Raw genomic sequence first — 72,089 nt, forward strand, 5'->3', positions numbered from 1 at the left:
TCGTTTCTGTGAGTTTTCTTGTGATATCCTTGACATCTCTGGCTCCTACAATCCTTTATTTCTCTCTTCAGCAGGATTCCCTGAGCTTGACCTAATGTCTAACTATGGGTCTTTGCATCTAATTCCATCAACTACTTGATGAAGGCTTTGTGCTGACACTTGGGGTAGTCACCAATCTATCAGTGTAGCAGAATATTGTTATGAATCTTTATGTTGATATTTTTTCTCTCCAATCATGTTTGGTTTTATCCTATGTCTCTGGGCCTTCCAGCCGCTGAGTCCCATCACTCCAAGCAGCATCAGTGGTGGGCTCATTCTCATGATGTGGGTGTGAGGCTGGACCAGTCATTGGTTTCCTACTTCCATAATCTCTGTTCCACCATTATTCTCTCCCTCCCCCACCTATACATCCCACAAGTAGAACAGGCTGTAAGTCAAAGGTTACATTGCTAAGTTAGTGTTCCAATCTCTCCACTGGAAGTCTTGCCTGATCACAGGATATGGCCAGTCCAGGCTGTGTATCCACTATTGCTAGGAGTCTTAGCTTGGGTCATCTTTGTAGATTCCTGGGAGTTTCCCTTGTACCAGGTTTCTACCTGACCTCAAAATATTCCCCCTTTCCAGTCATCTCTTTCAGTACTCTTCCCCGTTATCCATAACCCAACCTGACCCCTCATGCTCCCTTCCCTATCCACCCCCAGTCCACCCAGGAGATCTATTTCTCCTTCCTAGGGTGATCCATGTGTCGTCCCCCCCCCCACCTTGGGCCCTCCTTGTAACTTAGCCTTTCTGGGTCTGTGGATTGTAGCACAGTTTTCCTTTACCTTACAAATAATATCCACTTATAAGTGAGTACATACCATCTTTGTCTTTTTGAGTTTCAGGATGATTTTTTTCTAGTTCCATGCATTTTCCTTCAAGTTTTCTGGTGTCCTTGTTTTTAACAGTTGAGTAATACTCCATTATGTAAATGTACCACATTTTTCTTCATGCATTCTTCAGTTGAGGAGCATCTAGGCTGTTTCCAGGTTCTGGTTGTTATGAATAAAGCAGTTATGAACATAGTTGAGCAAGTATCCTTGTGTGGAGCTGGAGTTTTTCTGGTTCTGCCTGGCCAGGCCAGCACAGCTGCTCAGACCTGACCAAGTAAACACACAGAGACTTATATTGCTTACAAAGTGTATGGCCATGGCAGGATTCTTGTTATCTAGTTGTTCTATCTTAAATTAACCCATTTGTATTAGTCTATACTTTGCCATGTGGCTCATGGCTTACCAGTACCTTACATCTTGCTTGTCATGGCGGCAGCTGACAGTGTCCCTCCGCCTCAGCCTTCTACCTCCCAGAATTATTCTCTCTCCTTGTCCCACCTATACTTCCTGCCTGGCTACTGACCAATCAGTGTTTGATTTATTAACCAATCAAAGCAACACATTTAACATACAGAACATCCCATAGCACTTGTGGCATGATTAAGCATCCTTTGGGTGTATGCCCAAGAATCACATAGCTAATCTCAAGCTCTACTACGGATCTATAGTGATAAAAACAGCATGGTATTGTCATAAAAACAGACATATTGATCAATGGTATTAAATAGAAGACCCACATGTAAATCTGCACACCTATGGAAACCTGGTTTTTGACAAAGAAACCAAAATTATACAATGGAAAAAGAAAGCATCTTCAGCAAATGGTGCTGGTGTATCTAGATGTTGGTACACAAAAATATGTAAATAGAACCATATTTATCACCCAGCACAAAGCTCAAACCCAAGTGGATCAAAGAGCTCAATATATATCCAGTTACCAAACCTGTTAGAAGAAAAAGCTTTGAATGCATTGGCACAAAAGATAACTTCCTGCATAGAACACCAGTAGCACAGACACTAAGATCAACAATTAATAAATGGGACTTCATGAAACTGAAAAGCTTCTGTAAGGCAAAGGACACTGCAAACAAGACAAAGCAGCAGCCTACAGAATGGGAAAGGATCCTCACCGACCCCACATCTGACAGAGGGTTCATCTCCAAAGCATGTAAAGTACTCAAGAAACTAGATATCTAAAAGTCAAATAATCCAAGTAAAAATTGGGGTACAGTTCTAAATATAGACTTCTCAGTTGAAGAGTCTCAAATAGCTGAGAAACACTTAATGAAATGTTCAGCATCTTTAGCCATAAAGGAAGTGCAAATCAAAATGACTTTGATCTTCCATCTTGACACTTGTCAGAATGGCTAAGGTGAAATACACAAATGATAGCTCATGCAGGAGAGGATGTGCAGCATTGGGAACACTTCTCCATTGCTGGTGTAAGTGTAAACTTGCACAGCCACTTTGGAAATAAATATGACAGTTTCTCACAAAATTAGCAGTCAGTCTACCTCAAGATTAATATTTTCTTTGACCAAGTTATACATTTCTTCTATCTTGTCTTCAATGCCTGAGATAATCTCTTCTATCTTTGGATTCTGTTGATGAGGCTTGCCTCTGAGTTTTGTGTTTGAGAGCACCTATTTATTTCATTTATAATTACCCCTAAGTTTAAGTCTTTCTTTATTATTCTACTTTCACTTGCAAGTCTTTAACTGTTTTTTTTTCTTTCGTTTCACAGAAGCATTTGGCTGGTTAAGCATTTGGCTGGTTAAGCTTTTAGGCTTCTAGCAGCACAGTTCATCTGAGAGCCATTTGGATATGAGGACACAGAGGCTTCCAGTCTGAGGAAACAAGATCAGCTGAGAAGTTGGAGAGGTGAGGTTAGCACCTGTGGCTTATTCTGTCTCTCTTATCTTCCAGCATTCACTCCAATACCTGATCCAGATTTGTTTTTATGAATAAGAACCTTTTAAGATTCCTGCTGCAAACCTGCCTATGGATGGCATTGTTAAAAGGAGACATGGGTTCTAGGGGATTTTACTCTGCAGATAGTCCACATGGTCTATCAGAGAAATGAGTAGGGAAGACAGTTTTTTATCAACAACAGAGAAGATTTTTTTTAGTCCATGCTAATTATTACCCATTCATTTCTGCTCCTGACAACAATTTATCATTTAAATTCTAAAGAAATTTAAATCTACTAAGGATTCTTAATGTGTAAGAAACCAGAAAAAATGTTCTATGCTTTTTCGAGGTAATTAATTATGACAACCTAGATAGAGGCTTAACCAAAACATCCATTTGTTTACTTTTGTTGTCAAAACCAGAGCATGCCTTACCTTTACAGCCATCTAAATAAGACTGCAAATGTTGTGAAGAATTACAGAGGGGTTACAACCTTCTTTGGTGCTCAATGACCACTTCCAAGCTTATGTAATGTTAGCAGAATTCATTTGCTTTTAGCTGTAGAGTGTATGACCTTCTTTTAAGGGGTTCTTTAAGTAAAGAATCTCTGCTGCATTAAGTTTTAGATCTGAGGGAAGGGAAGATGCTTTTGTAAAATACTCACCTGAACGTGTGGTTCACTGTGGGTCGCCTGCCTTTGGTTAATTTGGAAGCAGCTTATTAGTTGTCTCCACCCATATGAAGTCTGAAATTACATGGGTGACATCAAAGATCCTAACCCTTTCCCTATACCATCCTGGGGCAAAGTTTTAGGATGGTGTGAGTCCTACAGTACTGTTTTAGAATTCTCATTGTGGGACCACAATCCTGTGAAGAGTGAACTGACCCATGCAGGACTTTAAACATTATTTAAGAAGCATCTTGAGAATCCTAAACCCACATGTAGCTGCTTGCTACTATACGTGCCATAAAAGTCTATATTAAAGTCTTGCTATTTTGTTGTGGTGGTATTGTTTTCTTATATCTCTTTGTCTAACCATTCTGTCATCATATATTCCTTGTACCTTCTCGGTATCCCCTGTAGAGCTGGCTTTGTGGACATAAATTCCTTACCTTTCTTTTAATCATTGAAAGCTTTTATCTTCTCCTTCAATTATGACTGATAATTTTGCTGGCCATAGTAGTCTTGGCCTGGCACCTGTGGTCCTTCAGAACTTATAGAACATCTGTATAGACACTTCTGGTTTTCAAGTTTTCCATTGAAAAGTCAGGTATTATTCAAATAGTCATGCCTTTGTATGTGACTTCGAAGAAAAACTCTAAGAGACAGAGCTGGAGGATAACTTCAAGGAAACAAGTTTTTTAGACAAAATGGACAGTTGAGCATTTGAACTCACAGGGATTGTGACAGCATACATGAGACTTGCACAAACTGAAGCCAGACAAAATATCAGCATGAAGCTGGGTGGGAGGTGGGCATGAAATTTCAAGTCTAGCTTCCCTGATAGCTCAGCCATATTATAGGGCAGGCCCCACTCCCAACAGTAGTTGGACAACACAAATTGGACTTGATGGGTATAAAAAAGAAAGAAAAACTCAAAGTTAAATGGTAAGGCAGTGAAAGTAGAAAGTGGATATGAAAGAAGCTGGAGTGAGTGGATATAATCAAAACACACTATATGAATTTCTCAAAGGATTAATACAAATACTACTTTAAAAAGTTTTTTCTTAATAAATTCCAATCCTGCTCAAAAAAAAAAAAAAACTGAGAAAGCTGTGGAACGCAGAAGGACAAAAGACATTTCTGACTTTCTATTGCCATTCTTTGCAAAGGACACTGAAGCATTGTTCTAGGAACGATGAAGACAGGAAAAGCAAGGATGAAAAGATGGTTCAATGAGTAAAGAGAATCTGAGGTTAGATCCCCTACAACCATGTAAAATGCTGGAAAATACTGCATTTGTAACGCCAGGCTTGGGAGGTAGAGGCAAGAGAATTTCAGAGGCTTGCTGGCAGCCAGTCCTACCAAATGGATGCACTCCAGGTTCAGTTAGAGAACCTTTCTCCAAAAGATAAGGTAGAGAAGCAATTGAAAGAGACAATAGACATGAATCTCTGGCCTTCAAATGCTCACACCCACACTGGCATGTGTATAATACATTGCCCCCGCCCCACCTTTTACTCTAAAATCCACACATGGGGGAAAAGAACATACAACAGCCTTTCATCTATTACATTTTTGCAACTTTCTAATTTCTTTAGTTTCAAGTGTGCTCTACTTAAAGGTTAAAATTTCAATCACCTGTAAAAACATGACAAAAAGTATATAAGATTGTTTCCTTTTTGGTTTGTTTCTTATTGTGGTTCCACAATTGGAAATTAAAACACTATGTCCATAGTTACAATTCTTCCTTTGGAGCATGATGAGAATCCTAAGCTTTGGAGTCATTCTGGGAACTTATATTTTTCCTTCGTATGTTACTTATTTGTCAAGGAAAAGAATAGCTACATCAAAGACCAGTTCATTGTTCCGTTTCCACTCTTTCTGCAGTGATCAACAGCTATAACCTCTGTCCACAAGAGGAAACATAGCAAAGGGCAGTTTTCCTGGAAATTATGCTATGAAGTTTAGATCCATTTGGGAACAATCATATTGAGTGCATTCTATGTACCTGTGATCATTCACAATGTGTGTTAATGCCAAGAAATAATTTCGAGTGACATAAAATCAAAGTATCCAGGCAAAGAGCTGGTTAGTTTCTCTTCCATTCTCTTTGTCACTGGTATGTCGTAATATTGTTAATTTGGAATTATCATGAAGGCAACATTTGGTCTATTGCACTCAGTTTTTCACTCACATTCTGATTGCTTAAACTTCTCACCCATAATCTGGAGAACAATAACTCCATTCTGCTAAAGTAACCTCATGTTTACTCTAGCTCCTTCAGTCTAGCAAATGCAGTGTTTTCTCAACCTGATTTTCATGCTTTCCACTAGAAACTCACCTTTTACTGATAACTTTAGTCTTCGTCATGCTCTATAAAGGATGGTCCTTTTTATGCCTCTGGTGATCCAACAGCTGTGGATTTTATTACTATAATCCTACCAGCTATTGTCTTATTCCTATCTGAGCCAGCTCAACTCATTTCGTTCCTTCTAGAATGTATTCTTATTTATTATTCTTCCAGAAAACTATTTTATTCTTAAAAATGACCTGCTCCTTCTCTGAATATTCAAATATTTCTTGGTGATGATATGTCATTTGGCTGCAGTTGTACCTCAGATATTTGTCTGAATCACTGTTCTTACTTGTATCGTGACAGGCTCTGTGCCTTGCAGACTTCACAGGCCACAGTGCTGCACAGAGCTCTGTTCCCAGAAGCTATGCCACAACCTCTATCTTCCATCCATTACTGCACCACCTCCTTTCATGATGGGGCCAACTCTCTCCTATTTTTCCATTTTATTTATTTTTTTGATAAAAATCAAAGCTTACTGGGTAATTTTGAAAGAAATAATGGGGAAATTATGGTGATGATCACAAAGAGTTGTTTAAAAAAATTCATATGCCAGAGATTCATCAAGGACATTGTGGAAAATGACAACACTGAGACAAATAATGAGTGCATTTGGGAAGGCAATATCCCTGAGGTCAAGGAGACATGTAGGAAATTGTATTGTATGAGAGAGAGAAAGAAGGGTCAGACTGATGATGAAAACAGAGCTGACTTTTGGATCTGTAGGTTACACATCTGCAAAGTCAACAGAATTCAGAAGGAATATGTTTTTGAAAGTTACACTTATATTATACATGAACACAATTTATACATTTAATATACCCTAAACAATGTAGGGATTTTATTGCTTTACATGGTACATATATTAAATGTGTTACGTGTAATAATTAATGTAAATACCATGTGCTTATCTTAAGTACTGCAAGAATGCAGCAGTGGCTTAAAGTATGCCAGAGAGTATTTGCGGGTTCTATGTAAACATTACACCATTTTATAGGAACTAACAATACATAGATTTTAGCATCCAAAAGGTCGTGAAACCAATTCCCTCACAGATGCCAATGGGCAGTGGCAATTTGAATTAATTTTTTAATTACATAATATATAGTTTCATGCTGTTGTTCTGATAATGGTCACACAGATTAATATTCACTCAGACATTTTGACATCCATGCATTCAGGAAACAATTGATGTTTAAATACCTAGACAAATATATAGGCAGGGAACAAATTATTTATTGTAAGAAACATAACAGAAATTGTGTATGTGAGAGAAGTTAATTAGGTGGCAAATTAAAGTTTGTTTTGTGCAAAAGAGCATGCATCAACAAAAGACATCCATCTTGACTTCAGTGTATTGAGGAGATTGCCATTTTAAACATAATTCATCAAATGTAATGCTTGAGACAGACTATATTGAATGTGTCATTGAATTCTGTTTTCCATTGGAAGCTGGGATGTCACCTCTGCATCACTGAGAAGAAAACAGTGACACTCCAGTTTTGTGGGCTAAAATTACCCCGTGTAATGAAAGTGAAGGAATTAAGATTAGCATTTTTGTTGTTACTTATTTCTGCTCATGTGTGTGAGAGGCTTGTGTGGTGTATGTGGTTATGCCCATGTGTCCAAGTTCAGAAGTGGAGTTGGATGTCTTCTTCTATCATTTTTCATTTTATTTCTAGTTCTAGGGTCTCATTGATGCTGGAGCTCAATGTTCTGGCTAGGCTGGTTGACCAGAACTCCTAGGCTGTGACTGTTTCCAGCTCTGTCTTCCATGTGCTGTGGTTACAGTCACTTGTTATCATGCTTTGCTTTTAAATGGACCTTTAGGATTCAAATACAGGTGTTTATGCCTTCACAGCAAACACCCTGAGCTAATGAACTATTTCCAAAGCCTACGTCTAGCTTTTTTATTGTTTTATATTTGGATATATGGTGCCCATCATTTTAGGTCCATGAAGGCTTAAAAAGGAAAAAAAAAAGCAGACACTGTTCTGGTAGAGGAAATCACATCATTCCTTTCTAGTTGTTACCTAAAATGTATAGTAGCTTATAAACAGACGTGATACAACAAGTGACAGGTGGGTAATTATAGAAGGCATTGTATTGGCAATGTGCAGAAGTATGCTCTAGAAACAGTTGTGAAAAGTTGAAACCAATAACTTAACCCTGTGTGCATCAATGTTTTTTTCTATGAACCAGGACCCATAAGAGTTATACCATCAATATGAGCACTAAGCAAGTTTTCATTTATAACATGCTCAGGACATTGTCTGCCACATTCATAGGAAATACTACTCAAAGTTTTGGTTTTTTTTTAAATGACAAAATCCTTAGCTTGCAGTGCTAATAGACACATACCAGACTGACAGTATTATGTGGGTAACTATGGCATTGTAAGAAAATGGAGAGATGGCTCAGTGGATAAGTGCATTACTATTCTTGCAGAAGACCTGGGTTCAGTTCCCAGAAACCCCGTGATGACTCACAATCATGTGTAACTCTAATCAAAGGACGATGATACTATCTTATTACCTCCACCAACATTGAGAATGCATGTGGTGTACATATATACGTGCATACAAAACACTAACATGTGTAAAATTTTAAAAAGAACAAGTGGTTCATAGAGAACGACTTCCGATATAGTCACAGTTGCTCACTGAAAGTCATAGTCATCTTGAAGGAAAATAAAATGAAAACTAACAAAGCATCCAAAATTAACCCTAGGTAAGTTGTTACTGATACAAATTAGGTATAGTTACAGTGAGTACAAAGACTGAACAGGGCTTAATTTTTCTTTCATCTGTAAAACAGCATCTGCACTTACTGGGTTGCATTAAGACAAGCTAGGCAAAAGATAACAAGAAGCCTAATAATGGGCAGCTCCCAGACCTCTCTCTGTCCCGAGGGAGGAAGTACAGTCTTTGACACCACCTTCCAACTGGTCTCCTCATCAAGCATATCTTTTCAATTTGTTTATCTAATGATTTATTTAATGATTCTTAGAAATCATCTGGGACATACAATCTTCATAAGTAAAAGTATAAACAGAAAACAACTGGGAGTGACATTTTCTCTGAACTTTTTATTTCTACTGTAAAACAAACATTAGCAGCTTAGGAGTAAAATAAGAAAAGGTAAATAAATTTATTATGGTTTGTACACTAAGGCTGGCCTAGGAACTCGTATGAAGAGATGCATTCCAGCTATGAATTTGCCCCACAGGTTCAGTCAAGCCTCATCTACAAAATCTATGTAGAAGTTAATATTGGTAAAGACCATGATGACTTCACTACATACTAGACAGAATGTATGACAATGCACAAGCATGTGCAAAAGTAAAGAAAAATGTAAGTGTAAATCAAATGTTATATGCATGTCCAAAGATGATGAATCTTTAAACTGATTTTTCCCAAATCAGATTGTCTCCAAAGGAAGTAAAATGCCATAGGATTTGTTCATTCATTCTTACTGGTTTGCCCAGTATTTATTGAGCATTAATTGACACAAGGCACTTGAAAGAATACGAACTTTCAAAATGAGTGAACTGGACAAAGTCATGTTCTGAAATGCTTACACTCTAGAGAACTCAACAAAGAATTTCATTGTACCCATTTCTTCTGTTTGCTACACATTACTTTTATTCATTTATCCAATAAGTAACTCAGCACTAACTGTGCCTCTAGCCATATTCTTTTGCTCTTGAATTATTGCCTTTTTTATTGGAGTTTCATGATGGATATCAAATTTAGTCAATGTGATAAACCAAAGCCAAATAAACTGTAAAATTAAAATGAAGATTCTTCTAAGGAAGGTAGAGGTGTAATTCTGCAGAACTGTTCACAAGGGCATCTGACCAGAGGAGGTGTACAGGATGTGGCCAGGGAGGTGTTAGGAATTGTGACAGAGAAAGCACGGAAACAAAATATTTTCATGACTTAGGTCGAGGCATTTAAAGAAGTATTGAGGTTAGAAATGACCAGGCAGTCCATAGCAACGGTGACTCTAGCAGCATCAAGGCAATTTCTGCAGAGTATGTAGGGAATATTAAGGGATGGAAACAAGCACCAGTTTTTACCTGGCTAACGTAGCTCACTTTATCTTACAGACTCACTTCCAGCCAGATGAAAAGATAATAACGGCTCGTTAAGTTGTAGGAAGAGGAAAGGGTCATTTGGTGGACCTTCCTTAAATAAGATCTGCCTAGCTCCCAGTTTTGAAATTTCTTCTTACCTTATTCCTAACAATTGTATAGGAATGTCATGGATTCTCACTGTACATAAAAATCACTAACTGAGGGATGTCACTTTGAAATTTCACAGAAGCTTGATGTCATAGTTTGTTGAAAATTTTTAGAACCATGTGTGAGATTGTGGATCCCCACTATGAATCTACGAGGAAGTGGTATGGAGATTTAGAAGCAGCCCTAGCAGCCAGTTCTTGGGTTATTAGAGTGTGCCCACAAAAGGGATTTAGATATTTAGTCCTTCTGGCTTTTCTTTACTTTCTTGTTCATGAGATGAGTGGCTTGTCTGAAACATGTTTCTCTATTCTGGACCACATTTATTTGAACATAGGCACAGCCTCTATAATCATTATCCTAAATTCAATTCCTCTCTTCATTTGTAAATTGCTTCGGGTATTCTTTACAGTCACTTGAAATATTTCTAGGCCATGGACAAAGGCACTCTACTGGTTTGGGCCACATTTCTCTGTAGTGCTGTACATGTGGCAGTTAAGTCCTAACATCATAGAATTCACTAGCACTTGAGTTCCTACTGACTCTTGGTCACATTCAACCAAAGCACAATTTAATATTGAAACGCCCAAGTATAAGTCACAGTGTTAAAAAAAAAATGGTGACTTTCTCCAACAGAATATCTATGTCACCCCATCCAAGGTACAGGGAACATTACAAAAGGAATGTGGGAGCTGAAGGAAGGCTCAGAGGGCACTGTCCTGTGGAAATGACTTAGTCATTGTACACACGAACACCAACACCACTGTGAGTACCTGTGTAGAGCCTTGCACAAAAAATAATTAAATAAAAGTGAAAGGGGAAAAGGGAAGGGAGGAAGGGAATGAGGAGCATGAGTGTAGGTAGGGGCCTCCTTAGGAAGCAGAAAGAGGCCGGTGAGAGTAGACAGAGGATCGGAGGGTGAAAGGACAGTAAGTGGTGAATGTGATTGAAATGCATTGCATACAGATTCTGTGGGAGATAGAAGTTTAAAAATTTAATATATGCATGAATTGAAGTGGAAATGAAAAATACTTGATAGTTATTTTCTTATTCAAACTATTTTTTAAATATTTTAAAAATACTGAAAAATTTTATTCATACTATTTTTTTAATTATTCAAAAATATATTTAAAACTATTTTTAAAAACCTCAACTTTTGTGGTGACTTCTTTAATACTCTAACCATCCCTAAATGCTGTTTACCATTCCTGCCAGGAAAAGAGGATTGCTTCCAAGAAATGAAGATCCCAAATGCTTCTCACACATAAGGAAATGGGAGGTTCCAGCTGGAACAGAGATAGAGTGGAAGAGCAAGGAAAGAGATACCATGATAAATGAAGACATCATGGGAACAGGGAGAAATAGGGTGCTAGGGAAGTTCCCAGGAATCCACCTTAGTAATAGTCAAGAGGGTGCCTGAACTGGTCTACTCCATTAACCAGATTAGTGAATACCCTAACTGTCATCATTGGGCCTTCATCCAGTAACTGATGGAAGCAGATGCAGAGGTCCATAGCCGGGCATCAGGCAGAGCTCCAGGAGTCCAATCTATGAAAGAGAGGAGAGATTCTATGAACAAGGGACAAAGATCATGATGGGAAAATGTCCAGAGAGAGGCAGCCAAACTAGTGGAAACCCAAGAACTCTGGACCAACAGCTGTGGAGCCCCTATGGGACTGGACTACGCCCTCTGGATATGCGAGACAGTTGTTTAACTTGAACTGTTTGGGGAGCCCCCAGGCAGGAGGATCAGGATCTGTCCCTGATGAATGAGCCTGCTTTTTGGAGCCTAGTGCCTAAGTTGTGACACCTTGTGCAGGCTTGGTGCAGGGGGAGGGGCTTGGACCTGCTTCAACTGAATGTACCAGGCTCTGCTGACTCCCCATGGAAGACCTTGAACTGGAGGAGGTGGGAGTGAGGGGAGGGTTGGGGGGAATGTTGGGAGGCAGGAAGAGGGGGGATCTGTGATTGGTGTGTAAAATGAATAGAAAATTTCATTCAGGGTCCTTGACTTGAGATGAATGAAATTTGTGCTAGACTTTCATTCTGGGTTGTCATCTACAGGTGAGTGAAATTGTTTTACAGAGGGAAACATAGATTAAAGAGGAGTCTTTTATGATATGCTCTGAGTCATTGCCAGTAAAAATGGTAAAGTGTCATACATATACTTAAGGTAAAATTCTTCCAAAATATACTACAATTATAACAATACAGAAATTTTAAATATGTTAATGCAAATAAATATGAGTAAGTCAGTCACATTCAATAATCAATAAGCTTTAGTCTCAGAATTAATTTTGAAAGTCTTCCTAAACTTACATACTTTTCCACAAAAACTGAGGTCTAAGCCCATTTTCCCCCATAAAAAATTTTTTTTTTTTTTTTTTTTGGCTTTTTCGAGATAGGGTTTCTCTGTGTAGCTTTGTGCCTTCGCTCTGTAGACCAGGCTGGCCTTGAACTCACAAAGGTCCGCCTGGCTCTGCCTCCCAAGTGCTGGGATTAAAGGCGTGTGCTTTCCACCATAAAAATATAAATACAGTCTCAAAATATGAGCAAGATGGTAAAGTATGAAAAAAAATATTCTTTGGAAAAGATGATTATGTCAAATAAACTAAGTGAATGTGAGACAATTGCATCAGTTACAAAAGTTCCTAGATAATTAGGCTATTTTTGAAGATGAAGGATGGGGTAGGTAAAGATTCCCTCCACACACAAAAACACACACACAACTCTGGAAAAAGCATTTGTGAACAGGCATTCTTGATCAGATCCCTGGTGGGTGATCACCACCGTAGAGGGTATCTCAGAAATCTTCTGTGTACTCCATCATAGCAAAGTAGGAAACAGCTGCCTAGGTTTCTACCACATGAAATCTGAACTTGGAAATTGAAAATTCAAACACATGGACTGAAATTCATATGTATTCAGTGTCACGCAAACAACATAAGCCATACAGAAGACAGTCTGCCAGAAGAAAGAGCAACAGCACAAACATTTGAACATATCATTCATTTCTAAGAAAACATGGCACAGATGACAAACACCAGTGTTTAGAACACGTAGCGTTCACATTATGGCTCTTCAAATAAGTTAAGAATGCTTCCCTTCTATGAGAAACAAATATATTGTGTATTTTACACTAGTCTCCCAATAAAATATTATTTAATATAAGATTAAGAAACAGACAACCAACCTTTGCATTTGCCAACCAGATACTCAGAAGAATGGAAAAAGAATTTGCATAGTTTGCTTTGCAGAATGAAGTCAGTGTGTGTGTGTGTGTGTGTGTGTGTGTGTGTGTGTGTGTGTGTGTGTAGTGGCTTTTGTCCACATCTGTCCCAGTGCTATATCTCTGACATTTAATTCTGCTCACATTCCCAGCATACTGTGCTTTCCTGTTATATGTTTGTCTGTCTATAGCAACCTGCTTCCTCCTCACCTGTAGATTGGGTACTTCAAAGGATACTTCTGAAACAGGATGATTCCACTGATTTTTTTTCTAACTACTCAACTATCACACTTTATTATGGAGCCTTTTCTTTCACATCACACTTTTTGTTACCTTACTTTGTGAGTTAGTTCCAGACAATTTAGATTTGAATTATGCGTACGGTAGAATGTCTATATTTAAATAAAAGAAGACATTGATTTGTGCCATTAGGAATATATTTCATCAACTTAGCCAATAATAGAGTTATAGATTTAGTTTTATTCCCTATAATTCAGTAAAAGAAACTTCATTGGTATGGAAACCCCATAAATGCTCTGTTCAAGCCTGAAAATTATCATTCATTGGCATGATGGATTTCATTGAATATGAAATATTGTTAAATTATAAACTGTTATAATTATCTAATTATCCTATCACATATCCTATTAGAATATCTCAAAACTGCATCATTGAATTGCTAATGTTCATATGTAATAGATGTTGGAAAATATGCAAATAGATTTTCTGAATGTTTAAGAAGCAAAGATAATTCACATCATAGATGCAAATATCTCTGTTTCTACAGGACCTCCTGTGCCCATTTGTTCTTTCCCATCATTTAACTTATATCAGAAAGAGAGAAGAATGTGCCAGAAATTCAGGCACAGGAGTTTTGGGATGTCGCTATTTCACAGTTTGCTCATCTTTTTGGCTCCTTCTGGCTTTTTTTCTCACTGCTAATGAATACTGGGCATTGCTGTTGGCTTCTTTGGGATGAAAGCCATCTGGTAAAACGCTGTTTACATTAGGAGAAGTGTTAGCCTGGTCTCTCGCATAAGCAGTGACAGCAGAGCTAAGATGTGCACTGGGTCAATGAGAAATCACTGAGGTGTTCTGTCGGGGGGTGGGGGCATGCTCACCCCTAGCAGCTGCCAAACTGAATTCAGAGATAGTCCTCAGGCAAAGCAAAGCTCATTTCTCACAAATGGGCCCCAACATGGTGACTACTAATATTACAGTTCTCTTGTAAAAATGGCAGTGGCCATTCAGCAGGCTCACGTCTTGGTGGATTCGAATTTCTAGGATGTTCACAGAATTATATTTGGCTCTCCTTTGTTCTTAGAAATGACATGACTTGGTATGGAAAAGAGCTCTAAGGGAAAGTTGTTTCCCAAAGTAAATCTCCATGACAAATGATTACATGCTTTTAATTACACAACACACTTTTTAAAAAGATAAGTCTAATCCTCATGTAAGCAGTTAAACCTAGTTTTGAATTACAAATTTTTTCATCCTAGAAGGTATTTTGTACTCTATCAGAAAAAGAAAGGAAACCACCAACCCAGCTACAAGGTAAGTTCTTAATTTTTTAAATTAAAATATAGATTCAACATAAATTAAACACAATAAACATACACATTTAAGAATTCAAATTACAGTGGCTATATTCTAATAGAAATTTTCCTTCTCTTGACTGTTTGCCTCTCAACTTCCTGGCAGCACTTTGTCAGGTAATTTTAACTATTTCTTCAGATTTTTTTGTCCTGATTTCAACACAAAAGCTGAGAGTCCTGCCTTTTTGTCAGTATAAGTTGTATGCTGCTGCCTTCCCAATAGGAAGGATAAATGTTAGCATTTCACATACAAGTACTTGAAACACACTCACTTCACTTCCTCACCAAGAGACTAAAGGTTTATCTTTTTTCTTGTTGTTGTACAAATGTTAATATCTGAACATCCAAGTAATATGTCATAATGTTTTTCCTTTTACCATATTTAAAAATGAATCATTGTTATTACAGAAATTATTATTTGGTTGAGAGTCCCCTGCCTCTTCATATATCTTGTGTCATTATCAGCTTAACAGCATTCACAGTCACTGCTTGACTATCTGTGTAGCACACATGCCTATGAGAACATGATTTTGCCTGATTTACAAACATCTAATTTTGTTTGTATATCCCAAAGAAGATGGCTTCTTGTTCCATCTCTGTAAAAAGTATGTTCATTTTATATTGTTTCTATTAAATTTAGTATCTGTTGCCCATGCTAACACATATACATTATATGACTTCTAATCAATAGTCTTGGATTATGTCTTATTTAACTTCCTCTCATACCTTTTCTTGCTATACTTCTGTTACTTAGACATCTAATTTCCTATTTTCTTCACTCTTCAATTTGCCCTCTGGTTGGCTCTTCTATTTTCTAATTTGAGGAGACTCCCTTTAATATTTTTTTCTCTCTCAAGATTGAATTCCTGCTTTCATACTGTTTTTATTATAGATTTATGCTTTGTACTGTAAGTTTTTTTTTATTTTTATTTTAATGTGATTTATCTCATGCATAAAATATTATATCTTGCCTATGGCTTAATATTTTTCTTTTTGAATAATCATTGTATTAACTGTTCACTTTGGGATGATTTTATAATTTGGGGGGAGTTACTTGGTTTTTTTTTTTATTATTTTTGTTGTTGGGGGTTTTTGTTTGTTTTCTTTTCTTTTCCTTTAGACACCATATCTGTGTTAGAAGAGAGTTCCTGATAGCCCCTGTTTACTGATTGGTCTTTGACAGTAATGGAAAAATTGTTCAGAAGGATACTGAGAAGTGTATGTGTAATTATATACTCTATCTGATTCGTCAGAGTTAGCCTTCATTATCACATGATTAGGCAACAAGTAAGTTGTGATAAAACAAGACAAATATCCTTCGTTTTCTGATACTTGGGGGGGGGTTATGACATTTAGTTACCCCAGACTAGATTTTTAGTTTTCTGATACTTGGGGGGTGTTTTTATGACATTTAGTTACCCCAGACTAGACTTTTCTACCCTCTCCCCTGGTGATTCTAGCTTTGCATTCCCTCTCTGTGGAAGAAAAGCAGCAGAAGCAGATGGTCATCATAGCAGAGTCTCTTTTGTGCTGGTGTACACAAGACCAGGGTGCTGCACTTCAAATTTACACACACACATGAAAAAAAAAATAAAGGCAAAAATTTGTCACTGAAGGGGAAAGAAGATTACCTAGCCATGGGTGGCTTGAGAATGAGCTTAGCTGTTATGGTCATCTTTGTCAACATGACACAGCCTATTATCACCTGAAAGGAAAGCCTTAGTTGAAGAGGTGTCTAACTTAATTCGACTGTGTGCATGTCTAGGGGGATTATCTTGATTGTTAATTGATGTAGGAGGACTACCCCCACCATGGGTAGCACCATTCCCTGTGCAGGTGTTCCTGTGTTGTATAAAATGTCAGCTGACCATGGATTTGGAAGTGAACTAGCAAAGTTCTCCCATAAGTTGTTTTAAGTCAGTGTTTTGTCACAACAACTAAATGAATGATAGAACAGCAGCATTCCCTCTATTGAAAAACCTGTTTCCTCTTGTTTTGGTTTGCATCATAAACATCTTAATAATTTTCTAAAGGAAGAGTCAACTTGCTTCCCGCTGCCTTCTCTTACAACTTCTGTGATATCAATCCACTTGCCATTTATTATTTCCTTAATTGTGCTGACTTTGAGTGCCTACTATGGTCTGGCTATTTGTCCACTCCTAAAATCATGTTGAATGTTAATACATGATGTAAAATGTTAATGGTTTTTGGAGGTGAGGTACATGAGTGTGATTAACAACATGCTATTATTTAAGATTGCATTATTAGATTTACTAGAAGAGTATGAAAGACTCAAGTTTGCAAGTTTAAAATGGTCTGCCATGGTAGCCTCTTGTTCATTTAGGAATCAATGAGAAGGTCTTCATCAAATGCCTACAAGACTCTGACAAAAATTCTTGGAGTTACACAATCAGGAGTCAAATAGACCTCTTTTCCTTATCAATCGGTCAAACAGAAAATAGACAATGCTATAAAGTTTTTCCACAAGTATTTCTTTTCCATTGAGACTTAGTTGTTGATGTAACTAACCGTCTTATTAAATAAGAAACACAGAAACAATGTAAAGGAGAAAGCCGAGAGGTCAGAGCTCAGAGCTAAAATCTCACCCTTCCGCCTGCGGTGTCCCAGCTTCCCGAAAGAGAGCTACTTCCTGTCTGTAAATCAATTTTCCAGTCATTCTGCCTTCTCATTGGTTGTAAACCCAAACATGTGACTGCCTCGTCACTGTCTGAATGTACAGCCCCCTAGGTCTTAAAGGCATATGTCTCCAATGCTGGCTGTATCCCTAAACACATAGAGATCTATGGGATTAAAGGTGTGTGCCACCACCGCCACACTCTGTCTATGGCTCTAATAGTTCTGACCCCCGGGTAACTTTATTTATTAACATACAATCAAAATCACATTTCAGTACAATTAGAATACCACCACATTTCCCCTTTTCTATTTTAATAAAAAGAAAAAAAAGCAAAAGGTTATAACTAACAAAAGAAAAACTATATACAAAAATACAATAACTATATACAATATATACAAGTAATAAATACCTAAACAGGTATTTGACAAATCAGAGAAAATAATTCCATTATCTATCCTATTTTGGTAAATCCAAGATGTATCTAATGCACTTTCTATCCTAATTAATTTTCAACTATAACTAACTAATCTTCAACCATAACTAACTAATCTTCAACTCCCTCAGAGACCCAAGAAGGGAATAATATTAGCTAACAAAAATAAAAACAGGAAGTGCATGCAAGCAACTTCCAAAAAAATTTTGTGAGTTGACAGAAACAGCCAGCTGCCTGGGCAGTCACCTGAGGTTTCTCCGCAGTGTTGGGGCATCATCTTCAGCCTATAGGCTTAGTGTATCTTACAGACTCATTTGTGATGTAGGAAGTACACAAGGTCAACAGTTCAACCTCACAATGGGTGAGAGCAGTCCACGTACCAGAAACACCTGAATTCCACTAGTGTCCTGTCATGATTCAGGATTTTAAATTCTGGAAATTGTTGACAGTTTTTTAATTCAGCTGTCCATTCTTCTTGGCTGTGTATATATGGCTTCATCTCAGCATCCCCTTCTTCTCCACATCCCTCTATTAAATGCCAGTCTACTTTCGAGAGGCATGAACTTTCAGCTACTGTTCCATTGCACAGCAGAAGCCATCGGCCCTCTGCCTGTTAAGCTGCCTTCGAAGAAAAGGGCACCGTACCTTTTCCGGATGCGAAGGCCACTTCAGGGATGGGGCCATATTGTCCTGGCCTCAGAAGATGCCTTTTGATAAAGCCATAACCACACTTGTTTTGGCAAGAATCAGTAGTCCCTTGTTTCGTGTTCTGTCTGTCCATTTTGTCCTGTTGATTCGAGGATACTTTGTTGTCCAGTGGCTAACTTTTGCCACAATGAAAGTTGACTCCATATGCAGTTTCTTCAATGCCCATATTTTCTCTGAAGTAGATTGGTACTGCCAGGAGCTGACATGTCTCAAAAAAGGAAAATTTTCTAAGTTATTAAAATATTTTAAGTGCCATATTCTGTAGATCTTTGAAGAGTTTGAAGATGACCTGTCTAAAACATCTCTGCTCAATTTTTAAAACATATCTAATATGACTACAAGTTCTATTGTAATGTCTAACTACTAACTTTCATTTCTTTATATCCTATTAGTTGGTAATAATAACATTCAAGGATCAGAAATTTGTATTACATTGTTAAATGAATGGTATAAATACAATTAGAAATATACATATAGAATTTTCTAACAATATCAGTTTCAAATTTGTATACAATATAAAACAATTCAATCCAATGTAAAGTATTAGTAATTGTCTTTTTCTTTTCTTTCTTTCTTTTTTTAAACAAGAACCTTAAATCTAATCTCCTTTGCTTAGCCTTTTTCCTAACCCTTGACAATAACTTGTAACCAACCCCCCTAAATACTGAAAATTATCCCAGACCCAAAACCCATTAAAAAGACCAAAAAACGACCCACTCCACACCACCTCTTTGGGAATGTGGGCGTCGTATTCTTAAAATTGCTTCCTGCTGGGTATGGGCGAAGTTTTCTTTATCCTGAAAGAAAAATTTTAGGTTAATTGTCAAATTCTAGGAGAGGTAACTATATCCTTCATTATCCAGTCTGTGTATAATGCCAAAGTTCAGGGTTTATCTCAAGTCCTTATTCAAGTAGTCTTTGAGACTGGATCCTCTCAGCTAGTCATCTCAAAATTGCTCTGAGCACCTTGTAGTTCAAAGCTGATCTATGGATGATGTTTGTCAGCTTAATGATATTATTATTGTCCACGTGTTGTTGTTGTTGTTGTGGGGCCCCATCTTCTTCCTGGAGACATCAGTTGATGTTAGGCCTGGCCATGATTTCCTGCAGAAAACTGATAAGAGACTCGAACACAAAAAACATATATATGCAGCTAGCCTTTTTTCTAGAATTAGTTAGTACACTATATGACCATTCATATCATAACAAAGTTTAAAATGTATATATGTATATATTAATCTTGTAAATTTTGATATAAAATTTATACTTTAAGAAAAGTTTAAAGAATCAGAATAGAATCAAAAGAGTTGAGATTAGTAATAGAATAGTCCCTTAATTAATTTTGCTTTTGTCCTGTACCATAGCAGAAAATGGCTCTTTTATTCTGGCATGATACAGGGAGTTTGCATTTTCCTTTTAACAACATGCTTGAGTTTAAAGAGGGAGAGAGCCATTCTCCAACTCCAAAGTCAGCTTTAAATTTTAATTGAACTGGGACTATTAGAAGACCAATAGTGTTAAATCTTTAGAGAAAAGCAGAAACAAACATTTAGGAAGACATAAAATTTTTTAGATAATATATACCCATACATCGTTTCATTCTGTTTCTTGGCATAGATGATTTGTCCCTTTTCTTCAGTTGTCTCATTTGTCCAGTGTTCTTCAGATTCCTTAACCTTCATTCTCCTAAAAGACAAAAACAAAAACCTTTCCCCAAGACTAATTTTGGGGATGTTTCCTTTTGACAAGTTATTATCTGATTAAATGAAAAGGCATGTGTTATTGATACAAGTTAGTTTAAATTGGATGTTCATGCTGGTTGATGAACTATCACCTCCTCTAATTAAGAGGTCTCTCTTGTTCAAATCGAACCTTTATCAATTTTGATGGTACCCACAGCTTATCTTCTCCTGTAGAAACAAAAGCAAAACCTCGTCCCCAATGTAATACATACCCTGGTTTCCATTCTGAGGTCAGCACATCCTTAAAGTATATAGGCTGATTTAATTCTGTAGTTTTTTCTATTATCCAATGTCTCTCTGCAGCTGTTGTTCCTTTCTCATTGGCATTCAGAAAATTCAAAGTTAGAAGAGCATTATGCAGTCTATTTCTGGGAGTTTTTGTTACCCATTTCTGTTTATTTAGCATATACTTTAGAGTTCTGTTTGATCTTTCTATAACTGCTTGACCTGTAGGATTATGTGGTATGCCTGTAATATGCTTTATATTGTAATAAGCAAAAAACTGTTTCATTTTAACAGAGACATATGATGGAGCATTGTCAGTTTTGATTTGTGCAGATATACCCATGATGGCCATAACTTCTAGCAAGTGAGTGATTACAGAATCAGCTTTTTCAGAACTCAAAGCAGTTGCCCATTGAAATCCTGAAAAAGTATCAATGGTGTGGTGTACATATTTCAGTTTTCCAAATTCTGCAAAGTGAAACACGTCCATCTGCCAGATTTCATTTCTCTGAGTACCCTTTGGGTTACATCATGCTGGTAATGGCGTTTGATTGTAGAAGGAACAAGTAGGACATTACTATTTCTTTGGCTTGTTGCCAGGTTATGGAAAAATCCTTTTTTAAACCTTTACTATTGACATGACGTTTTTTATGAAATTCTGAGGCCTCCAGCACATTTCCTATCAATAATTTATCAATCTCATCATTGCCTTGTGCTAGAGGGCCTGGCAGACCAGTATGGGATCGAATGTGAGTTATATATAAAGGATGATTCCTTTTCCTGATTGTATCTTGTAATTGAATAAATAGTGAAGTTAATTCTGAAGCATCAGGGATAAATTCTGCAGTCTCAATATGTAACACCACTCTTTCAGCATACTGAGAGTCAGTTACTATGTTGAGAGGTTCTGAAAAATCCATTAATACCAACAGAATAGCACACAATTCTGATTTTTGAACTGAATTATACGGACTTTGAACCACTTTACTTAAATTTTCTGATTTGTAACCTGCCTTTCCTTCTTTGTTGGCATCTGTATAAAATGTACGAACTCCAGATATAGGTTTTTGCCGTACAATTCGAGGCAAGATCCAATCAGCTCTCTTTATAAGATCAATTCTATTGCTTTTGGGATATTTGCTGTTAATTTCTCCCAAAAAATTACTGCAAGCTCTTTGCCAAGGTTCACTTCCTGTCCATACTTTTTCAATGTCCTCCTTAGTTAATGGTACGACAATTTCTGCTGGGTCTATGCCTGCTAATTGATGAAGTCTCAATTTTCTTTGTAAATCAAGTCAGAGATTTTTTCCACATAAGTTTTTAATTTTTTATTTGGTTTATTTGGTAAAATTATCCATTCCAATATAATATCTTCCCTCTGCATTAATATTCCAATAGAAGAACGCCTAGAAGGTAAGATAACCAAAATGCAATCCAGCTTTGGATCAATACGATCCACGTGTCCTTCATGCACTTTCTTTTCTACCAAGGCCAATTCTTTCTCAGCTTCAGGTGATAATTCTCTTGGACTATTTAAGTCCTTGTCACCTTCTAAGGTTTTAAACAAATCAGTCATTTCATCATTTTTTACCCCAACAATAGTTCGTAGATGAGAAATATCTCCAAATAATCTTTGAAAGTCATTAAGAGTCTGTAGTCTATCTCTCCGAATTTGCACCTTTTGGGGTCTAAATTTTTTGTAGCTCTATTTTATATCCTAAATAATTAATAGAATCTCCTCTTTGTATCTTTTCAGGAGCAATTTGTAATCCCCAGCAACGCAAAATTTTCTTTACTTCTTCAAACATTATTTCTAAAGTATCTGCATTTGAGTCAGCTAGTAAAATATTGTCCATATAATGATAAATTATAGATTTAGGAAATTTTTTACGTATCACTTCCAATGGCTATTGTACAAAGTATTGGCCCAGAGTTGGGCTATTCAACATTCCCTGTGGGAGGACCCTCCATTGAAATCTTTTAACCGGTTGAGAATTATTATAAGTAGGCACTGTAAAATCAAATCTTTCTTTGTCTTTTTCTTGTAAGGGTATTGAAAAGAAACAGTCTTTTAAATCAATAACTATGAGAGGCCATCCTTTTGGTAACAGACTAGGCAAAGGCATCCCAGATTGTAGAGAGCCCATTGGCTGAATTACTTTGTTAATTGCTCTAAGGTCTGTTACCATTCTCCATTTACCAGATTTCTTTTTAATAACAAATACAGGAGAATTCCAAGGGCTGGCTGATTCTTCAATATGCTGAGCATTTAACTGTTCTTCTACCAGCTCTTCTAAAGCCTGGAGTTTCTCTGTTGTTAAAGGCCATTGTTGGACCCATACAGGCTTGTCTGTTAACCATTTTAAAGGTAGAGCTGTTGGTGTCTTTGGAAGATCATCAGTTATTGTGCCCTGTTCTTGTATAATATGGATGGCTGGTGACCACTCATTAGAACAATATCTTCTAATATTTCTCTCAGTAACATGTGCTACTTTATGATTTGTTTCTGAGATTGGAGGGATGTTAATCTGAGTATTCCATTGTTGCAACAAGTCTCGACCCCACAGGTTCATAGTTATGTTAGCCACATATGGTTTTAATTTTCCTCTCTGTCCTTCTGGACCTATACATTCGAGCCATCTTGCACTCTGTTTCACCTGAGATAATGTCCCAATTCCTAACAGTTGAACGTTTACCTCCTGAAGAGGCCAAGTTGGATGCCAAAATTCTGGTGCAATTATGGTAACGTCCACAACTGTATCTACCAGACCAGACAACAAAACACCATTTATTTTTATCATTAATTTTGGTCTTTGTTCATTAATAGAAGTTTGCCAAAAAATTTTCTTTATGTTTTCTCCTGAATTTTCTATTCTCTCTGTTTCATCAACCTGACCAGCATGATTTATTCCAATAGGCATTTGGTTATTTAATCGCTCTCCAGAGCAGGGATTTTCCTCTATGGCTGCAGGAAAGGTTTGAACTGGATTTGCACTGGGGGCCTGCATGAGGCCCCTCTGTGAGTTTCCCGAAGACTGAGGCAAAGGATTACCCTGTCTGTCCTTTGTTGATCTACATTTGTTGGTCCAGTGTTTTCCCTTACCACACCTTCTGCATACTCCAGAAGGAAGGGGCATTCTATTGCCATTGTTCCTTGAAGAAACATTGTTTCTGGGAATGACCTGTCTACAGTCCCTTTTCAAATGTCCTTGCTTTCCACATCCAAAACATCTAACACTCCTCAAACCTTTTGAAATTACTTCTCCTACCCATGTATCATCATGCTCATCAGCTTCAACATTAATTGTTTCTCTAATCCAATCTTCCATAGGTGCAGATCTTGCCCTTAATGGCCTGATTATTCTTTTGCATCCTGCATTCGCATTCTCAAAGGCCAAAAATTCAATTATTGCCTTACCAGCTTCTGAATCCGAGACCATTCTCTTTACTGCTGAAGCCAGTCTTTGTAAAAAAATCTGTAAAAGACTCTTTTGGGCCTTGCATCACCTTTGTAAATGAGTCAGATTTTTTTCCTGGTTCCTCAACTCTGTCCCATGCATTCAAGGCTGCCGTTCGACATAAAATTAGGGTTTGGACATCATATAAACATTGTGTTTGTACTGAAGCATATTGGCCTTCTCCAATAAGCTGATCCTGGCAAACTTGTATTCCTTTATCCCTCCATTGTTTTTCTATGTTTTTAGCCTCCTCCTTAAACCAAGTCAGAAATTAAAGTCTCTGGCTGGGTTCCAGAACACCTTGTGCAAGGTCCCGCCAGTCCTGTGGTACTATCCTATTATATGTTGACCAAGAGTTTAACATTTGCTTTACATATGGGGAATGCATGCCATAAGATACTATTGCCTCCTTAAACCTTTTTAAATCCAACATTTCAATTGGAGCCCAAATATTTTGTGTAGCCATTTGATCAGGCATCTGCTGTATGGTTACAGGATAAATTAAGGGTGACTGTGTGAAAACAGGCTTTCTTTCTGCAACCTTATGATCCGACTTGAAACAACTTCACTGTTAATTTCTTCTGTCTGAATTTTTACAGGTTTAACAAGTTCTTCTAAAGCTGTTATCCTGGCACTTAAATTGATTATCTTTTAAATATTAAAATGTGGATTAGTATAGTGATAAGGTGCATAATTCCACCAATACTAATATTATATAGTTGTTCCATTATCAGACTGCCTAAAATTTCAAACAAAAACCAATTTTCTTCCAATGTACACATAAAACCCATTTGTTTTTTAATGTGGAAAAATTCTCTTTTAGATAGTTTCCTTTAAAATATCTGATATGTTATGACTTACCAAATCTGCGTAGAACAGTAGAAATCCGAGGGGATTTTCAAAGCTGCCACCTAGTGTCCCTTGTGTAAATCCAGAGAGAGAGAGAGAGAGAGAGAGAGAGAGAGAGAGAGAGAGAGAGGAAAGAGAGAATGCACAAGAAAGCGTAGGTAGCTAAAGCTTAAATCCAGCTACGTGTTCCCTCTTGTGCCGAGTCAAGGCTTGGGTCTGGCTTCCTTAAGCTCCGACCACGTGCGTTGGCTTTACAGGCAGGGCCCTGTTCGGCAGGGCAGGTCTGAGTTGTTTGTAGCACCGAATTTAAGCAAGCAGGCTTTAAGCAAGCAGCTCAGTTAGTCTGGCCTGAGGCCAAGGACTAGGGCTGCCGCTCGGACTAGGATGCAGTCTGCCCGGTCTGCCGCCCTTGCGGGAAAGCGAACCTGCCGCCAAGCCAAGCGGTTTTTAATGGATTCTTGTCACGTTGGGCGCCAGATGTTGTTGTAACTAACCGTCTTATTAAATAAGAAACACAGAAACAATGTAAAGGAGAAAGCCGCGAGGTCAGAGCTCAGAGCTAAAATCTCACCCTTCTGCCTGCGGTGTCGCAGCTTCCCGAAAGAGAGCTACTTCCTGTCTGTAAATCGATTTTACAGTCATTCTGCCTTCTCATTGGTTGTAAACCCAAACACGTGACTGCCTCGTCACTGTCTGAATGTACAGCCCCCTAGGTCTTAAAGGCATATGTCTCCAATGCTGGCTGTATCCCTAAACACATAGAGATCTATGGGATTAAAGGCGTGTGCCACCACCGCCACACTCTGTCTATGGCTCTAATAGTTCTGACCCCCGGGTAACTTTATTTATTAACATACAATCAAAATCACATTTCAGTACAATTAGAATACCACCACACTTAGTCCTTTTATCAAAGTTCTGAGATAATGTAGCATAAAACATGTGAGACCAAGTCATCCATCCACCTCAGATACCACCAATCATCTGCATTGTCAATTGTGCTCAATGGACTCATGCTTTATTGGAACCCATATGAGTCATTTCTCTCCAAATCTCTACATTTTTCTTAGTATATCTAATCTTGTGAAATGTCTCACTCCATTTTAAAATTCTTTTTACTTTTACTAGTTTGCAGATGTTGATACCCTGTACCTCAGCTTCAGGATCACTCCTCAATTATTTTGTATGAAACTATCTGATACCTTTCCTTTTTCTTCCTATAACTTTTAAATTTCTGCAACTTTACCACATTTATTTTGAAGTAAAAGCCTACTAGACCCTTTAATAAATAAATAATACATTTTTACTTAGACTCTTGGTTTCAGTAATAGAGTTTAAATTATGTCTATGTGAATAGTACTTTATTTTGAATTTTTTAATTATTCCATATTCACTTTTATATACTAACTTAATAATAAAAATGTTTAATCTTTGCTCAAGTACTAAACTGGCTATTATATTTCTATTAAATAAAAATAGAAATTATTGATTCATAATAGATGATAGATGACAAATGATAGAAAGATTAATTACATATATAAGATTATATATATATATATATATATATATATATATATATATATCCACATATAGTTGGTAGAGAGTAGAGAATAATAGATGACAGAAAAATACACAGATTAAAGGTGACAGACAGGTAAACTGATACTTGGTAACATACTTTCATTATTCTAGAAGTAAGTACTGTCATACTACCTTGAACATATCTTGTTCAAGGAAGAACATGCCAGCACCTTGCTATTTCCACAGCTTGCAGTGTTTCTCTGTTGTAAGACCTGGTGTAGACAGTGCTCAAAGGTGATTAGCTTAAGAGGTCAAAGAGAAAGAAGCTTTTCTTCTTTCTAAACATCATTCCAAGCTCAGCCAGAGGAGCAATGTGATGAACTGAATGTAAGGATTTTTATTAATATTTTCCAAAGTTACCTGATAATCACTCATTATCACTCAGTGATCAAGATGGCATATAGATATTTTAATACAGTATGGCTCTGGTGGTGAAATAACAAAAGATGTAGAAGAAGCTCAAGGTACATGAGACACAGAAAACCTCCATATAGTGATATCGGTGGCGACCTTCTTATAGAACAGGACAAAAATATCAATGGGGATTTTTATTCCAATTATAGAACTTTTTAAGGAAATTTATTTCAGCTGTTGTGGTAAACAGTATTCAGATAAACGTATTATTCTGCACATAGGGTACAAACAAGTCCAGAATTAAACTAACAGAAACAACTCTATTATTGCTTTGGTACACATTTTCTTCTTCTCTAGCTAGCCATCATTTTTTTTTCCTTACACATATGGTACCAGTGAAAGATAATAATGCTATAAAACCTACTTTATAGCACAAAGAGATGACTGTGTGTCTTTGGTCATGTTTTACAGCATGTGTCAGCCAAAGCTATTGTTGCTTTGACTTTATGTTTCATGGGGAACATACTTTAAAATTAATAAATGAGAGTAGTTAGCATAAAGCAGTCTCAGAAAGCCAAGCAAACAAACTTGATAATATTTGAAAAGCAAAATACACTGTGTAAAAAGGCATGGTATGAGTATCTCTGTGAACATATCTAGTGTGTTTTTCTCTCATGGGTAAGCTTAGGTTAGTGAAGTCTTTGCAAGAATTTAATAACCTTCATGTGCACCTCAAGCACTGGGAAATATCATAAAGTCTGAATTGGATTATAAGGCCTACAGTCTGTAATGTTATTACTTACCTTGTAGATAATACTGCTTTTTCACTGCCAGAATAACTCTGCATGCCTATCATTCTTATCCTTGAAATAGTGGAATTCCTCCAGTAATTGAGTACAGTAAGTTTGCTTGAAAATCCCTGACATAATTTAAAGATAATATGTATTCCTCAGGAAAATAAGGATCTTATTAAAAATGGGATATTGGACATATTGTTGAAAATCTTAAGTAACTAAGGTGATTTTTCTGAAAACAATGCTTAAATAATAATTTAAAATTACACTTTAAAAACTTGTAAACTAAATTTGCAAGTTTAATTTGTAGATTTGGTTGTGCCGTTCATTAGCCATTTAATATGAAATATTACTCTTTTTCTTGGGCTGTGTGGAGCTGATAGTGAGCCATGAAGCATGGCTGACAGTTTGGTCCACATCTCTCTTGGTAAGGAAGAGACCGAAGTAGGTGGATCAGTGTTGTCTTCACAGCTTCGTTCTGTATCGAAAGTTGTGTCCTAATTTTGTCTGTCAATAGACTCTGAATTGACTCTAGACTTCCTTCCCTCTTTAAGATTTTAGGAGTAACAAGCCAATATGTGATTTGACTTAACACCTACTCCAAAACTAACCCATATCCAACACTGACACCATGCCCAAGAACCTGGTACTGGATAGCACAGGGACCTAGGGGAAACCTAATTTCTGGAGGGAAAAAAAAGTAGTAATAAAATTCCTCCTAGTGACATTCTGCTATACTCATAGATCACTGCCTTCCTCAGCCACCATTAGACAAGGCTCTACTGGACAGATAGAAACAAACAGAGCAACTCACAGCCAGATAAAATACAGAGACTGAGAGACCTTGGGATACTCAGTCCTAAATGGGATGTCTTTATCAAATCCTTCTGCTTATAACTCAGGGAGCCTTGCAGAAAACTAAACATAAATATTGTAAGAACCAGTGTGCTGTGGATGTTTGTATGCTGTGAATGTGTTGCTCTGATTGATTGATAAATAAAACACTGATTTACTAGTAGCCAGGCAGGAAGTATAGTGTAGGTGGGATAAGGAGAGCGGAGAATACTGGGAAGAGGAAGGCTGAGTCAGGAGATGCTGCCAGCCACCTCTGTGATGAGAAGTAAGATGTAAAGTACTGGTAAGCTACAAGCCATGTGGCAACTTATAGATTAATAGAAATGGGTTAATTTAAGATATAAGAACTAGATAGCAAAAAGCCTGCCACAGCCATATAGTTTATAAGTAATATAAGTCTCTGTGTGTTTACTTGGGTCTGAATGGCTGTGGGCCCTGGCAGGACTGGAGAAATCTCCAACTACACCATAAAAACCAGAAGCTTCATTTGATAACAATATATGTCCAGATGGAGCTCTGTCTCTTCAATTATTTGGTGATTTTATTTAGATTGCCTTCATATATCTGTATACTTTAGAAATTTATGATGTATTGGGTTTCCAGAATAATCCTCAAGTAGTCCTTAAATTTAGCTGTCACTCCCAGTTCTTTGTCCAAATATCCCCTCCCACTGCCTAAATGATCCTCTCTTTCCTATCTCTCTCCATCCACCCATAACTGTCTACTATATTTCTCTTTCCTAACAAAATCTATCTTTCCCTCCTAGTTCCTTACTCTCTAGGTGACCTCTGTGGTTCTGCAGGTTGTGGCTTGGTTATCATTGACTTAACAGCTAATACCTGTAGCTGAAGTTTTCCTGTGTCCACCTGGCTTCTTCAGCTGGTCAGACCCAAGTAAACACAGAGACTTATATTACTTATAAACTGTATGGCCATGGCAGGCTTCTTGCTCTCTAGTTCTTATATCTTAAATTAACCCATTTCTATTAATATGTAAGTTGCCATGTGGTGTTGCTGGAGGGCTTCTCTCCAGGTTCCACCAAGCCCTGCAGTCCCACAATCCATGTATAAAATAATCACTCAGACGCTTATATTACTTATAAACTGTATGGCCATGGCAGGCTTCTTACTAACTGTTCTTATATCTTAAATTAACCCATTTTTATAAATCTATACCTTGCCATGTGCCTGGTGGCTCACCGGCGTCTTTACATGCTGCTTGTCCTGGCAGTGGCTGCAGTGTCTGTCCCCCTTCTTCCTGTTTCCCCAATTCTCCTCTCTCCTTGTCCCGCCTATACTTCCTGCCTGGTCACTGGCCATCAGTGTTTTATTTATATAGAGTGATATCCACAGCAATGTGGCTTGTGGCTTTACTGGTACTTTTACATCTTGTTTCCTCTGTGTCTGGCTGGGGACTCCTGACTCAGCCTTCCTCTTCCCAGAATTCTCCTCTCTGCTTATCCTGCCTATACTATACTTTCTCTCTGGATACTGGCCAATCAGTGTTTTATTTATCAACCAAATCAGAGCAACACACATTTACAGCATACAAAATGATATCCACAGCAAATATCCACAAATAAGTGAAGACATTTCATATTTGTCTTTCTGTATCTGTGATACCTCACTCATGATGACTTATTTTTTCTAGTTTTACCATTTACCTAGAATTTCATGGTTTCATATTTTTTAATGGCTGAGTAAGTAGTACTCTCTCATATAAATATACAACATTTTCTTTATCCATTCTCTTGAGGAACATCTAGGTTGTTTCCAATTATTGCATACTATGTGTATATATATATATATATATATATATATATATATATATATATATATATATGCAGCAGTGAAGAAGGTCTGTGGCAAGATGAAGTGTCCTTTGTGTATATATGCAAGAGTAGTATAGCTAGATCATGAGGGAGACCAATTCTCATCTTCCTGAAGAACTGTAACACTGATTTTTATAGCGGCTGTATGAGTTTGAACCTCAACCAGCAATGAATGAGTATTCTCTTTATTCCATATCCTTACCAGCATGAACTTTGTCTCTCAGTGAATAGAATCCATCCTTATGGGAGAAGTCCAATGTACTTTGTATCCTCCACCAATAGAATCTATTCCTGTGCTTATCATAAATCCTTCCTCCATAGATACTTGCCCTGAGCTTTGTTTATCAGCCAATAAACTCATTCTTATTGTAAATGCAGCAAGTATTTTGTTACTTTGAGGGAGAGTTTCTATGTAGCTATGTATAAAGCTTTGTTGTGATAATGGTCACATGGAAACTTTTTCTCAAAGTTTTACTGTGCATAAATGTGTAAGAAAAATAAATCCTAAGGTCAAATTATGGAAGCTTTAGCAAAGGTAGTGATGACTTGAGTTTCATCCTTCACCTTGAATGGATGATATTTCTGCAGACCATAAGGCTTGTGGGATCCCTGGCAGTTCATAGAACATTACATCAAATTGTCGATTTCCCACAAGATTATTTTTCTTTTATTGAAAATAGAAGCTTTTCTCATAAAATATATGCTGATTATAGCTTTCCTTCCCTCTCTTTCCAGTTCTTCTCCCATTCCATTCTCTTTCAGATCCACTCCCTTTCTGTATCTGAGTAGAAAATTACAAGTCTCTAAGCAATAACAACCAAATATAAAATAAAATATAAGATAAATAAAAACTATCATATGGAAGTTGAACATGGAAACCCAACAGAAGGAAAAGAATACCAAGAGCAAGTTCAAGAATCAGAGACCCACTCTTTCTCACACTCAGGAGTCCCATACAAATGCTAAGCTAAAAGCTATAATATATATACAGTGGACCTGGTGGCAGACCCATGAAGGCCCTGTCATTGATGCTACAGTCTCTGTGAGTTCACATGAACCTTGCTTAGTTGATTCAGAGATCCTTGTTCTCCTGGTGTCCTCCATCCCCTCTGGCTTTTACACTCTTCCTACCTCCTCTTTCATGGGATTTCCTGAGCTCCGAGGAGAGGGATATGATGGAGATATCCCATTTAGACACTGTCTCCATAAGGTCTGGCTGTAGGTCTCTGCATCTGTTCTCATCTGCTGCAGGAGGAAACTAATCTGATGATGATTGAATAAGGCACTGATTTATGAGTATAGCAGAATATCATTAGAGGTTATTTTATTGATACTTAATTCTTCTTTCCTTCTTTCCTTCCTTTTTTTTCCTTCCTTCCTTCCTTCCTTCCTTCCTTCCTTCCTTCCTTCCTTCCTTTCTTTTTTTATACTAGTAGTGACTGGTTTTACCCAAGGTCCCTGGGCTACCTGGTCGCTGGTTCTTGGTCACTCAAACAGTGTAAGGTATAGGTTCTGTTTCCTGAAGTGGGCCTTAAGTCAAATCAGCTATTGTTGGCTACTCTCGCACACTCTGTGCCTCCATTGTCCTATCATATTTGCAGACAGGACAGATTGTAGATCAAAGGTTTTGTGTCTGAATTGGTGTTTATGCTTCTCTTTTGGTAGCCTAAAGAGTACCTTCCCACAATAAAGACACAAAAACATAGGGGTGTTGTTTCCATGGGGGGCAACAGCTGGACCTCTCTATATTCGATGAGTTGCATGAGTGTTGTTCTCAACAATGTCAGTTTGCTAAGAACATTCCTTTATCTTAGGAACAGACTGGGTTGTTAAGGAATTTCCCTTGGGACCATTTTGGACAACAACTCAATTGATGCAACATAGTTCCTCTACTGGGAGCCTCATCTAGTAATAAGAGGTGGCCATGTGAGACTCCTTATCATCCATTACTTGGAGACCTCATTAGGATCACCTTCATATAGCTTAGGAAGTTTCTACTGTACTAGGGTTCCATATCGTCACTCAAATGTCGATCATTTTTAACTGTCTTTCCCAGCATTCTTTACCTCTACCCTAATTCTCCTTTCCATTCTCACTCAATCCTCCCATCCCCATCCTCACCTGCCCCTGGCCCACTCATAAAATTTATTTTATTTCCCCATCAAATTGAGATCCCTGTGTTCACCCTTTGCCTAAACTGCCTGGGTCTACAGATTATAGCTTGGTTATCATTTACTCAATGACTAATATCTACATATAAGTGAATATATACCATTTTTATCTTTCTAGATCTGTATTACCTCACTCAGGATACTTTTATTCTAGTTCCATCCACTCACCTGAAAATTTCATGATGTCACATTTTTTTTTTTTAGATAACTGAGTAATTCTCTAATGTGTGCCACAGTTTTTATCCATTCTTCTGTTTAGGGACATCTGGGTCTATTACGAATAGAGCAGCAATGAATGAACATGGTTGAGCAAGCGTCCTTGTGGTAGGATGGAGTGTACATTGGGTATCATTGGGTATATGCCCAAGAGTGGTATAGCTGGGTCTTGAGGTATTTCAAATCCCAACTTTCTGAGGATATGCCTGCCACATTAATTTCAATAATGGCAGTACAAATACCTATTACTACCAACAATGGAGGAGTGTTCTCCTTATTCTACAGCCTTACTACCATGAGCTTTTACTTGTGCCATTGATATTTACCATTTTAAAAGGTGTAAGATGGAATCTCAAAGTAATTTTGATTGACATTTTCATGATGGGTAAAGATGTTGAACATTTCTTTAAGTGTGGTGATAGTGATATTTTATTTGTGTACCCCAATAAAGCTTCTCTGGAGATCAGAGGAAAAACCAACCACTATATTAAACATAGAAGTCAGACAATGGTAGCACCTGCCTTTAATTCTAGCATTCAGGAGGCAGAGATTCATCTAGATCTCTGTGATTTCAAGGCCACACTAGGAACAGAGTCAGGTATGGTAGCCTTTAATTCCCAGCACTAGTTAATCATAGAGGTCTGGAGGTCTGTACAAACAGACAGGAAGCAATAGAACCGGCAGAAGGAGGAAGTGATGTAGCTGGAAAGAGAGAGGAAGTGAGAAGGCAGAGCACAGAAAGGCATATAGGTTTGGGTATACAGGAAGTAGCTCTCTTTGGATGAGGATTTCCTAGCAGTAAGAATGTGGCTGGCTTCTTTCTGATTCTCTGATCTCTGATCTCTCAGTTTTCACCCCAATATCTGGCTCTGGGTTTTTTTTTTTAATTAATAAGACAGTTTAGCAATTAATCTTGTATTAAGTGTTTCTCAGCCATTTGTGTTTCCCCTATTGAGAATTATCTGTTTAGGACTGACTCCAGTTTAATTGGATTATTTGGTGTTTTGAGATCTAGTTTCCTGAGTTCTTTATATATTTTGGATATTATTCCTCTATAGTATATGGAGATGGTAAAAATATTTTCCCAGTTTGTCCTGTCGATAGTGTCCTTTGCCTTACAGATACTTTTCAGTTCCATGAGGTCCCATTTATTAATTGTTGATCTTGGTGCTGAACAATTGCTGTCCTATTCAAAAAGTCTACCCTGTCCAATGAATTCAAGGCTATTCCCTAAGTTCTCTTCTATCAGTTTCTGTGTACTTGGTTTTAAGTTGACGTATTTGATCCAAACTTATGTTTTTTGCAGGGTAATAAGTATGGATATATTTGTCTTCTTTTACTTGCAGAAATCCAGTTTGAGCAGCAAAATTAGTTCAAGATGCTCCTTTCTTCCAGTGTGTATTTCTGGATTCTTTTTCAAAATCAAGTGTTTATAGGTGAGTGGATTTATGTCCGGATCTTCGATTTGATTCCATTGATCAATGAGTCTGTTTTTGATGTCAAAACCATGTGGTTTTGAATTACTCTAGCTCTGTAGTATAACTTGAAATCAGAAATAGTGAGACCTCCAACAGTTTTCTTATTGTTCAAAGTTGTTTTAGCTATTTTTTTTGTTCTCCCATATGAAGTTGGGAACTGTTCTTTTTTTCTAGATCTATGAAGAATTATGTTGGAATGTTGATGAGGATTGTACTGAATCTGCAGATTGCTTTCAGTAGGATGATCATTTTTACTACATTAATCCTACTGACCCATGAGCATGGGAGCTCTTTCCATCATCTGATATCTTCTTCAATTTATTTCTTCAAAAACTTGAAGTTTTTTATCATACAAGTCTTTCACTTTCTTGGTTAGAGCTACATCCAGATATTTTATATTATTTGAGTCTATTGTGAAAGGTAATTTTTTTCCATAATTTCTTTTTCAGTATGTTTGTAATCTGTATATATGAGGTATATGATTTTTGTGAGTTAATTTTGTATCTAGCTAATTTGCTGAATGTGTTTATTAGCAGGTAGAATTTCCTATAGGGCTTTTTTGATACTATCATATCATCTTCAAATATAGATATTTTGATTGAATACCTTCCTATATGTATCCTCTTGATCTCTATCAGTTGTATCTTTACTCCAGCTAAGATTCAAGTACTATATTGAATAGGTATTCAGAGAGTAGACTACCATGTCTTATTCCTGATTTAAGTGTAAATGATTGAGATCTATCCCATTTAAATTGATGTTAGTTGTGGGCTTTCTGTAAACTGCTTCTGTTACAATGATTTATGTGCCTCTCAGGTCTCTACAGGACTTTGATAATAAAGTGGCCTTGGTTTTTGTCACAGGACTTTTCTGCATTTAATAAGATGATTATGCGATTTTTGTATCTCAATTTGCTTATATGGTGGGTTACATTTATCGATTTACTTCTTTTGGACCATCCTTGTATCACGCATATGGTCACAGTGGATGATCTTTTTCAATGTGTTCTTGGATTTGGTTTGCAAGTATTTTAATGAGAATTTTTGCATATAAGTTTTTAATGGAAAATTGTCTGTAATTCTCTTTGTTTGGTCTTGATGTGGTTTGGATATCTTGTTATTGGTGGTGTCATAAAATGAATTCGGCAATGCCCCTTTTGTTTCATTTTGTGGAATAATTTGAGGAATGTTGGCCTTAATTATTCTTTGAATATCTGGTAGAATTCTGTGCTAAAACCATTTGGCCCTGAGCCTTTTTTGGGTGGGAGACTTTTAATGACTACTTCAATTTCACTAGAGTTTATAGGTCTGTTTACAGTGTTTATCTGATATTTATTTAATTTTGGTAAGCATTGGTATTAAGAAAATTAGGCATCATTCTTAGATTTTCCAATTTGTTGCACTGTAGGCTTTTTAATGTATGTCTATATGATTCTCAAATTTCCTCCATGTCTGTTTTTGTGTGCCCCTTTCCATTTCCAATTTTATTAATTTGGAAATTCCCTCTCCAAATTTTAGTTAACTTAGATAAGGTTTTGTCAATCTTATTGATTTCCTCAAAGAACCAACTGTTTGCTTCATTGATTCTTTTTATTGTATCTATAGTATTAATTTCAGACCTGAGTTTTATTATTTCTTACAGTTTTTTTTTTTTTTTGCATGCAATTTCTTCCTTTTGTCCTAGAGTTTCCAGGCATGCTGTTAAGTTGCTAGTATGAGATCTGTCTAATTTTATTTATAAAAACACTTCATGCTATGAAGTTGCCTCATAGAATCACTTTCATTGTGTACCATAAGTATGCTGTGCATTCATTTTTATTTAATTCTAGAAAGTCTTTAATTTACATCTCATCCCATTTTCCATTCAGTAGAGAGTTGGGTAGCTTCTGTGAGTTTTTCAGCTTTCTGCTGTTTCTATTGTTTATATCCAGCTATAATTCATGGTCATCAGATACTTTAATTTTCTTGTGTCTTTTGAGACTGGCTTTGTGTCCAACTATGTGGTTAATTTTGGAGAGAGTTCCATGGTGTGCTGAGAAAAAGTTACATTCTTTTGTGTTTAGGTAAAATGTTCTATAAATATCTCTTAGGTCCATTTTGTCTCTGCATCTGTTTCCATCAGTTGGTGGGTGAAGCCTCTCTGACCTAGGTATCTATGTTTTCTAATGTGTCTTCAATGCCTGAGATTCTCTTATATCTTTTGTATTCTACTGGTAAGACTTTACTCTGAGGTTCCTGTCCAAGTTCCTAAATTTTTTCATTCCCAGATTTCCCTTGGTTTGAGATTTTGTATTGATTTTTATTTCCACTTTTAGGCCTTGGACTGTTTTATTAATTTTCTTCCATGGTTTGTGTTTTCATAGATTTCTTTAAGGGATTTATTGGTTTCCTTTTTAAGGACCTCTATCATATTCATGAATGCTATTTTTAGGTCTTTTTCTTGTACTTCAACTATGTTGCAATACTCAAGGCCTGCTGTAGTATGGTTTTGTTTGGTTATAATGGAGATGTACCATCAGGGCTATTATTGTGATTTTACCCCGGCCTCTAGGCACATGGGTTTGGGAAGACTGCAAGTTTAGATGTTAATATCTGGTCTTGTCTTTGTTGGGTGGTTGTTTTGTTCCTTGGTTTCTGTTGCCTTCTCTGTTTCTTTGGAGAGAACAGTGGCTGTGTGTTTACTGTTCAGAAATTCTTCTGGGGTCCTGATCAGTGTGGCCACTGAAATTTCAGGTAAAATGTATTTCTATGTATTGGGAGCTGATGCTTAATAATGGGAATGCTGAGGGAGTCTGTGAGAGGGATGGAATCAGGGTTCCACCAGGATTTGTTTATTCCCCTTTAATGATGGCAGAGACTGCTGAGTGGCCAGAGCTGATGACCACAGCTAGCCCCATAGTTCAGTATAAGAATAAGGCTTTGGAGGGGCCCCTGGGAGTAGGATCAGGATCCATCCCTGGTGCATGACCTGGCTTTTTGGAGCCCATTACTTATGGTGGGACACCTTGCACAGCCTTGGTGCAGGGGGAGGGGCTTGGTCCTGCCTCAACTGAATGTACCAGGCTCTGCTAACTCCCCATGGGAGGCCTTACCTTTTTGGAGGAGGGAATGGGGGGTGGGTTGTGGGGGAAGGTTGTGGGGGAGAAAGAGATCTGTGATTGGTATGTAAAATGAATTAAAAATTTCTTATTAAAAAAAGATTTATGAAGAAATGCGAGTATATAATGGCTGTATCGGGCTAAGCTATATTGCTTAGGATTCTTAAATCTGCTAATAAGCCTTTGTTTTGTCTCAGACAAAAATCACCCACATAGATTTAATTTGACCAGAGAGAACACTGGACTTGGAATTTGAAAATTAATGTATTTATTCATTTTCCTTTAGATATTTTGTGATGAAATGTGCCCTCCACATCTATTAAATATAAATAATTAAATAAACAAAACAAAAAATTAGGTTTTGGACTGCAATTGGCAGAAATGGTCTGTGAGTTCCTAGGAAATGCCAGCTTATGTAGGGTGTGGATAAAGTAGTGAGTGGGGAGAGAAGTTTGGAGAGGGAAGATCTGTGAGATTCAGTGGAGATGGGTGTAAAGAGGAAGGGGAAGCCCCAGCAGGTAGTCTGCCACAGAGATGGGTATGAGATCTGGCAATTATATTTGGAGAGGAGAGAGAGATGAAGATCTGCAGTTTGCCTACCTGCTTCCCTGGTGGATTCTCAGGGAGTGTCTCCTAGAGTTGGGATCTGGGATAAAGCCATTTTGGAGGGAAAGATCTTTGTGATCCACTGGAGAAGAGGGTAGGGGAGGAGAGAATATGCAGCAGATGGTCTGCTACTGAGCTTGGGATAAGGCAAGAAGGCTGGGGGGCTGGATTTGGAGCTGACTGACAGGTGAAGGTAAGATGTTAGCCTATCCTTTTCTTTAGTTAGGCTGTCCTGTGGATTTCCAGGATCAGTTGCTCTTGTTTTTAAATTGTGTTGTTCGATGAGAGATGAGATTTTTCTGTAAGTCATTCTGCTAGAAAGCAATGTGATTATCATTTACATTAGAGATAGCTGTACATGACCATCGAAATTTGAAATCTGTCACTCAGAAATTACTTCTATCCTTATTTCCTACAAATAAAGTAGGTATGACAGAGATGTGAGAGAATAAGAAAGTAACTGAAAATGAGCCTGTGAGAAAAGGTGTGATCTGATTCCTGTAATTTAGGAAGACAGCTTTCAATCATTTTAGAAAGCAAAGCAATGCAGTTGTGCTACTGCTTAGGGGGAGTCCACCAGAAATGACTAGTGAAACACAGTTGACAGCCAGTTGAAAGTCTTTATTCCAGTCTGCTGGGACCACACTTAGACATTCAGGTCCTAAGTATAGCACTGAGTATCCAAAACAAGTGTTTTTGAAGGCAGAAACCATGTGCCAGCATCTCACTTGGCAGCTACAGGGTGGCTGCAATTTATCAGGGACTAAGATAAACAGTTATCTAGAAGAGGAGGTTTGCACAAGCAGGCAATTTAGCAGAAGTTAAGATAAGTTGACCTTGGCTTCCTAGAATACAGTTGGGTAATTTCCATGGGATTCTCCATCAAGGACATCAAATTCTAGTTAAATCTGAAATGGCCTCGGCAAGAATACAAGATGGAGGAACCTCTCCCGTGTCTTGTACTGTTACACTACTTTGTCAAAAAAACAAGTGTCCTTCAAAGGGGAACCTGAGGGTCCAGCTTCAAAGATCCCTTTAATTAAATAGTAATTTAGAGAAGAACGCATTTGTTTGAGAAAGCCTAGTGACAGAGATGAAGTACATATAATTAATAGGAGATTGTATTCACATTCTTTTTTTTTGTAGCATAGTTACCCTTTATTTGCAGTTAATATCCATTTACAAGTGAGTACATACCATGTTGGTCTTTCTGAGTTGGGTTACCTCACTCAAGATCATTTTTTTCCTAGTTCAATCCATTTGCCTTCAAATTCTATAATGTCATTGTTTTTTCTTTATGTTTATCATTATTACTTGTAGGTTTTTTTTTTTTTTTACATCATGAGGTTTGCAGGCAAATGGATGGATCTAGAAAAAATCATCCTGAGTGAGGTAACCCAGACTCAGAAAGACAAATATGGTATTTACTCACTCATAGGAGGATACTAGATGTGGAACAAGGATGACTTAACTGCTACTCACATCACCAGTGAGGCTACCTGGAAAACAGGACCCTAAGAAAGACACGAGGATCGCCCAATGATGGAGAAATGGCTGAGATCTACATAAACAACCTGGACATGAGTGGGAGCAATGAAGGGCGAGGGTAGAGGGAAAGAGAGCGGGAGATCCCAGCTGGATCAAGAACAGAGAGGGAGAACAAGGAATAGGAGACCATGGTAAATGAAGACCACATGAGAAAAGGAAGAAACAAAGTGCTAAAGAGGCCCACAGAAATCCACAAAGATACCCCCACAAAAGACTGTATTCACATTCTTACACACTCAGAACCCAAGTACAGATTGGGAACCAGGAATGAGATTTATCAAGATTGCTAAGAAAGCAGGATGGAGCTTTATACACAAGCTCCATATAAGATGAGTGAGGACAGCTATGTGGACAGATAAGTGGGGCCCACGAAGAGGAAATCAGGCCTTCAGGTAAAAGGAATTCAATTCCAGAGAGATGGATAAATTGCTATTGATAACAGTCAAAGGGCCATGAAAGTTCACCTAAAATGAAAATATATTGATTTAAAATGAGGATGATCAATTACACGGCTTATTTTATATTGAGAAAGGGTCTCACTGGATAGCCTTATCTTGCCTGAAACTCACTATTTAAATCAAGCTGGCCTTGAACTCACAGAGATTCCCTTACCTCTTCCTTCCAAGAGCTATGACTAATGGTTTGTACCATTGCTCTTGGTCATGATTTTACTGAGAATATGGCTTATTCTATTCATTATTGAAAGTCGTTGTTTTGACTGTCATTTTTTTAATCAGCATGAATGGAATGAATTCTATGTACCTTTCTCCTCTACACAAACACATTGGGCACAGAAACAGTGTAATATTTGCTTCATGACTTTTTCATATTTATCTTAAAAATGTACATTAAACTTCTATTCATTTTCCCAGTGGTCAGTGTATGAATTTGTTGTACACCATGTCTACTGTGAGTGCTGGGCAGTCACTTTACTTCAGCTATTCAGAAAAGATTTCTGGTGGTAGCTCACTCCAGTTTTTATTTATTGTACATTATTTTCACTGATGCAGTCAAAGTGTGTTTTTGTAGGGTTTCCTGACCCTTGAGAAATGCTATTTTTCTGACGTGCCAGGCTTTCTCTCGCCTCTTTAAAATGTCCAACATTTCCTGTGAGAACAGTAAGAGTGAGTTAAACATCTGGATATGTGCATTCTGGCTGCCACAAAAGTGAAAGGTACTTTTCAGTCATTTACATTTCTAATTTTTATTTAAACTTTAAAAAAGAAACTTAAATTATATGTGACTCGAATTTTCTATCCTTTTTGATATTTTTCACTCATGTTTGATTATTTTATACATGATAACAATGTTTTGATTATATCTACACGAACTCCCCCACTCAAACTCTCCTCACTCATGCCTAACATGTCCTCCCAAGTTCATGCGTCATCATCTTCATTGCTGTCTTCTTTATTTTTTTGTTGCTATTGCTATTATTATTATTCCTCCTCCTCTTCCCCCTTTTCATCTTGTTCTACTTCACTAAGTCCAATTAGTACTTCCTATAAACTCTTCAGTGTGGACCAATCCTTCAGTGCATGGTAAGTCTACACTGGCCTCATCCCCTGACACAAAAGTATTTTCCTCTCTCTAGCATCTATCCATTAACTATATCTACCATTTAGGCCCTACGAACTCTGAAGCCATTGTTTGTTTTGTTTTACCAAGTTTACAGTGCTACCCATGAATTACTTCCTGTTGATCATGCTTCAGATCTAATAAAAAGTACATCATTGCCCCCACACAAATCAGCATTGTACCAATGGCTACTTCTTCCTTAGCAGGTAGGTTTTATAGTTTCTAGGGTACAACTGTCATTATGACACAGCAGCCTGCATAATACCTTCCAGCATTATAAAGGCTTGGTATTAGGGAAGACCTTTTTCAGTCAATTCCACATGTATTTTGCTCTATCAAGTAATACTAGTGAGTGGTATCTTTAGCAATAAGTAATTAACATCTAGTTATAGTAGTCAAGCAAGAACAATAGAATGGCCTGTGTTGTTTCAGAGACCTTGGGCTCTCTTGACCAGTAAGTTGTAATGAAATATCTTATGACTGGCATTAGGATTTTTGCCTAATAACCCATGTTTTCTAGGGCAAGCATTGTATACCCATACAGGTTATATCTGGTCAAACCCTCTGCCCAGGCCCTCTTTAGGTAAAAATAATAATTTACAAAGTAATAGGTTTCTATAAAGTTGTTGTTTTTTGGTTTTTGGTTTTGGTTTTGGTTTTTTTGTTTGTTTGTTTTGTTTTTTTGCTTGTTCATTTGTTCCAGATATCCATTGTTTTGGTTAATCTGCTCACCTCGTCTCTTTCCCGTGTTTCTACCGACATCCTCACCTAAGCCTTTAACATCCAGCATTATCGTAATTCTTTTTCATATTAAATGCCTTCTGTTATCCTGTATTACATCAATTCTGTTATCTGTTTCCCCAACAAGACCTCTTCCCCTCCTCCTCCCTGAGGCCTCTTCTCACTATTTTGGCTTTTAATCTCACGTAATGTAATTTTTTTGATGTTTCATTTTTTGTTGTTGTTGTTTTCAAAACAGGGTTTCTCTGTGTAACAGCCCTAGCTGTCCTGGAACTCGCTTTGTAGACCCAGCTGGCCTCAAATTCAGAGTCTGTCTGTCTCTGCCTCCTGAGTGCTGGGATCAAAGGCATGTGTCACCACACCTGGCTGAAGAGATGGCTCAGCCATTAAAGGCTAGACTCACCACCCAAATTTTAAATTTTAAGTTTAACTTTCTTCCTGCTCTATTATGGTTTATTTTAGGGTATGTACAAGTGTGGTGGTAATCTAATTGTACTGAATTATTATTTTGATTGTATGTTAATAAATAAAGTTGTCTGGGAGTCAGAGCTATTAGAGCCATAGCAAGAGTGTGGCGGTGGTGGCACACGCCTTTAATCCCATAGATATCTGTGTGTTCAGGGTCAGAGCTATTAGAGCCATAGCAAGAGTATGGCGGTGGTGGCACACGCCTTTAATCCCATAAGATCTCTGTGTGTTCAGGGATACAGTCAGCATTGGAGACATATGCCTTTAAGACCTAGGGGGCTGTACATTCAGACAGTGACGAGGCAGTCATGTGTTTGGGTTTATAACCAATGAGAAGGCAGAACAACATACTATAAAAAAACGAACCGACAGGAAGTAGGTCTCTTTTCGCGAAGCTGGGACAGCAAGAGGAAGGGTGAGATTTTAGCTCTGAGCTCTGACTTCTCGGCTCTCTCTTTTACATTGTTTCTGTGTTTCTTATTTAATAAGACGGTTGGTTACATCTACATCTGGCGCCCAACGTGACAAGAATCCATTAAAAACTGCTTGGCTTGGCGGCAGGTCCGCTTTCCCGCAAGGGCAGCAGGCGGCCCGCGGCGGCGGTGGCGGCGGCGGCACGCGGCGGCACACGGCGGCACACGGCGGCCGGCGGCTATCGGCTTCTTAGTCCGAGCAGCGGCTTCTTAGCCTGGGTCTAGTTCTGCTTGACCTCAGGCTGGACTATCGGTGAGCTGCTTGCTTAAATCCTGCTTGCTTAAAGCCGGTGCTACAAACAACTCAAACCTGCCCTGCCGAACAGGGCCCTGCCTGGAAAGCCAACGCACGTGGTCGGAGCTTAAGGAAGTCAGACCCAAGCCTTGACTCGGCACAAGAAGGAACACGTGGCTGCATTTAAACTTTAGCCAGCTACGCTTTCTTGTTCTCTCTCTCTCTCTCTCTCTCTCTCTCTCTCTCTCTCTCTCTCTCTCTTCTCTTTGGATTTACACCTGGGACACTAGGTGGCTGCTTTGAAAATCCCCTCGAATTTCTACTGTTCTACGCAGATTTGGTAAGTCATAATATATCAGATATTTTAAAGGAAACTATCTAAAAGAGAATTTTTTTCCACATTAAAAAACAAATGGGTTTTATGTGTACATTGGAAGAAAATTGGTTTTTGTTCGAAATTTTAGGCAGTCTGGCAATGGAACAACTATATAATATTAGTATTGGTGGAATTATGCACCTTATCACTATAATAATCCACATTTTAATATTTAAAAAGATAGTCAATTTAAGTGCCAGGATAACAGCTTTAGAAGAACTTGTTAAACCTGTAAAAATTCAGACAGAAGAAATTAACAGTGAAGTTGTTTCAAGTCGGGATCATAAGGTTGCAGAAAGAAAGCCTGTTTTCACACAGTCACCCTTAATTTATCCTGTAACCGTACAGCAGATGCCTGATCAAATGGCTACACAAAATACTTGGGCTCCAATTGAAATGTTGGATTTAAAAAGGTTTAAGGAGGCAATAGTATCTTATGGCATGCATTCCCCATATGTAAAGCAAATGTTAAACACTTGGTCAACATATAATAGGATAGTACCACAGGACTGGCGAGACCTTGCACAAGCTGTTCTGGAACCCAGCCAGAGAATTCAATTTCTGACTTGGTTTAAGGAGGAGGCTAAAAACATAGAAAAACAATGGAGGGATAAAGGAATACAAGTTTGCCAGGATCAGCTTATGGGCGAAGGCCAATATGCTTCAGCACAAACACAATGTTTATATGATGTCCAAACCCTAATTTTATGTCGAACGGCAGCCTTGAATGCATGGGACAGAGTTGAGGAACCAGGAAAAAAATCTGAGTCATTTACAAAGGTGATGCAAGGCCCAAAAGAGTCTTTTACAGATTTTTTACAAAGACTGGCTTCAGCAGTAAAGAGAATGGTCTCGGATTCAGAAGCTAGTAAGGCAATAATTGAATCATTGGCCTTTGAGAATGCGAATGCAGCATGCAAAAGAATAATCAGGCCATTAAGGGCAAGATCTGCACCTATGGAAGATTGGATTAGAGAAACAATTAATGTTGAAGCTGATGAGCATGATGATACATGGGTAGGAGAAGTAATTTCAAAAGGTTTGAGGAGTGTTAGATGTTTTGGATGTGGAAAGCAAGGACATTTGAAAAGGGACTGTAGACAGGTCATTCCCAGAAACAATGTTTCTTCAAGGAACAATGGCAACAGAATGCCCCTTCCTTCTGGAGTATGCAGAAGGTGTGGTAAGGGGAAACACTGGACCAACGAATGTAGATCAACAAAGGACAGACAGGGTAATCCTTTGCCTCAGTCTTCGGGAAACTCCCAGAGGGGCCTCACGCAGGCCCCCAGTGCAAATCCAGTTCAAACCTTTCCTGCAGCCATAGAGGAAATCCCTGCTCTGGAGAGCGATTAAATAACCAAATGCCTATTGGAATAAATCATGCTGGTCAGGTTGATGAAACAGAGAGAATAGAAAATTCAGGAGAAAACATAAAGAAAAATTTTTGGCAAACTTCTATTAATGAACAAAGACCAAAATTAACAATAAAAATAAATGGTGTTTTGTTGTCTGGTCTGGTAGACACAGGTGCGGACGTTACCATAATTGCACCAGAATTTTGGCATCCAACTTGGCCTCTTCAGGAGGTAAACGTTCAACTGTTAGGAATTGGGACATTATCTCAGGTGAAACAGAGTGCAAGATGGCTCGAATGTATAGGTCCAGAAGGACAGAGAGGAAAATTAAAACCATATGTGGCTAACATAACTATGAACCTGTGGGGTCGAGACTTGTTGCAACAATGGAATACTCAGATTAACATCCCTCCAATCTCAGAAACAAATCATAAAGTAGCACATGTTACTGAGAGAAATATTAGAAGATATTGTTCTAATGAGTGGTCACCAGCCATCCATATTATACAAGAACAGGGCACAATAACTGATGATCTTCCAAAGACACCAACAGCTCTACCTTTAAAATGGTTAACAGACAAGCCTGTATGGGTCCAGCAATGGCCTTTAACAACAGAGAAACTCCAGGCTTTAGAAGAGCTGGTAGAAGAACAGTTAAATGCTCAACATATTGAAGAATCAACCAGCCCTTGGAATTCTCCTGTATTTGTTATTAAAAAGAAATCTGGTAAATGGAGAATGGTAACAGACCTTAGAGCAATTAACAAAGTAATTCAGCCAATGGGATGTCTACAATCTGGGATGCCTTTGCCTAGTCTGTTACCAAAAGGATGGCCTCTCATAGTTATTGATTTAAAAGACTGTTTCTTTTCAATACCCTTACAAGAAAAAGACAAAGAAAAATTTGCTTTTACAGTGCCTACTTATAATAATTCTCAACCGGTTAAAAGATTTCAATGGAGGGTCCTCCCTCAGGGAATGTTGAATAGCCCAACTCTGTGCCAATATTTTGTACAACAGCCATTGGAAGTGATACGTAAAAAATTTCCTAAATCTATAATTTATCATTATATGGACGATATTTTACTAGCTGACTCAAATGCAGATACTTTAGAAATAATGTTTGAAGAAGTAAAGAAAATTTTGCCTTGCTGGGGATTACAAATTGCTCCTGAAAAGATACAAAGAGGAGATTCTATTAATTATTTAGGATATAAAATAGAGCTACAAAAAATTAGACCCCAAAAGGTGCAAATTCGGAGAGATAGACTACAGACTCTTAATGACTTTCAAAGATTATTTGGAGATATTTCTCATCTACGAACTATTGTTGGGGTAAAAAATGATGAACTGACTAATTTGTTCAAAACCTTAGAAGGTGACAAGGACTTAAATAGTCCAAGAGAATTATCACCTGAAGCTGAGAAGAATTAGCCTTGGTAGAAAAGAAAGTGCATGAAGGACACGTGAATCGTATTGATCCAAAGCTGGATTGCATTTTGGTTATCTTACCTTCTAGGCGTTCTCCTACTGGAATATTAATGCAGAGGGAAGATATTATATTGGAATGGATATTTTTTACCAAATAAACCAAATAAAAAATTAAAAACTTATGTGGAAAAAATCTCTGACTTGATTTACAAAGGAAAATTGAGACTTCGTCAATTAGCAGGCATAGACCCAGCAGAAATTGTCGTACCATTAACTAAGGAGGACATTGAAAAATTATGGACAGGAAGTGAACCTTGGCAAAGAGCTTGCAGTAATTTTTTGGGAGAAATTAACAGCAAATATCCCAAAAGCAATAGAATTGATCTTATAAAGAGAGCTGATTGGATCTTGCCTCGAATTGTACGGCAAAAACCCATATCTGGAGTTCGTACATTTTATACAGATGCCAACAAACAAGGAAAGGCAGGTTACAAATCAGAAAATTTAAGTAAAGTGGTTCAAAGTCCGTATAATTCAGTTCAAAAATCAGAATTGTATGCTATTCTGTTGGTATTGATGGATTTTTCAGAACCTCTCAACATAGTAACTGACTCTCAGTATGCTGAAAGAGTGGTGTTACATATTGAGACTGCAGAATTTATCCCTGATGCTTCAGAATTAACTTCACTATTTATTCAATTACAAGATACAATCAGGAAAAGGAATCATCCTTTATATATAACTCACATTCGATCCCATACTGGTCTGCCAGGCCCTCTAGCACAAGGCAATGATGAGATTGATAAATTATTGATAGGAAATGTGCTGGAGGCCTCAGAATTTCATAAAAAACATCACGTCAATAGTAAAGGTTTAAAAAAGGATTTTTCCATAACCTGGCAACAAGCCAAAGAAATAGTAAAGAAATGTCCTACTTGTTCCTTCTACAATCAGACGCCATTACCAGCAGGATGTAACCCAAAGGGTACTCAGAGAAATGAAATCTGGCAGATGGATGTGTTTCACTTTGCAGAATTTGGAAAATTGAAATATGTACACCACACTATCGATACTTATTCAGGATTTCAATGGGCAACTGCTTTGAGTTCTGAAAAAGCTGATTCTGTAATCACTCATTTGCTAGAAGTTATGGCCATCATGGGTATACCTGCACAAATCAAAACTGACAATGCTCCATCATATGTCTCTGTTAAAATGAAACAGTTTTTTGATTATTACAAAATAAAGCATATTACAGGTATACCACATAATCCTACAGGTCAAGCAGTTATAGAAAGATCAAACAGAACTCTAAAGGATATGCTAAATAAACAGAAAGGAGTAACAAAAACCCCCAGAAATAGACTGCATAATGCTCTATTAACTTTGAATTTTCTGAATGCCAATGAGAAAGGAACAACAGCTGCAGAGAGACATTGGATAATAGAAAAAACTACAGAATTAAATCAGCCTATATACTTTAAGGATGTGCTGACCTCAGAATGGAAACCAGGGTATGTATTACATTGGGGACAAGGTTTTGCTTTTGTTTCTACAGGAGAAGATAAGCTGTGGGTACCGTCAAAATTGATAAAGGTTCGATTTGAACAAGAGAGACCTCTTAATTGAGGAGGTGATAGTTCATTAACCAGCATGAACATCCAATTTAAACTAACTTGTATCAATAACACATGCCTTTTCATTTAATCAGATAATAACTTGTCAAAAGGAAACATCCCCAAAATTAGTCTTGGGGAAAGGTTTTTGTTTTTGTCTTTTAGGAGAATGAAGGTTAAGGAATCTGAAGAACACTGGACAAATGAGACAACTGAAGAAAAGTTACAAATCATCTATCCCAAGAAACAGAGAGAAACGGTGTATGGGTATATATTATCTAAAAAATTTTATGTCTTCCTAAATGTTTGTTTCTGCTTTTCTCTAAAGATTTAACACTATTGGTTTTCTAATAGTCCCAGTTCAATTAAAATTTAAAGCTGACTTTGGAGTTGGAGAATGGCTGTCTCCTTCTTTAAACTCAAGCATGTTGTTAAAAGGAAAATGCAAACTCCCTGTATCATGCCAGAATAAGAGCCATCTTCTGCTATGGTACAGGACAAAAGCAAAATTAATTAAGGGACTATTCTATTACTAATCTCAACTCTTTGATTCTATTCTGATTCTTTAAACTTTTCTCAAAGTATAAATTTTATATCAAAATTTACAAGATTAATATATATATACATTTTAAACTTTGTTAAGATATGTATGGTCTCATAGAGTACTAACTAATTCTAGAAAAAAGGCTAGCTGCATATATATGTTTTTGTGTTCGAGTCTCTTATCAGTTTTCTGCAGGAAATCATGGCCAGGCCTAACATCAACTGAAGTCTCCAGAAAGAAGATGGGGCCCCACAACAACAACAATTCCACTTGGACAATAATAATATCATTAAGCTGACAAACATCATCCATAGATCAGCTTTGAACTACAAGGTGCTCAGAGCAATTTTGAGATGACTAGCTGAGATGATCCAGTCTCAAAGACTACTTGAATAAGGACTTGAGATAAACCCTGAACTTTGGCATTATACACAGACTGGATAATGAAGGATATAGTTACCTCTCCTAGAATTTGACAATTAACCTAAAATTTTTCTTTCAGGATAAAGAAAACTTCGCCCATACCCAGCAGGAAGCAATTTTAAGAATACGACGCCCACATTCCCAAAGAGGTGGTGTGGGGCAGGTGGTTTTTTGGTCTTTTTAATGGGTTTGGGTCTGGGATAATTTTCAGTGTTTAGGGGGGTTGGTTACAAGTTATTGTCAAGGGTTAGGAAAAAGGCTAAGCAAAGGAGATTAGATTTAAGGTTCTTGTTAAAAAAAAAAGAAAGAAAAAGAAAAAGAAAGAAAGAAAAGAAAAAGACAATTACTAATTTTAAATACTTTACATTGGATTGGATTGTTTTATATTGTATACAAATTTGAAATTGATATTGTTAGAAAATGCTATATGTATATTTCTAATTGTATTTATACCATTCATTTAACAATGTAATGCAAATTTCTGATCCTTGAATGTTATTATTATCAACTATTAGGATATAAAGAAATGAAAGCTAGTAGTTAGACATTATCATAGAACTTGTAGTCATATTAGATATGTTTTGAAAATTGAGCAGAGATGTTTTAGACAGGTCATCTTCAAACCCTTCAGAGATCTACAGAATATGGCATTTAAAATGTTTTAATAACTTAGAAAATTTTTCTTTTTTGAGACATGTCGGCTCCTGGCAGTACCAATCTACTTGAGAGAAAACATGGGCATTGAAGATACTGCATATGGAGTCAACTTTCATTCTGGCAAAAGTTAGCCACTGGACAACAAAGTATCCTCGAATCAACAGGACAAAATGGACAGACAGATCACGAAACAAGGGACTACTGATTCTTGCCAAAACAAGTGTGGTTATGGCTTTATCAAAAGGCATCTTCTGAGGCCAGGACAATATGGCCCCATCCCTGAAGTGGCCTTCGCATCCGGAAAAGGTACGGTGCCCTTTTCTTCGAAGGCAGCTTAACAGGCAGAGGGCCGATGGATTCTGTTGTACAATGGAACAGCAGCTGAAAGCTCATGCCTCTCAAATGTAGACTGGCATTTAATAGAGGGATGTGGAGAAGAAGGGGATGCTGAGATGAATCCATATATACACAGCCAAGAAGAATGGACAGCTGAATTAAAAAACTGTCAACAATTTCCAGAATTTAAAATCCTGAATCATGACAGGACACTAGTGGAATTCAGGTGTTTCTGGTACGTGGACTGCTCTCACCCAATGTGAGGTTGAACTGTTGACCTTGTGTACATCCTACTTCACAAATGAGTCTGTCAGATACACTAAGCCTATAGGCTGAAGATGATGCCCCAACACTGCGGAGAAACCTCAGGTGACTGCCCAGGCAGCTGGCTGTTTCTGTCAACTTACAAAAATTTTTTGGAAGTTGCTTGCATGCACTTCCTGTTTTTATTTTTGTTAGCTAATATTATTTCCTTCTTGGGTCTCTGAGGGAGTTGAAGATTAGTTAGTTATGGTTGAAGATTAGTTAGTTATAGTTGAAAATTAATTAGGATAGAAAGTGCATTAGATACATCTTGGATTTACCAAAATAGGATAGATAATGGAATTATTTTCTCTGATTTGTCAAATACCTGTTTAGGTATTTATTACTTGTATATATTGTATATAGTTATTGTACTTTTGTATATAGTTTTTCTTTTGTTAGTTATAACCTTTTGCTTTTTTTCTTTTTATTAAAATAGAAAAGGGGAAATGTGGTGGTAATCTAATTGTACTGAATTATTATTTTGATTGTATGTTAATAAATAAAGTTGTCTGGGAGTCAGAGCTATTAGAGCCATAGCAAGAGTGTGGCAGTGGTGGCACATGCCTTTAATCCCATAGATATCTGTGTGTTCAGGGTCAGAGCTATTAGAGCCATAGCAAGAGTATGGCGGTGGTGGCACACGCCTTTAATCCCATAAGATCTCTGTGTGTTCAGGGATACAGTCAGCATTGGAGACATATGCCTTTAAGACCTAGGGGGCTGTACATTCAGACAGTGACGAGGCAGTCATGTGTTTGGGTTTACAACCAATGAGAAGGCAGAACAACATACTATAAAAAAACGAACCGACAGGAAGTAGGTCTCTTTTCGCGAAGCTGGGACAGCAGGAGGAAGGGTGAGATTTTAGCTCTGAGCTCTGACTTCTCGGCTCTCTCTTTTACATTGTTTCTGTGTTTCTTATTTAATAAGACGGTTGGTTACATCTACATACAAGTTTCCAAGAATCTCAGATAACTCTTCCTTGTTACAGGTCAACAAATCTCAACCTTGACACAATTGACATTTGGGACTAGGTTGATCTTTGTTATTGGTGAGGTCTAGTGCATTGTGAGAAGTTTCACAGCATGCCTGGCTTCTACCTGCCGAAGGCCAGCAAGACTAATGTGTCATTAGGTGTAATGTCTCCTTGAACATGGAGAGAGCCAAGCTGCTTTGGTTGAGATTCATCATTGTATATAATCTCTACCACTGATATAAATGACTGATTAAACTGCTTCATCAGGTATGTCTGTCAATTTCTCAGGTCCTTGAATGGGTCTGCACGCAGCTGATTCTAGACTCCTAATTCATGTTTGTAAAGCAAGTAGTAAATTTCTGATTACCAGAAACACTCATTGGGAGAGTGAGCTGTGCAGACCAAGGCATACTTTACAAATGACAGGTCAGTTCTGGACTCAAAGGACTACATCCTTCTAGAACAAGATAGTTTTTCATTTACATTTTTTACTACTTTCTGTATGATAGCAGTTGATGTGTCCTGGAGCTTTGCTTTCACGGACTCTGGCTCTTCACATACCAGGCTGCCCACTTAACTTTGAGATTAGTGGGTTCATCCTCAATGAACCTCTACACAGGGAACATCTGTAGAAGGAAGGGCAACAGAATAGTGTGATGGGCTCAACTGTTGTGAATTTAGTTTGATTATGAAGAAAGGAGGCCCCTTTGATCATACTCTTCTGGTTTGCTGTTTGTCCCTTGAAGGCTAGGAGAAATCATTTTCAGATTTGGAGTTCTGATTTTTCCCCTAAACCCTTTTCAAGCCTGTTGTTTGTCTGTGAATATTCCTCAGAGATTATGGCAGTCCCCATGTATCTGTCTGCAGTTCTGTTAACAGTGTGGATCTCTTGCATATGTCTGTATAAACAATGGATAATACTAGTCAATTCTTGCAATAGATTTAAGAAGAGGAAGCTACAAATAGGAGTTGTTTATAGCTAGAGTTTTCCTGCCTTGCCCACAGTCAGGACAAATCTTTGTCACCCGCCAGTCCCACAGCCGCTCAGACCCAACCAAGTAAACACAGAGACTTATATTGCTTACAAACTGTATGACTGTGGCAGGCTTCTTGCTAACTGATCTTATAGCTTAAATTAATCCATTTCCATAAATCTACACCTTGCCACGTGGCTGGTGGCTTACCGGCATCTTCACATGCTGCTTGTCCTGGCGGCGGCTGGTATTGATTCCTTCTGCCTTCCTGTTCTTTCTTTTCTCCTCTCTGTTAGTCCCACCTATACTTCCTGCCTAGCCACTGGCCAATCAGTGTTTTATTTATTGACCAATCAGAGCAACATATTTGCCATACAGAACATCCCACAGCAGTTGTTGACTACAAATAAAAGTATTTGGAGTGGTACAGGTCCAGGCTTTGCAGATGAATTCATTTCATCTTCTCCACAGTGCTACAAATGGGGAAAGTGAGACCTAGGAAGATGAAGACAGTATCAGGGGTGGTGTGGACTATAACTGGCAGAAAAGTAGAAGCTCATTAATAACACACTCAAGCTCTCTCTAAATGCTCAAAGCCACATTGACTTGGCTATATTGCTTAGTATTCAGTATAACTAGAGAGACATTCTGATCCTTTTAGATGCAAAGACTTCTTATCTGCCCCAAATCTAATTATTTCCAAACATAATGTAGGAGACATTTCTCCTCCATAATTCAGCTTCCGTTTACACTGGGGTTTGCATCCTTTCCCACTAAACAGCTTCAGACTGACAAGTCACAGCTTGGGAGCATTGCTCTTATCATTTGCACACTTTATTTTCAAGGCGATTTGCATTTGATTTACATAAATATGCATAATTGCATTCCTCTGAGGGTCCAGAAATGGATTTCTTTAATCAGGAAGCAGCTCTCAGGATCTCTTGTTAGTGGTACCATGTAAACTAGTATCCTCTGTGAAATCATGTTTTAAAAGAAAAACACATTATTTGGATAATTTTGAGTAATGATCTAAAAATAAGTCTTCATGGTGGACGAGGCATATTTTTGTCCCACCATGGTAATACACTGCTGAGAAAAGTCTGTCCTCCTCTTTATCTTGGGACTATCCATGTGAGTGGCCTTAATCCTCACTAGCTTTCCATCATCAGCCTTCCTAAATGAAAGGAAGTTTAGAGACTTCTGTGTGACAGGACCTACTCTGACTCAAGAAAGCTCACATTCTCATCCACACAGAAAAGAACCTTGCCCATATCCATGCCTTCCATGTTCCTGCTTTGGTATCAGAAATACACACAAAGTAGAATCATTGTTATTCATTGTCACTGGCATCACCAAGTGTCTGGTGATACACAAAACCCTGTACTCAGGGCTACATGCCTTCTAATGATAGTGTCAGGGTTTCAAAGAATCTTCTTCTTGTCATTATGTGGTGGATGATGTTGAAGGAAACCCTGGACTTTAGATGTGGATAGAACCGAATTATAAAGGAAGTTGGAAAAAAGCCAAAATAATGGCCTTGCCAGGTATCATTTCAGAAAACAGACATGCCACAGATGCCTGTGGAATGAAGATTAGTTCCCAGAACAGCAGTGTCCTTTGCTGTGTCTTCTGTTTTAGTATCTCAACCCAGTAGGCAGCCAAGGGACAGGCTGCTGTTCATGGTAGCAAGGAGACACTTTTGTTACAACAATCTACATTTTTGTCCTAAATCACAGGTATAAGGATAAATGTCCCAGAGCACATGAAGGTGGTTCTTCTCCCAGAAGACTAAAGAAAGACAATAGTGTAGTTTGTACAGTACAAAGAGAAGCATAATTAACATATAATAACTGCATGTATTTCAAGTTTTGTGACAAGTTTTGAGATTTATCTCTCAGCCATCAATCTATCTATTTGTCTGTCTACCTATTTATGTCTATTAAAGTATTTTTATTACCTAGAGCATACCATCACCTTCAAAATATTTTTGTGACATTTACTCCTCTTAGAGCTTTCATCAGCCTTGACTTTCAATCAGAAAGTGTTGATACTTGTCAGAGACACTTGTCCCTTAACACTTCCTTTTATAATGATTCTTCCCAGGCCACGTGAGTAGAAATTTCCTGGCCGAACATGATAGAACTGACTTTTTTGAGCTTAGAATCTCATAAAAGGGATGAATAATCATTAGAACAATACTTTGGATTTTAAGGTTTTTAATATATCTTTGCTGATTATTCAAGAAGTTAATGAATGCAGCATGTTTTGATCCAATTTACCCCACCTCTTCCAAGTTTTATGTTTAGTCTCTGAGCTGGTAATATGACTGTTGTCCTCTGTTGTGATGTTGAGCATTAGCACTGAGCCTCAGACCCTAGCTAATCACAGGAACACTGGAAAACAATCATGAGTCTCCAGTTGCTGCACCCCTGAGATAAGATACTAGCATTGGTGTGTTAATTAAATATTCACTTTTGATATTTTTTATTGCCTTTGAGCTTATTGGCTGTAACTTCCCTCTCAGTTGGAGTATCTGTTGTTCTCTCCCATATGAACTGGATGGAGAAGGTTCTCAGTAGATCAATGAGGTTCCCCAGATGAAATTCTCTCGCTACCACAGTAGTGTAATATGACTGTATAACCACTTAGTTTTGCTTCAGGCTTTTCAACCCAGGTGGTGTGTGGACTCTGCACCCTGTTTATCCAGGTGCACAGTCCAGGAACTCTCCATAGTCAGCAGCGTATATGGCATACTCATCACTTCATCATCTCTCTAGGTAGCCTTGCTTTCTATAATTTTGTTGTTTATTTGCAATTAAAAAAATCCAGTTGCCGGGCAGTGGTGGCGCACGCCTTTAATCCCAGCACTCGGGAGGCAGAGGCAGGCGGATCTCTGTGAGTTCAAGGCCAGCCTGGGCTACCAAGTGAGTTCCAGGAAAAGGCACAAAGCTACACAGAGAAACCCTGTCTTGAAAAACAAAAAAACAAACAAAAAAAAATCCAGTCATTATCACTTTGTAGTAAAAATGCCTTCATTTTAATTTTAAAAAGAATATATATTAGAAAACATAGTTTTACTTTTCTGCCAATTTTATATATGTTTTACACCTTACGTATTCTTTTTATATGTTTTATACTTTTTAACTTTAGATATAATTATACTTATATCTTAAATTTTTAGATCATACTGACAATATCAAAGAAATTATGTGAACATTTTGATTAAAAGTACATAATTGCTGAACTAATTGAAATTAAGACAAGAAATTAATTTTTTATATTAGAGATAAAGTCATATGATTTCTTAATGTCTTTGTTTAATTAAAACTCATTTAATCATTGTCAGTTCATTGCAAGATCCTGGCCTAAGCAATAATATAGCCATTTTTAAAGATTTCACTAATATTCAATCTTAAAATGCTATATCTGGAGCTATTACTGAATTTTGTTCCAAAGGTTGTATGTTTGATGAAGAAAATGATAGGATATATTTTATTTATTTAGATATTATTTTAAATTATAGAAAACTTAGACATGTAGTGGGGTACGTCTTATTCAGATTCAGCTTCTCTGACATAACAGATAGATTAAAGGTTAATAAAAAATGGAAATGTATTACATGTAATCCTCAAGTGTTCATTCAGAGATCCAGATGCCAGCATAGTCAGCACCAGGCCAGTGGGCCCCTTCTGGATTTCAACCAGACAATCCCTCACATGATAAAGTGAGAAATCTCTAAGAACTTCTTTACAAAGGAATTCATCATATTCACAAGGACCCAACACTTTAAATTAAACACCTCCCAAAGACCCAACTACCTAACACAGCTTAGCAAAAAAAAAAAAATGTTTGGAAAAACTCATTAAACACATTTTATATATAAGTATTCCTGAGAGCTATATGCCATACTGAGTTGATTTTACTTGAATATGTGTGTGTGGGAGGGAGTTGGTTGGGGGAACAGGTCATGCAAATATTCAGTCCCCTGCAGTTTCCTCTGGAACTTCTGGTCCAAGCACAAAGGTGAGAAATGTATAGAATTATGTAATCTGCAAATAGGGACAATTTGATTTCTTCATTTCTTTTGTATCCCTTTCATTCCTTCTCTTATGTTTTTGTTGTAGCTAAGACTTTTAGTACTGTATTGAGTAAGGATGCAGAGAACAGGCACCCTTTTTCAGTGAAGGTTTTAGAGGAAATACTCTCAATTTTCCCCCCTTTACTGGGATGTTACCTATTTTTTTGCCTTACATAGCCTGTAGTGGGTTGAAGTATATTGTTTCTATTATCAATAGTTTTGAATTTTCATCAGGAATGAATGCTAAACTATGTTAAATGAATTTCAGCATCTGTTGAGATGATCTTGTGATTTCTGTCTAAGTTATTTTCATGTTGTACTGTAGCTAGAGTTTTCCTGCCTTGCCCATAGTCAGGACAAATCTTTGTCACCTGCCAGTCCCACAGCTGCTCAGAGCCAACCAAGTAAACACAGAGACTTATATTGCTTATAAACTGCACAGCCATGGCAGGCTTCTTGCTAACTGTTCTTATAGCTTAAATTAATCCATTTCTATAAATCTATACCTAGTCACGTGGCTCGTGGCTTACCAGCATCTTCACATGTGGCTTGTCATGGTGGCGGCTAGCAGTGTCTCTGACTCAGCCTTCCACTTCCCAGAATTCTTCTCTTCCTTGTCCCACCTATACTTCCTCCTGCCTGACTACTGGCCAATCAGTGTTTTATTTACTAACCAATCAGAGCAACACATTTGCCATACAGAACATCCCACAGCATTGTACTGTCTCTATAATTTGCATATGGTAAACCAATCTTCCATCCTGGAATGAAACTTGGTTTGATGTAGGATTTTCATAAAGGGTTCTTGCATTTGATTTGTAAATAATTTTGAATCTATATCCATCAGAGAAATTGGTCTAAAGCTTTTTTTTTTATTGTTCCTTCATTCAGTTAACAAGATGGATCCAACAAACCATAGATTGAATTCTCTGAAACAGTGAGTCAAACTAAATCTTTAATCTTTCAACTTGATGCACTTAAAGTACTTTTCACAGCAACAGGAGACTGAATAATATATAAGATCATCCTTCATTACCTTATGCTATGCTATTTATACAAGACAAGTTACATCAAATAAATACAACTTTAAGTAGAACCGTGTTTGCTTTCTCTCAAAATGTTTGCAGTCACAGACAAGTAATCAGATTTATTTGAATGAAGACCAGAAGTCAGAAAGAACCTGACTGTATTAAGAAACATTAGCATTTGGGAAATGTCCATCTAGGAAACATGTGCAAGTTAAAGGAGCCAGGAAATCTCCTAGTGCTAGGGTAGAGACAATAAGAAACTTTAAGATGTGCTGGGACAGTGAATGGACAGAACTTGTGGGAGTGGCCAGCCCATGTTTATTTTAACCTGAGGCACCCACCACCCAGAGACTTGGGGTAGAACCAAACACAACAGGGAGAGAGAGAGAGAGAGAGAGAGAGAGAGAGAGAGAGAGAGAGAGAGAGAGAGAGAGAGAGTTCAAAAACTCAGACTATTAAAAATATTTTGTTCCATGTCAGGACTCAAAGGAGGAGAAATAAGAAAAGTCCAACTTTGGTCACTAATGGTCTTTCTCACTTGGAACCCAGAATTTAATTCCAAACAATGCCTATTATCTGTCTCTCTCCTTATGAAAATAAAGTATGCTTTCATGTCAGGAAGAATGTTTCTCATTCTAGTAACTGTTCAAATTAAATTAAAAGTAACACACATCATGCCTGTTATTGAAGGGGTAGACTTGTGGTCTGGAGAACTCCGCTATATTTAGGTAAACTGTATAATTTGTGTTCAGGAAGCTATCGCTTATTTTAAGGTAATGACGCAGTACTGGAAAATTGTCACTAGTGTTAGACATAAGCCTTCCAAAGGGTGAATTCTGATGAGGGTTTTTTCTTTCATTTATGAGAGCTCTAAAAGTAGACAGGTTTTTGTTTTGTTCCATCTTAGTTTTGAGTTCCTCTGAGACACTGAAACAGCTGGATTATAGCTACTTCATATTCATGAAGCCTGCAATTTACTACATCACATGACATGTTCTGACAAATTTATGAAATAAATAATACTACTATAATTCTGTGAATGAGAAAATGTAAAGGATGCTCAAATTATGATGACATGATTTGAGCACATCAGAAATAATTCAAAAAGGAAATTTTGAGTTCCCATTTTTAGATATGAGAATTCAAGTTTTCAGGTCTGGTCTACTCTGACTCCTCCCATGTGGAGATGATCATTCAGTCAACTGAGCTTTTTGAATCTCTTTATTCTGAAGAGCATAGCTGTATTTTTCTCACTCCAAGAATGTGATATCAGTGGGACCCTGTTCTCAACAGCCTCATGTATGAAGCTGTAGAGCTGGAGTTTTTTCTTACAGCAAGCTTTATTATTTGTTCTAAGAAACAGCAAGATGATCCAGCCTGTGCCACAAGACTGCTTCTCTGAAATTAGTCCTTAGACAGGGTGGAGAGATAGCTCAGTGCTGGAACATTTGATGGCCATGCACCAGAGTCTAGCTTTTATCCTAGAATATTTGCCTAGCATACCCAAGACTCTGTCCTTGATCCCAAGCACCACAAACAAACACACAAACAAACACACACACACACACACACACACACACACACACACACACACACACACCAAAAGACCAGATGTTTGAAGCTAGAAGTTCTCCTCAGACTATATGTAAGGTTGAGCAAGTTTCTAGTGCTGTCAACAGATTGCCTGATTTCTAGAAAAAGCCTTCTGCAGAATAATAGGGGAGACTAATCACTCAAGGAAAAGATAATGAGAAGTTAGTGAAGAGAGGTTTAAGGAGTTTAATTTCTAAGTGTTCTGTAGTAAGCACATCCATAGAGTTTAAGTAATTGTATTACATAGCAGTGATGACTTAAACTTCTGAATGCTGGAAAGCCTGAGTACATATGGCAGCTGCTTTGGTCACCTGCTTCTTATTTACCTATACAATGTGGGTTTGGTGATAACAATTTGAAAATGAGGTTGTGAAATTTAAGTACATATATAACACTGGAATGACTTTTAATCACAATACCCAATAAACAAAATACATCATTATGAAACATGTTATTAAAAACCTTAAAATAACAATGGCCACTTCAGAGGCTCACTGTGTACTGGGATAAAGAAAGGCCTCCATAAAACAGTCCAACCTACCAAGTGAACGTGGCCTTTACTTTAGATTATATAACCCAGAAAAATAAAATAAATCTACCTCTATATCTTGGGTAATAAGAAACGTGACTGAAACTTTTCAGAATGCATTTTAGTAAAATGGGGTAATTTGTTCTTACATACTTAGTTTCCTTGTCTCCCTCCTGATCACTTTCCCTTTCTTGCTTTAGGAAGTGACAAATACTTACATTGCTGCATGACTGCTCTTCTTGGAGAGACTGCCATGAAAACATGGGTAAGTATGTCTGTGATGTTAAGTGAAAGGATGTTGAGGAAGCAGCTTCTCATAACACTAGGAACTGGGCATCAGGAGAACAAAGCAGAGTGCTTCAGAGACTATGAAATACTGGGGAGAAGAAGCAGGAGGAAATGTAAAATATTAGAGAAAATTTATCAAGCACAATTTGGGGTGTTTTCAGGAGACTCAAATAGAAAACCTTGAACAAAGGACATTGGGCATCCAAAGAGATTTTAATTCAAATTTCTCATACTAGTTCAAAATTTAAAGGGTTATAAAGTAAGACAAAGGAATGGTCATAGAGCTGACATTTAAATACTGTTGTTGTTGGTTTTTTTTTTTTTTTTTTTCCTGAAAAATCACTGACTCCTTACTTGGGCCCACAGACAACTGAAAGCAGACCACATCTAACCCAAGAACACTTTATTAAGTATATTTCGTTTCATTTTATCCTTGTTCTTCCTCTGCTTCTACCTAGAGCTCAGATCAATGCTCCAAAGTGGAAACTGATCAATATTTTTGTTTGTGTTTCCTAGAGAGGCCACTGATTAAATCTCCTTTTACTACTTTTATCATTATTCACCTTTCTCCCTACTTTTTAAATTTTTTCTTTTTATTTATTCTTTGTGTCTTCCACATCATGAGTATACACTCTCCGCCACTGCAACATCCCTCACAATGAAATAAATAATATTTAAGAGAAAAAAATGAAGGAAGAAAGATCTCATTATGGAAGCTGTAGTGTGACACAGAGAGTCACACAGTAAACCCTTTTATCCATATATCTTTACTTGCAAATGTTCATTGCAAAGAGTCATTGGTCGAGTTGGAGGCCTCTGGATTCTGCTACACTATCAATACTGGGCCCTCCTTGGTACCCCTCTTGGATATCTTGTTGTCGCCTGTGTCATGGAGATCCTGAAGCTTTGGACCTACAAGATGGGTTCTTTATGTGCTTTAGCAGATGATAGATGGGGTGGATCATTGGGATGGGCCAACTCATAACCCTAGTGCTGGGCCAAGATAGAAGTAGGGTTGGTCAGCTTGCCAGCTCTCCCCCATCCCCATGACCAGGGTGAACTCTCTGGCATTGCCCCAGTTAGTTCACTCCTTGCAGTGATGAGCAAGGGGCTGGGCTGGTTTCTCTGCTTTCATGCCCTCAGGATTGGCTGTCCCCACACCTAAAGCAGCAGAATCAGCTCTATTGTGTTGCCCAGGAGAAGTGCAGGGGTCACTCTGCTGAGTGATGCAGCTGGTGAGCAGCAGGGACAGCTCTCCCACTATTTTTTCCCCATCTTTTCTTGCTTTATTTCTTTCTTCTATTTTAATTATTAAGACATTTTTCTATTCATTTCAAATACCAACCACAGATACTCCTCTCCTCCCTCCTCCTGTTCCCCAGCCTTCCCCCTCATTCCCACCTCCTCCAAGGCAAAGACTCCCATGGGGAGTCAGCAAAGCCTGGCACAACCTGTTGAGGAAGGTCCAAGTCCCTCCCCCCTGCACCAAGGCTGCATAAGGTGTCCCACCATAGGCACTGGACTCCAAAAAGCCTACTCATGCACTAGGAACAGATCCAGATCCCACTTCCAGGGGGCCCCCTAAACAGTTCAAGTTAAACAACTGTATTAAGCTCTCCCACTCTTATGACTCCCAGGCCAGCTCTCCCACCTGACACAGATGGTGAGGGGCAAGTTCGGGAAGAGGGTGTCTCTCCCTTGACCAAACCACCATATGACTTATGAGGGATGAGGCCAGACCTCCCAAACTCAAGTTCTCCGGTGGTTCACTTTCACCACACTCAATAAGTCAACTCTATTCTGTTGCCCAGGCGAGGAACAGGGCCCACTTTTCTGAATGCTGTAGCTGGTAAGAGGGAGGTTCAGCTCCCTTGTCTGCTGCAGGTTGCAGCAGTGAGGGATAAGGGTGGCATCTCATCCCACACCACCACAAGACAGACAAAGTCGTGGGGACAACTCTCCCATGCTCCCAACTTCTGGGCTGACTCACCCCACCCTCATCAACAACCTGCCACAGGCATGGAAAGGGGTACTGGGGGGCATCTCCCCCCCATCCACACCATCATACAGCACATGAGGGGCAGGGGCAGATGAGGGGCAGGAGCATATCTCTGACACTCACGTTCTTAAGGCCAGCTCCCCCTCAACAGGGTCGGCTCATCCAGATGAGGTGCAGGGCCCACTTTCCAGAGTGCTAAAGCTGGTAAAAGGGAGGCTCAGCTCCCTAGACAGCTGGAGGCAGTAGAGGCAAGGAGGGAGGGCATCTCTCCCTTGCCCGCTCACCACACTTCAGATAAGGGAGGCAGTACCAGCTATCCCACTCTCATGCCCTCAGGACTGGCTCGCCAATGCCCCTGTCTATGGGGTCAACTCTACTGTGCTGCCTGGGCAAGGCACAGGGCCTATTCTCCCAAGTGCTGGAGCTGATGAAGGGCAGGTCGCCTGGTCCTGCTTAGTCCATAATGGCACTTGGCAGGAACATCCATTATTTACTTCATAAATAAATAGATAAATAAATAAATAAATTGCCACAATTCTTGGAGAAGGACCTTTGCTACTAAGTTTTGAATTTGTAGTAGTTTGTTCACTTTAAGATGAGGTTTCTGGCTGGCCTGGAACTTTCTATGTAAACCAAAGCTACTTTTGAGCTCAAAGAGATCGATGCATCTCTCCCTCCCCAGTTTTAGGGTTAAAGCATGAACCTCCATGTCTTTCTGGTATTTGGACCTTAAAAAACAAACAATTCTGTTGATAATATTTACAATAAATTGTAATATGGGTAGGTAAAGAAAATAATTGTAGGACATAGTGTTTGTGATGATTAATCTCAACTTCCAACTTTGAAAAGACCTTAAATTACCTGGGGGAAGAGACTCCAGGTATGCTGATAGATTTTCTTGATTAGGTTAGTTGAGTTGGAAAGCCTACCCATTCTGACCATGTGATTCTCCAGTCTCTAGTCCTGGACTGCATAAAGGAGAGAAATCTAGATAAGCACAAATATTTCTATGCCTCTGCTTCCTGTGTGGTTAAAATATGAAAAGGTATATCCATCTCCAGCTACCATCATTTCCCTGCCTTATGGACTGAGCACTTGGCATGTAAGCCTAATGAAAACCCTCTTTCCCTCAAATGCTTAGGCATGCATTTTACCATACCAGAGAAAAGTAACACACACACACAACACACACACACACACACACACACACACACACACACACACACACACACTTGACATCATAAACAGGGTTTTGCTATGATTATTCTGACCATGTTCTGAGGCATTTGAAAAGAATATGAGCCATGTTCTTATAAGTTCTAAAATTGTAGGTCTAAATAAGAGCAGTGAACAGTAATCATGCCACAGTCTGAAAGTTAAATTGTCTTGAAATTTGCTCTGCCAAACTATTTGCCCCTACTTTTAAATTGAACTTTACCTAATACCTCAGGACCTTGGCAGGATGAAACCAGATGCTTTATGAGAATATCAAATAAATGCTCCCCTAGCCCAATTCAGAAAAAAATTCCTTGCTCCTCTCTAAAACTCCATTTCTTTCAGGGTTTTGTCTCCAAAGGTCCTATCAATCTGGATCATTAGCTCTGCTTACATGTGAGGACTTTTCTAGCCCTAAGTTCCAAATACCTCTGCATTTTTCCTACAAACAAGTTCAAAAGACTGGAGAATCACATGGTCAGTTTTATCACTGTAATGAGTCTCCTTCTGCTACAAATTTTCTGAAGTAGTTACTTTTCTGTTATTTTGACAATAATCCTTACAAAAGTATTTTAAGAAAAAAGGAGGTTTTATTTGTCCTACAGTTTGAGGGTACAGAACATCATGGAAACCAAGTCACAGAGGCAGAAGCTTCATGCAGCTGGTTCCAATTCATCTGCAGTCAGGAATTAGAGTGATGTATGCTATTGGTCAGGCAGCTCTATTCTTTTATGGAGCTCATGACCTCAGTACAGGTAATAGTGCTGCCCATATATAAGGTGAGTTTTCAAACATCAACCGACCTAATAAATATAATCTCTTATAAGTACACCCAGAGGCTAATTTAATCTAGATAATCCATCATAAACATTCCCTGAGGTTTATCTCCTAGGGGCTTCTAGGACCTATCAAGTTGACAATAAATATTAACCATCACAATAAATAAGTTCACTGGTAATATAAATGGTTAAGCCTTGAAGTTTAAATCATATTTTCAGATACAGTGAATGATCAAAAATAACTATATAATATTTTAAGAGATATGTTTGAAATATGTACACACTGATCACCAAAAATAATGAAATGAATATTCACAGTGGTATTCAAATAACCACTGTCTAGAAAACACATATTGTGATTTTCATAGAGGAGAGAGAAATGTAGGCACATTCACAACATGGAATAATATTCTTCAATACAAATCAATGCAGACAACACTGTTACGGAATGTCACAGTCATAATATTAAGTGAAATAAGCAAATACAAAATAGTTCAAAATTTTGGATTCCATTTATATAAATTTCAATTGCAAGCCAGATTAAATTAAAGTGTAAAAAGCTGAAGTATGAATTAACCCTGGAATGTGAATTGTAATAAAAATGAGATAAATAGTACATACACTCCTGGGGTGGAGACATCCATTCTGTGATTTTTTTTCTTAATATGATGTTTGCAACATGAATGAGATGAATTTGTAAAATCATTTTAACTTTTTCTGTATGCATGTGACATTTCAATAATATATTTTAAAGAACATGAGAGAATCATAAATTAAAGAAAAATCCCTCAAATGATTCCATTATTAATATTATATTTATGCTGTATTTATATCAAATGCATTGTGTAAAGATAAGTGTGCCAAAATCCCATAGAGCACAAATAAAATATAACTGTACAAGGTCAGAGGACACTACTATATTCAACTCCCCACAACCTCAAGATCCCTTAAATAATGCAAGCTGCTCCTCAGTTCTGAAGCCACACCCTACCAGCTCTTCACTACATCCCAATCCACACTACATAAGGTAGGATGCCATTCCTTTCTGTACTTGAATTGGAATCACTTCATTTATATCATTCATAAATCAACAAAGTGCCCAAAAAAAAAAACTGAGCTGCAACCAACATCTAGCTGGTACAAACTCACCCACAGAATGGTTAGAGCACATAAATACCCACATGCCCACTCAAAACAAGGAATCCAGAAACTCATATCAGTAGCCATAACCAATGACTTCAGACTCCCTGGTCCCATCACAAAAATATAAGCAATAGTACCCCCACAAATATCACCAATTCCATAGTAATGGTCAATAAGGAATTTAACTTGATGAAAATCAAAACAAGAAATTCAAATGAACAATCATAAACATGTAAAAAATTTAAAAAACTCACAAATTATAGATGAGCATAATCAATTCCTGATCAAAGTCCAGGAAAATACAAATAGCTGAATAAAAGGAGAATAGGTAAGATAATTAAAATAGCATTTAATAAAGAGGAAGAAACACTAAATATACTACAAACTGAAATGTAACTGGAAATGAAGAATTAATTAAATCTAATGAAAATCTGAGTGGAAAGACTCATCAACACCATGGATCACAGAGAAGACAGAGCATCAGAGTTGAAGACAAAGTATAGGAATTGGATCATTCAATCAAGAAAATGAGAAATAGTTTGCCTCCTGCAAACACACACAAACAGAGCATACAAAATTTTTGGGAATCCATGAAAAGTCCAAATGTAAGAATTATGATTGTAAAGGGAGAAAATCTCCAGGGAGGAAATACTTTTAAGAAAATTATAAGAGAAAATTCTCCAAATCTTGGGACATACACACTTAGGTACATGAGGCAAACAAAATGCCAAACAGATAGAACAAGAAAATATACATTTCATATCACATTATAATCAAAATATCAGTCACATGTAAAATCAAGCCCACTAGAAAAAAAATTGATTTATCAATGGAAACTTTAAAAGGCAAAATAACTTAAAATAATGTACTTTAGTTTCTGTAAGATGATAAATTGCAGCTCAAACTGCTATACCCAACAAAACTACTCATCATAAATAGAGGAGAAACAAAACCTTACAATAACTTTTTGTAAAAAAGACAAAGCTAAACATCAACCCTCCAGAGAACACCGTAAGGAGAAAAATATCTAAGATGATATAGAAAAAATAAAAAAAAAACTTTAGTGTTTGCTATTTGTTATGCAAAGTAGGACTATGAATACAAAATCAACAACATAATATCAATCCATGCATATCTTTCTAAAATACTTTTAAATATTGGTGGCTTTTAAATATAACTTCTCCAATAAAATGACATTGATTGGATTAGCAAATCGCATTCATTATTTAATTGTTAACAAGAAACATACCTCACTTTCAATGACAGACACTACATTAGAGTATGTGATAATCTCAGTTGTCAACTTCACAATATCTGAAATCATCTGGGAAGACAGTAAGTACCAAGGAGGCAGTGTCTAGATTAGTTTTCCCTGTGAGCATGCTTATGAAATCTTGTTTTTATTATATTAATTGATGTGGGAAACACATCTGACTTGTGGGTGAAATCTGTGCTGTATGAGTGTAGAAAGTGAGTGGAGAGCTAGGGTGCATATATTCTTTTTTCTCTGTTTCTTATGTATGAATATATAATGTCCTATGCTTATGTGACTTCTACACACTAATGAAATAATAACCTGGAACTGTCTACTAAAATAAACATGTTCTCCATAACTTGCAATGATCAGAGTACTTAATCATATCAGACAAAGAAACTGAGAAAATGAAAAGGATGGGAAGGAAGCACTCCACGTGAATGGGAAAAAAAACAGACATTTCTTTTCTAATATCTGAAAAATAATGTTTCTCAATAACCCTCTGCCTCAATGACATTACAGTTCTAAAAATATACACATGAAGCCTTAGTATCCCTAATCCTGTAAGGCAAATACTATTTGACATAAATCCATAGATTTACCTTAAAAATAAAGTAGCTGTGAGGAACTTCAATACCCAATTTTCACCAATGGGTAGGCCATTTAAATAAATTTAAAAAGAAGAGAGAGAAATAAAATGACATCATAGGTCAAATGAACTTAACAGATACATACTGAGTATTCTATCAACAAACTGTAGCATACATATTCTTCCCAGAAGGCAATGGGTGTTTCTCCAATGTGGACAACATATTTAGAAACAAAGAAAAATTACAACAAACAAATATAAATAACTTCTGGTATTCTATCTGACAACATGGAAATAAAATTTGAAAAAGAACCAATTCAAAATATACAAACTCTTGGAGATAAATTAATGAACAATAAAAGAGTCATTGAAGAAATCAAGAGCATACAAAAAAACTTCCTAGAACTAAATGAATATGAAAACAAAACATCCCTCCATTTCTATGATGCAATTGCATTACTAGAAGTTTATCGTTCTGAGTGCCTACATTTTAAAAAAATCAGAGTAAACTCAAACAGCTTATTGATGTACCTTACAATCTTGAAAAATAATAAAAAGAAGTAATCCTAAAGAAGCAGATGGAAAGAAACAATGAATTATGAACATAAATTAATAAAACAGAAACAAAGGCCAAAGAATTAATGAAACCAGGACCTGTGTTTTTAAGAGGATGAAATAGATTGGTAAACTCTAAGACAAATTAAAAAAGAAAAAAAAGGGCTCAAATTAAGAAAATAATGATGAAAGGAGCCAATACACTATAAAACCAAAGTAATTTGTAAATGCATAAGTATTTACATTTTACAAACTTATATTCCGCTAAGTTATGGGTCTTTTTCTGTTTCTGATCCACCAAGGCTAAGCTAGGATGAGATGAATAAATTTAAAAGGCCTTTAAAAAGCAAGGAGATTGATTCATCAACCTGGACCCCAGTCACATCAGGGCCACTGACCCACACATGAACCTCAGTGGCATCATGGAACACTGTGGTAATTCCAAGAGGTCCATTCTAGAAAGTGGACTGTTCCTCATTTTGGGCATCCATCATTGCCCAGAGCTATGGTTATCCTCCTCCTGGGGCAGCTTGTTTTGAGCTTGAGTCTGCATCTCCTTAAGATCCAGGCTGCTACAAACCATCCCATGGACCCCAATGGGCAACAGCATGATATACGATCAACCTCTGCTCTCTCTCACACCCATCACAAATGTCATGTCACCACCCCTCTCCAAAGCACACCCACTGCTCTACTCCTCCATCACTCCCATCTCTTCATCACCTGTTCCCTCCTTGCAGTGGCACCTGCCAGGGCCACTGTCTAGCTTAGTGATTTGCAATTGTTAAGTTGGTGCACAAATCTCTTCAGGCAGTTTCATTGGCACATATATCCTATTCATCAGACTGGAAAACCTATACTTTTAACAATTTCCCAGAAATTGCTTGTGGTGCAGCTCCTAAAAAGTCACTTTCACTAGACTGTGTGGCCCTGATGTGGCTGGAGTCCGGGTTGATTTCTGAGGACTGTTTTATTACCTGACAACCTACGGATGTTCATGGCCTGAATCTATGTCTGTGAGCCAGTCTGCCTCCCCCACCAGACTGATGTAAGTGGCCTGCACTGCTACCTGAGACTTGGTGTTGTTTGGGTCTGGGCTGCTGAAGGGTCAGAAGTCTTGCTACAGCTGGGATCTGAGTTAATATCCATGGCCTGTGTTACCCCTGAAGATCATGTGGATGTTCATGGTCTCTGCTGCAGCCTGAAACCACGTTCATGTTCATGAACAATGCTGTTGCCAGGGGCCATATCCATGTTGGTGGCTTGTACTGCCTCTGGGGCCATGGTGATATCCAGACCTATGTTACTGCTGAGGGCCTAGTCTGGGTCCATGGTCTAACTGCAGCTGGGTATGTGTTGATGTCTGTGATCGTGTTACCACTAAAGGCCACATAGATGTCTGTGGTCTGTGTGTAGCCTGAGGTCATGTTGATGTTTGAGGGCTTTGCCTCTGATGGTCATGGTGATGTCTGGACCAATGATGCTGCCAAGAGCCCTGTCTGGGTCCATGGTCTTACTGCTGCCTGGTCTATGTATTCTTGTCTGTAGCTAGTGTTGCCATCAAAGGCTAGGCAGATGGCCATGAGTCATGTGGATTTCTGTGATCCCAGCTGCACTGGAGGGCCTTGTCTTGTTCTGTGGCTCTACTATAACCAAGAGTCATGTTAGTGGACTGTGTTGACACCAAAAACCATGATGAAGTATATCATCCATGGCCCTGTGGATGATAAAGAGCAAAACAGATACTTTGGTGGTGATTTCAAAGACTGAAGTTGAATAGTTGAGACAGAGGGACTTGGAAGACTTTTGTCACAACCCATACCTCCACCCTAGTCCTTCCCATCAAATAGTAACAACCTAAACAGGAAACCATTGAAGAAAATTCTTAAAAACTGTGATAGGATACTGAAGTCTTAATCCCCACAATAGTTGTCTTCCAGCAGGGGTGCAGGAGGGGAAGGACTTATTTCTATTTAAGGGACAGGCCATTGAGCATTGACCATGCTCCAGTGGGTATATAGATAACACAGACTGGACTATTTTTATGGGCGTGGGTCACAAAGGTTGGGGGGTGTAACAAGGAAGGACTTGAAAACTTATGTGATAGGTGTATATGATATGAAATACCTGAAGAATCCATAAAAAATTATGTTGGAACAGAAAGGATACTTCCTAAATTTAAAAAAAAAGAAAAAGAAAATCACTAAACTAGGTTGTGACTATAAAGAGTGCGTCTTCTGTGGGACAGTGAGATTTCTAGAGCCCATGTAAAATCATGACTGAACTGACTCCTGAAAATTCTCCTCTGACATCTATGTTTTTCATAACACATGCATACCCCAGCACATACATTTATACACATCATACACACAATAAATAATATGTAAAATATTTTAAGCAAATACATATTCTGATCTTCTTTCAAGACTCAATCTAGCCAAGCAACAGATTACAAAGAAAAAAATCTTAATGGTTTCAGATGAGTCTAAATTGCTGTTAAGATTGGTAATGCCTTACACAGATGCATTACCCATTTTAATGAGAAAGAAATGAAGAGAATGTTTTACTTTCTGACTTAGTCACTGCTATTTCTGTCCCAACAGGACCAAGTACAACTAAACTATTCTCAGATAAATTCTATTTGGATGAATGAGAAACACTCAGTTAACACGACAGCAGTGTACAAAAATTATACAGTGGCATAACTGGAAACAGAACCCAACTCTATTCAATAAATACTTAGAGCGGTGTCATTACTTTCAGCAAACTTCAGTTAATGCTCTACTAGTGAGAAAATTGGCTCGTTTAGGTCAAAACTTTGATCAAAGAAGAGATTTTACATTTTTAAATTCTTGTAAGTGTATTCAAAATTAAAGTACCACAGAGACTCCTTTTCCATTTATATGATTATAGATGTAATGGAATGCTGCCACTTCATTCACGCTTTATAGACAGGCCATTTATTAACACTAAATGCGTATAAATTTTTTTCCTTTGTCCCCATATATAGGATTCTGAAGGGGTGATTTTATCTTATTCTTGTGCATTCCTCCAAATTTAACACTGAACCCAAATCCATACTCACAGTATAAGCTTCATCGATATGACTATTCTTCACTCTGATTTTTGCAGTGATGTAACTTCTTGATCTCATGTTAGAGGAGACTGAGAAGATGATCGACAAGCAAGTGTTTTTGGTATGAACATTTCATAAGCTCAGCATCCCTCTCTATGCTGGACTCCCAGACAGATAGAAGCAACCTCATCTACTAACAAGTGCAAAGTTTTACTTTTCTATTCCTTGTCAGCAACAATAAATGACAGACGTGGTGACAGGCACACCATTTCTTTGCTACTGAAAAGCTCTGTGCATAGCAATAGCTATCTTTACTTTTAGCTATTTCTCTAGTAGATGTTTGCAATGACAGCAAAGTGCCACTCCAAGAAGTCTATGTGAAACTAGATTAAGTAAACTATTTCAATTCAATCCAGTTGTTAACATGAAACCTCATTCTACTGGCCTAGGAAAACTTTTGCAACACATTTGATTCTGATCCTAAATTGTATCACTGGATTTAGACATAAATGTTTAATGTATGTACTGTTTAGAGCATTATTTCATGGTTTGGATATGAAATTTTCTCCCCAAGAAGACTTGTGTTGAAAATTCCATTTCTAGGTGATGGAGCTATTGAGAGGGATTAACACTACTCCAGTCACTAGGATACTAACTTTGTAAACTGATTGAAGAGACCAGACTGAATGGAGCATCAAGCAGAAGGTCCACCAGGAGGAAGTTTATCATTGGAGGCATGGCTTTCAAGGGTTTATCTTGGACCATGGCTCTTCCTTTGTTCCTGCCCCTTGCTTTAAGGAAGTGAGCAGTTTTCCTCTGCCATGCCCTGTGTCCAGAGCCTCTACTGTGCTCTTCTGCCACTCCCCAGAATCAATAAACTCAAGTTCAATGGGCTGAAATATCTGAATCTAGGTGGTAAAAGAATTCTTTGCTCTTTGAGTGTTTTTGGACTTTGTCACAGCAATGAAAAGTGAGTCTAACAAATTCAAAAAATAAGTCATCGTTTTCATTTTACTTCTTGAACATAACTTCACAATAACTGGCAATTTGCAAGACAGTACAAAGAAAAAAGGTATGAAAAGGACAGACTTTGAAGGGCATGAAGTTTATTCTTGCCATTCATTGGCCAAGTGAACTTTCATATGCATTGTTTCTCTGATTCACACTACTGTAATGGGTGAGAGCAGCTGTCTTTCCATTGTTGCCAAACAGTGAAGCCCAGGTTACATTTGGCACTTGTTCAGTGAAATGTGATTTCTATTAAAATAAAGGGCACTAAAATGGTGAAAGATGTGGAGGAAAGCGTATCATTATCAAATCCTGGTTTTGCATGTGAGCAATAAAAAAATAAAGGAAGAATATGGTTTTGTGTACAAATAATAAGACAAGGAAAGAGAAGGGTGCATAAGATTTATGAAGCCACTGGGGAGATGCAGAGACTGTTGTACAAGACTAAATGAATCTCCATTTAGCTTATGACGCTCCTATTTAGAGCCTTATAGAAGAAAGCCCTTAGATTCTATTGGTAGAATACTAACATTGTAGTTTTGAGGGTAACAAGTAATAGCAAAATTCATGAAATTATTGCTATTTTAAGACTGACATTAGCATTTGAAAATACTATGGGGGTTGTTAACATCACAGTCTGGGCTCTGACAGTCCTAATAGTATTAGGTGATGTTCAGGATTAGACAGAAGGCAAGAGATGGAGATAACTAAGCAGTCTTGGCCACAGCATAGACCTGGTATGTTGCCTCACATCCAGGTTTTACTTCCAGGTGTTCTGATAAGTTGTCAAAACTGTATGGAATCTCTTTCTTGAAGAGATACAAGTTCCTCCTATGGGCTGGCACCAGGTTTCAGATTTTTCTTCTCTCAAAAAGAAACTTCTGAAGAAATTTCAATTCATTGAGGATCATTGTTTGTATAGTCTGACAGCCAAAGAGAGAGGCATGCTTGGCTCTGTATAGCATCTTCATTACTGCCAAGATAGTTACAATAACAGTAAGGACCTCAAAT

Source organism: Peromyscus maniculatus, chromosome 10, assembly GCF_049852395.1.
Source record: "Peromyscus maniculatus bairdii isolate BWxNUB_F1_BW_parent chromosome 10, HU_Pman_BW_mat_3.1, whole genome shotgun sequence".
NCBI lineage: Eukaryota > Metazoa > Chordata > Mammalia > Rodentia > Cricetidae > Peromyscus > Peromyscus maniculatus.